Genomic DNA, 72,089 nt, shown 5'->3' on the forward strand with positions numbered 1-72,089 from the left:
TCCTCGCGCTGAGCTTTGCACATGAACTCAAAATGAGTCATGCGCACAAGTCCACAAGGATGGACTTGGGATATGTGAATCCCATGAAACTGAAGCAGCGCACCCATAAACCTTGTCATCGGGAGACGAAGGTTACAGTGAGTGAAAAAATGGCAGTATAAGGAGATATAGCCGGTGGGCGGATCTGCCGCCGTTTGCCCGGCCGCCGGGAGCATACAGCCGTACTCAGGGAGAAAACCCTGAGAGGCGATGAGACTGTCGAAATCAGACCGTTTCAGTTTGCAGGGAATCTCATCCCATCTTTTCACTGTTTTGCCCTTCCCCACCTCCTCCGGCGAGGCCTCGGCAGCCCGTTTTCCCTTGCCGGTCTTCTTCAAAGTGGACATGACTAATGATTTTACACGGCGTTTGCTGGGGGAGATTGTGGTGTCTGGGTTATCAGACATACAACTGTGAATCAAACAGCGGTTACTTCAAGAACGGAAGTCTGGAAGCAAAAGACAAGCTCTTAATCGGAATGAAAAGGGAAGGAAAGAAAAAGCTCTGAAATAACAATGAAGATGAAGAATAACAACTCAAAAGGCTTGCTTTTATAGGCCCAGGAGAGAGAAAGAAACAGGTACTGATTAGAGTTCACGCGCCCCCACTCGCAGGTGCAGGCCAACACGAGCGCGACACGTGTTCCTGACACTGTGTGAGGGGACATGAAAGGGAACGAAACAGGTACTGATCAGAGTTCACGCGCCCCCACTCGCAGGTGCAGGCCAACACGAGCGCGACACGTGTTCCTGACACTGTGTGAGGAGACATGAAAGGCAACTGTAGCACCTCGAGCACACGAAAAGTCTGACACATGTCTCCATCTCTGACGCATGTCAGCACCAACCAACCACGTACATGGACGATTCATTTCAACCAAAAGGATAGAATTTCGCGCAACGATGAGAAATAAAAAAGAAAAGACAAACCCTATTAAAAGAGCAAACTATTAAGTCTAATATCCATCTTACCTCGCTCGCGCGAGACAAGACACACATTAGACTGGGGGGGGCTTGAAGAGGTATGCACCCGCCTTAACATCGAGCGGGGCGGGTCAACCCACAAGATATAGACAAGAGGCTTGAAATCAAGACGTCATGAAGGCACAAAGCCAAAACCTATGCGCATGGCGCATATCACATATGCTCACGCATATCACATATGCTCACGCATCACATATGCTCACGCATCACATATGCTCACGCGTATCACATGCTCACGCACCATATATGCTCACGCATATCACATCTGCGCGTGGCGCATCTGCGCGTGGCGCATATCACATATGCTCACGCATCATATATGCTCACGCATATCACATCTGCGCGTGGCGCATCTGCGCGTGGCGCATATCACATATGCTCACGCATATTACATATGCTTGCGCATATCACATCTGCGCATGAAACATCTGCGCGTGAGAATAAAGAGAAGACCTCGCGCATCCTCAGGATAGGCGCATATTACACATGCACATAATCAACCTCGTCCTTATCCAAATCAGGATAAGGACAACCCTGATTGTGCTCATCAAACAACCTTCCAGAAGGTATCCTTTAAGGAATAAAGAATATGCTGATGTTGACAGCTGCCAATGAAAGGTGGACAACTCAGCAAAACCCATGTGCTACCACGTGATTGCACATGGGTCAGGTGAAATACCTTGGTCAGAGAATAATCAATGAAAAAGCACCAGGTGTCCTAAGGAAACGTGGCGCGAAGCAATAGGAGGAGACCAAAAAGGCCCTAATGGGATCTGAGCCCAATCATTGGAAACCCTAGCACTATAAATACCACACCACCTCCACAAGGGGAGGTAAGCAAGAAAATACACTCTAAATCCTTACTCTCAGATTATTATTATCTTCTCCTACAATCTCTTATTCTCACACCGGAGGGTTACCCCAAAGAGGACCCCTCTGTCCCTTTCTGAGGGGTAAGTTCACGGTGCTGCTTGTTTTATAGGTGGAAGAATTCATACTCCGGAGAACCATCGGTGATATAGCATACTCATACACGAGGAAAATTGATCGTCTACCAGTGAGCCGATCCACGTTTCTTCATAAAGTTTGTATACCCTTGTTTTCATGATTAATACTAATACATTGGATCACCTTAACCTCTTCCAACTTCTTTATGGAAAACGAAAGAACTCCTTTTGGTTGTGTTCGTTGTATTCACTTGATCTTGGATCGTGCCAAAGATCAAGATGTCATTAACATACAAGCAAATATTTACTTTTTTACTGGAATTATCAAATTTGCTATAAACACATTTGCCAACTTGTTTAATAAAAACACTTGCAAAACTGCATCACGAAACTTTTTGTAGAAAACTTCTTTTAAAATATTTTTCGAGATGCTAATCTTGTTTGTTAATTATTTTTACAACTCAATATTTAAGATATGCAATAAGTAAAGAGTTCAAGGGATACAAATAGCAAAACTGTTTTGTAGATGTTCAAGTGGATATTAACTAATTCATTGTGCTATTAATCAGGAGTTGCTATTAATCAACAAGAAGTTTGAAGCCCATGTCAACTGTTTAATTAGTAGATTATTTGTCTATTGCCTACTGCCTTCTAAATGACAGTGATGATATGATGTCATGAAGTTTTAATTGCTCCAACTGATTAACAAGACCATACATAGAAGTTTGGTACTTTGGTGAATATATTAAAGCACAAGTTACAGTTGTTATACGCCGTTTGGTTATCAAGGTTAAACATGGTGCCAAGAGGATAAAAGAGGATTTCCTTGTGGCAAAAGAGTTAAAAAAAAAAAAAAAAGAACAGAACAGAAAGAAAAGAAAAACACCATGAAGACTCAATGTTCTATGCTCATACTCTTAATTTCCATTGACATGTATTATTTTTATTGTTGATTTAAACATTTACAAGAGGTTCCATCGGATAAAAAGAATCCAGAAGAGGGAGAGATATTGTCAGTTGGTTTTGGGTGGATTCTTTACTTTTTTACTCTTCTTTTTTCTTTCTTTAATATTTTTTAATAATAAAATACAGAACACATAGCATTCCATTATCAGTCACGGTTGGGTTGCACCACCCTTATCTTATCAACTTCTCTCCCCCACATCCCATTCACTTGCACATTTAGATATATAAAGCATATGATCTCATTTATTTGTGTCTCTGTTTTGATAAAAACAAATATTAAGAAAAATTCTTAAAATGACATTTTTTTAGAGAGAAACACATAATAGGTCTTAAGCATTAAAAATTTCATAAATATCTTAGAAATTTGGACTGGTGAGTTACTTTGGAAAGCATTCAGATGCGTGAGCTCCATCCAAATTTTAAGTGAATTCCGTTTTTTCAGTCCAAATTTTGAAAAAAAAATTGTTATCTTCTCTAAGAGCATTCTCATTCCTTATATTATGTGAGGGGTGTTTTTATAATTTAGAGAGTGATTCAGAGTGTTGTAAGTGAAGAATTTTTATATTTTAGAAAAAAGTAGTGATTTTTCTGTATATTTGAAAAGTTACTGTTCATCTCCTATAATTTTTTTAATATATTTTGAAAGTGATTGTGAGTGAAGGAAAGAGAAAAAATAATGATAAAAGGTATAAAAAGTATTATTTAATTAAAATGAAGAGAGAAAATAAAATGAGTTTTAGTGTAATTTTTTATTTGAAGATAGGGGTGAGATGAGAATGCTCTAACACTCTTTCTCTCTCTTTCAACCTCTCTCTTCTTCTTCTTCTTTATACCTCCGGCCAAGAGTTGGCACATTAGGAGCATTAGCCACCTCCATTGGTTTACCGGCTGTAACCGATGGCTCAACCATATTTTGCAACAAAACATCCAATGGTAACTCACTATGTTTTCACCCAAAATTTGCTCCGGTTCGAAGGAAATGATGATGATGAGGAGGAGGTGGAAGAAAAAAAGAAGAGGGGTTGAATGAGAGAGAAAGAGTGTTAAAGAAGACGACAAAAAACATTTATCAAAATTTAGATGAGAAAGACGGGATTCACTTAAAATTTGGACGGAAAAGACAGGATTCACTTAAAATTTGGACGGAGCCGATGAGATTTAAATCATTTTGAATCCTGTCGGAACGCTTCCTAAAGTGACGCCTTAGTCCAAATTTCCTAAGACATTATTGGAATTTTAAGAATTTAAGAACTATTTTCTATTTCTCTCTCCAAAAAATGGTCAATTTGAGAATTTTCCGCAAATATTATCATTTCTCTATTTACCCGGTGTACGTTATATTAAATAATTGTATAAACCAGTATTTTTACCTCGCGCCATGCCGGGAGGCAACATTCAGTCAAGTAATTAGCCTACTTACGTGTATGTTATGGTGTTACTCGAACCTGATATTCTTTCATCATGTTTTTATTATCCTCGTGTTGCGAGTTAAACAGGTTACATGTTTGAATGCACAGAAATTCCTACATGGGCAATAACCTGCAAGTAAGCCACCACTTTCTGAATGGCTAAATGTAAAAAACAAACATTAGCAGCTCATAAACATACCTATCACAACAGTTACCAAAAGCAAATACAATAAAAAATAACCGACTCTGGATATTTCTTCATCATACTTGTTGGCAACATCAAAATAAGCATGGAAATACATCAGCAAAATGGTAAAGTGATACATTACATTGAGAAAAAGAAAGACAAAAAAAAAAGATATATCAAGCATGATTATACAGGGACTTTGCTTTAAAAAGCTTGCCTCCAAGTCATCATAATCCTTGTAATACTCGTATTTACCAGGATTTTGTGTGAACGGTTCAAGAAGGGATAATGTTAATACTTGAATCAAACTATTAGTTTGCACTATTAAAAAATGTCTTAAACAGCAGAAAGTTGTTTTTACCTTTGGCATGCGAATATCAAAATGTCTTTTAGTTACCTTGTGTGAATATGTTAAGCATGTGAATACTTAGTTAGCAGTTTTGGTGGCTGATACGCCGTCTTGTGTTTCTGAGAAATTAGTATTTTACCTCTAGAATTGCTGTATATGCAACTTGTAGATTAGACAAACATTGACTGGTAACTTATTGTGAAAAAGCTCCCATAATACAATGACAAAAGGCATTATGATGTGTAACCCCTTTCAAATTAAAGTGCTCTACTACTGATCCAAATCAATTTCAACTGATCTAGTATTACTCAACTTTCAAAATTACCAGCCATCTTGGTTTTAAAAAGCGCGCCCGAGGTGACCTAAGGCGAGGGCCTTTTCGCTTTAGGTTAGTCAAGGCAAGCAATGTTCAAAAGGCGAGCCTGAGGCGAGCTTTTTAGGCAAAAAGCGACCTAAAGCGACGGTGAGGCGCTCGCCTTTCGTACGCAAGTGGTTTTTAGGCATCTAAATGTTGTACAATATGCTTTTTAGGTTGTATGTGTAAGGTAGTTTATATATTAAATCATATATAATGCTTAAATATAGCTACATCATGAGTCAAGATGCTAATTAAAAACCCATGACATATACATATATAAAAATTATATAAATATGTTCGCCTCAAGTACGAAAAGCTCTCGCTTTTACGCCTGGTGCTTCACGCTTCTGTTTTAAACCCTGTCGCTTTTCTTCGCCTCTCGCTTTTTAAAACCAAGTCAGCCATATGATAGAGTAGCTAGAGTATTTTCAAATCAATTTGACATTCAAATTGTCAACCCGCAGTCGACCCGTATTGATTGTAATATTCGCTATAATAACCTTTGTTCCAATACTGTGTGTATATATTTATTTACCCATAAAATCGCTGATGATGTCATGGTAATCTGGTATATCATGAACAATTGAACATCAACAATCTTTGAAAGGTCATTTCTTACTTACATGAAAATTCTCTTCATCAAATTAAAAGAAATTATGGGTTAAATTGTATAATGAATAATATTTAATTATATCACCAAATTGCCTTTGAAATGAAAGCATGTACGTGGTCAACTTTTGAGTCAAGGTGCGGTGCCATGACCATCTGGAGAAGCATTGAAATGTTTAAAGTTGGATTGTCCCCATTGATATGGACTTTATCCCGTGCAAAGCCGCAGCTGTTAATCTCACAAAACTAAATGTACTGAAAATAATGTCTGTAACGTTGTGAAGTCCAAAATGCATTTGATATCAACATTCACAAAGATTAGTCTAAAACTTGATGACACATATATACAAAATTTTAAATTCTAGAGATCAAACAATTTTGGTCTCAAATCCAAAATGCAAGGCGTCTTTTGTGGCTATGCCTAATCTAAACACTGATCAGGTTTTACTCTACTTACAGACATCGTGTTTAATACACAAATCAAACAGCTCGATTTACTATAGGAATATATTGAGAAACGAATTCATTCGCATGAATAGGGAGCAAGAATATAGAAGGTGATTGAACTTGGCATCTGTTCCAGTGCTCTTCTATTTATTGAGGCCAAATTGAAAATTACTAAAAATTACCCCTTTCATAAGCACGGGCCTGCAATTGGGGCCATAAAAGCAAAAGTGAGTCAAATCCGAATTAGACACAGTTAAGTCGATGGAAAATCAGTAACAAAAGCACTAACCCTATGGAATTAGAGATATGGCTGTAAACGAATCGAACGAACACGAAAAAGGCCTTGTTCATGTTCGTTAGTTAAGAAAATAATGTGTTCACGAACGGTTCACGAACACTTATCGAACGAGATTTTATGTTTGTGTTCGTTCATTAAGGAAATGAATGTGTTTATGAACGGTTCACGAACACAATTGAACACAAATAAAAATCAATAGAGTCTAGAAATTGAGACCAGCGTATTCATCAATGTGAATAATAAAAGTCAATAAACAAATCAAACAAACACAAACAAGGGTATGTTCTTGTTCGCTCATTTGACTTTAAACGAATACGAACACTTAATCGAACAAATATTTATATTCGTTTTCGTTTATTTAAGAAAATGAACATTTGTGTTCATTTATTTATAATCTAAACGAACATAACTGAACAAGGATAAACGAATATAAATGAACATAGATGACAAATGTAAATGAACACAAACAAGCATAAACGAACATAAATTAAAACACTTAAATGAACTCAAATTAAAAAAATGTAAAAACCTTTAATTAGATTACTCATCCAGATAATAAGTAATTATTTTCTATTAATACATAAACGAACATAAATAAACAGAAACAAACGAACATATATAAACGAACATAAACGAACGTTCGTGAACATAAATGAACGAACGGAACATGTGTTCATGTTCGTTCATTTAATTAAACGAACACAAATATTTTGTTCGTGTTTGTTTGTTTATTAAATAAACGAGCATAAACGAACTTCCCGCCAAATGGTTCACGAATAATTCACGAACGTTCGATTCGTTTACAGGCCTAATTAGAGAAAATTAACCTCAAGGGAAAGAAGAAAGAGACGGAGTAGGAGGTAATTGACTTCGTTTGAAAGTCCGTCATGTGTAATAGACATGGCGGCTAGTGATGCTACCCTGTCTGTGACAATGAAGAAGAAGGATGCCTAGCAACGTGGTACCGGCGGTGGAGATCTTGTAATGGAATGATGGTGACAGCGACGTAATAACCAGCATCTTATTAAAATAATATTAAACTTACAAACATGGACACGAATGCCAAAATAAGGATGCAAAAGCAACATATACCATAAGCAAAAAGGAATGTACATTTGATGAAAGTTATGTTACGTGAGATAACTACCGTAAGATGCCTTTCAATATATATATATATATATATAATAATTTGACAGAAGTAATATTACTTTGTGTTTATGTTTTCTATTAAAATGTATATAAACATAATAAAACATGTCTATATTTTTAAAGCATGTTTGAGATTGAGATTGAAAAATGCTTATTGGTTTATTGGTGTTTTTAAAAATGTCAATAAATTAAAATGTGTTTGACAATCACAAAAAACTTTCTTATTTTATATTTTTGAAATGGTTGAAAAGCAGTTTTACAAAAGTCTCAAATCCTGGCTTTTTAAAAAAGCCCATAAGCATTTTTCAAACTCAACCCCAAACATGCTCTAAGTCATTTAGAATGTTGGAAAATATTAGATCTAACACATTATTAGCCGGCTCCGGTTACAAGCCGGGTTCGGTTCCGATTTTCCTTTTACACCTTTATTAATTAATACCATCTCCGTTTTTCAAAATTTGAACACTAAATTAAGTTTTGTGATCGATCAGTTTCCTCAAAGAATGGACCGACTAAATCCTTGAGCTGTCAACAGGGAAGGCCCAAACAACTGGCTCGCAGGAATTTTACAAGCTTCTCAACAATTCCTTAAGGCCATAAGCTAATCGATGAGCCCACTAGCCCCGCTACAATTGCTCTTTCACTTTACTTAACGACGATAAACTTATATCAACATGTTATAAGACTAACCTATGTATTACACGGGATTTGTTAAATAATAAAATAAATAAGATATATTTTTTTTAAAGAAATGAACAAAATTAAAGGTAAAAAGAAAATAAAATATATAATACAAATAATAAGAAGTCTATAATCTCAAATTTAGAAATTAGAATGAGATGAATCACAACAAGTTTACAACACAACATTTGTTAAAATTGTTTTGACTCATTACCCATGGATAACTATAATGAATGAGACGAGAGATTAGAAAATTAGAAGAAAAATTATAACCCATATGTCAAAATTGTTCTGACTCATGACCCATGGATATATAGAATAAATAAGATAAGGAATTAAAAAATTGTAAAGGAACTTATAACCTTTTTGCCAAAATTATTTTGGCCCATGACCCACGAATAGATAAAATGAATGAGATGAAAGATTAGAAAAGAATTTATAACCTATTTAACAAAATGGTTTTGTCCATAACCCATGGATATGTAGAATGAATAAGAGAAGAGATTAAACCAAGAATGAATGTGAGATTGACACATCATCCTTATTATTTTCTTTTATTAATAAAGTTAGATTGGATTAGATTATACCGTTATTCTACCAACTAAAGCACAAAAATAAAATGAACGAAAACACAAATATTAAAGATTTATATCAAAACATTCAAAAATGAAAATGTGACAATGAATGAAAGATTGATGATTTGTGAATTGTAGAATATTTATTAAACAAACAAGATTTTCAAAAAAAAGTAAATAGAAGATGTTATAAAAGATTAAATAGGTAACCATATAAAAACACTTATTTATATTTCATTTAATTTAACAAGGTTATTCAGGAAACTCCATATAGAATATAATTTGAATTCATTTTTTTTCTTGATGGATGAAAATTACTTTACATTATTCATCAAATCAAACACCCTAATTACATGTTAGAGTTCAAATTACACTCTCTCTAACTTTACTCCTATATTACATTCTTTTCGACAATTATACAAGGTGAGGGTATTTAAAGAAACAAAGTCTTATCCAAAATTTTGGTGCCGCACGCTATACCTCTTTGATTGTCACTATTCAAGTTATTCATTGAACCATCTTGATATGTCGAAAAAATATAAATATAGCATGCAACTTATTATCAATCTATGATCTATAAAATGGTCGAATTTTACAACCAAATAAAATGCTAAATCATGCAATATACATGTACAACAAAATAATTGCCAGACTATAGTTCTTGTTTCTGTCCCTATTTTTACGAAGAAATTTGTATTTTTTGCGTTGTGCAATGAATGTAATTACTTTTGTAAAGTTTCCATTAAATTATGATTCTTGTTTTCTTGTTACAAAATTAATAATATCATTTGTGACTTGCAATACTTTTTTTATTACGCGTGTCCTTCGGTCCTTCCTAGGGGAGAAGTTCGATTACTGCTCAGGCAAGCTTGACGGATGTTTGGGTGAACTGACGAATCAGGACTTAATTTAATCCCTAGTTTGAACCCAACAAAGAGGGTTTATGGATTCAATCCGGTTCCCGTGTATCAGGGTATACGGTCTCACAACGATCAAAAAGTCGATCTTGAACATAGCCCCAAACATGATGGTTATGCGTAATCCTCTTCCGTTAAAAAAAGTATTAACCAAATTAATTGTCTGCATGGTACTTGAACAATCATCTTCTAATAACATTACTTGGTAAAATATAATCCTCGTGTCCTACAATCATTTTCAGGTTAAAAACAAGTGTTTAAAGCTACTTGAGTCTACTAATTATTAGCTTCTCGTGGTTCACGGGTGTAAGTCCCGAATCTGGATCACTATAATTATGATATCAACAATCTAGGTGTTGACACGGAATTCCAACACTAGATAATTCAAGAACCAAACAAAGCACAAACACGTAAAACACAAGAGTGGCTTCAAAACACACATTAATATTAACGTCGGGTGCTTATGCCCTAGCAATACAATACTCGTCTAAGAAAACCTTTAGACGGCTAAAGACCACATGAACGAACAACTTACTGATGACCCACTCACGAACCAACTGGCAACCCTACAAATGTAAACATACATCCTATATATAGACTACCAACCTAGGGCCAAAACAAAGTAAAGCTCACCAAAATCAATAGATTTCGGTTTACACATAAATGCCCAACTAAGCCCAATCTAAGTTTAAAAATACCAAGCATAAATCACAAAATATAGCCCAACAATCTCCCCCTTAGTTTATTGCTTGATTTTAGTCGTGCTCGAAGATATCTTCAAAACTCTGTTCTTGAGTTTGTTTAGCAGCATGAGATGGGCCTTGAGCTGTCTGAGCTTCAATAGTGACGGGCTTAGCAACAGTTGGTTGAGTAGTTGGTATCACATCACTAGCCAACACGCCCGGTCTCGGATCTTTCTTTCGTCGTTTGCGTAGAATAAGATCGGTGGCTGGCTCTTCGTCAATATCATCTTCAACATGTGTCGCAGTGACTGATTGAGGAGGTTTCAATGCAGTCAACTGGAGCTTTTTCTTTAACGCTTCGAACTCTTTAACTTGTTCAGTAGTAGGTACTGACTGTTGTACCTTTGAGCAGGAATCACATGTTCCTCAGCTACAGCTGCACCAATAGCATCAACATCTGCCTTGATCTCAGCAAATCTTCATAACATGACCAACGGATGAAGGATCTTAATAAACCACTGACTCCCTTCCAAACTTAATCAAATCTGCAAACAAAACCTTTTGAACTTCTGAGATACCCATCTAGGCCGATGTCACACCCCGACCAATGAAGGCGGAAACGTCGAGACGCGACATGATTGCTCATTGCACAATGACACTATAAAGTTAGAATATTTAAACAACTCATTTAGATCCATATCATCATAAATAACACAACAATTGTTCATACAAAATGCCAAATAGATAGATAAACAAATAACTTGTTCTTTTATTTTCCAATATCCTAAAGCCAAGATAATAAGTTTCTTCAAGTAATCCAATCAAGCTAACATCAAACCTGTAACATTGCATAAAATAGAGTTTGTCAACACGAAGGTTGGTGAGCAATTTTCATAGTTTTGGACAATAAGTATATAGTATGAAATCCACAACTAGTATATGAAAACAATAAATAATAGCAACAATTTAGAAAATAAAACCGTCAATAAGAATACATTGACGGACCGTCAATAAGAATACATTTACGACAATAATGAAATCGTCAATAAGAATACATTGACGACACCTTTCTATATGGGGATACCATATATACTCGGAATTAACGTATGATCATACTTTGATGAGGCTACCTGCCTTAGCATTCAAGAATTTGCACATAATCATGTAAAGCATATAACACCAAATCGAGCATTTATTTAAGTAAACATATACAATACGTGTTGTGGTTTAAGACTCAAGTATAAATCATTTGAATTTGAATAAGTATGCAATGCCACCCCCAAAACGAAAGATGGAAAACGGGGGATGAAAAAGTACTCACATTAACAAGTAACTTGAAAGATAGTGTCGTGAATAATCGGAGAGATCGGTTTAACGAGCAAGACCTATATTAAATGGGTCTTGTGTTAGTAGGTAGTCTTGGAAAGGTTTAAAATAAAATACATGACAAATAAAGTAAATAAATAAAGTTTAGGATTTAAAATGTAAATATTTGAGAAATTAAAGAAACGAGTTTTGTAAAATAAGTTTACTCGAAACCGGGTCTCGGTATTCTATTCATTAGTTTTTTCTTTTTTTACTCAACCTATGTTAAGTAATCATCATCATCATCATCATCATCATCATCATCATCATCATCATCATCGTACTCAGTATATCCCACCAATAGCAATGCTATGGTAGGGTCTGAGGAGGGTAAGATGTAGACAGCCATACCTCTATCCCATAGGGATAGAGAGGCTGCTTCCGGTGAGACCCCCGGCTCTATAGTAGTTTTGCATCAAGCCTTGGACATAAGGCACATAGCACTCAATCATCGGGACACCGGCTGATCGGTGCATGTGCCCTTGTCTTTCGGCTATCAACGCCACCACATGATGCCTGATTAACCTTCCGCCACTTTTAACGTTATTTTCACGAGATTAGTAAAATAACGTCAAAATTAGTGCAATTTTACTTTTGCCCACCCGAGGGTTCACACATATATATATTATATGCGCGCACCGCAAGCAGGGCGTTATGTTAAGTAATAATGTGGGTTAAAATGCGATATTGCAAAACCTTTGGTTATAAGAATACCAAAACGAGGTTTAAATGAGTGTTCGGGTTTGTCGGTTCGAGACTTGATAATTGACCAAGCTCACAGTTAACTTCCCAAAATAATAAATGTTATGAGATAACTCAATAAAATCAAAATAGACTTAATCAAGTATGTTGTTCTATTGTGAAGAACCTTAACGTTCGTTAAGCGAGTATACGACCTTATCGGTTCGAACTTGTTATAAGATCAAGTTGGTTACCGACATGCCAAGTATGTTTAGAAATTAACTAAAATTGATTTAAAATATAATCTTGAAGAAAAATATGAGTTTTGGTGGCTAAAAACACACTTGTGTGTCTTAAGCAAGTGAACTCGGTTTAGTTCGGTTTTTGGTTCGGTCCTTGACTCGGAATAAGACCGAGGATGGTTACCACATACCCAATTACCATGGAACTTGTAAAATAACTTATAAATAATAATACTCAAGTTTTACATTCAAAAAGTTAACAATAAAGCTTTTAAACAAAAGTTCGGTTTTTGGTTCGGTCCTTGACTCGGATTAAGACCGAGGATGGTTACCACATACCCAATTACCATGGAAATTGTAAAATAACTTATAAATAATAATACTCAAGTTTTACATTCAAAAAGTTAACAATAATGCTTTTAAACAAAAGTTCGGTTTTTGGTTCGGTTCTCAACTCGGGATGAAACCGAGGCTAGTCACCACATACCCAATACCATGGAACTTGACAAATATGAAAAATAAACTAAAATATGTAGAATTTAAGCAAGTATAACAAGTTATATGGTTAGATTTGTTAAATATATAAACAAGGACTACAAAGTCCTCCATGTAACCTTGCCTTACTAGTCCGACATTTCAACCGGCCGAGACTGGAGAAATGAAAGACCGAAGGTAAACAAGGAGTGTATATTATATATATGTTGTAACATCAAGCTTTAAGTATTGAGAAGTTAGTTAAAATGAAAGATTAGCTTATGAAGAACAACCTTAGAATTCAAGAATTTGAGAGAGAAATGAAGAAATGAGCAAGCACAAATGAAGAAGATGTGTGTGTATATATATAATAAGTTGAATGGGTCTTTCATAAAGGGTGTTTCATGAAAATGGGTTGGTTATAGACCCAAGAAAGCACAAACTACAAATGGGTCCTTCAAAGTCTCCATTTTGGTAGTTTTAGTCCCTGGAGTTCGTTTTGGGCGTTTTCGGGGAATTTTAAGAACCGAAAAGAGTGTTTTTTTTATCCAACAACTATAAAACAAATATTTAACATACAATTCATCATTTTGATAATATCGAAAGGTTCGGGATACAAAACGGGTCGGGTTAACATTAAGAATACAAGTATAAAATAACCCGAAATTGACAAATGTCACAGCCGAGAACCAAGATGGGCCGAGAACACCATTAACACAAACAACTTGGACCAAAGATGACTCGAACAATAACAAAAATATTATGGACACATTCGGCCCAACTGAATGGCCCACGACATTGTTTGCAACCGTCAAATTTCATGATCTAAAAAACAATACCGATTCATTTGAAAACGATTTCTTAAGACATTTGTTTCGACACGAATAAACATGAGGTAAAAACTAAAAATTAAAGATAAAATAAAATTAGAATAAAAACTAAACTAAAACAAAATTTACCTATCCAGTCTTTAGAAAATCAACGTATATTGGGATCAAATTTCAGCTATTTAAAAACGAACTACCTTTTGATAAAAAGATCCGAACATGAAATCATATTGATTAAGGCACTTTCACAATGATTCATTTTCAGCATTATTGTGACATAGTGAAAAGGTTGATAGCGGGTAATTTTCATGATTTTCATTGCGATAGTGATATGATTAGATTCGATTAGGCATAAGACTTACATGGACATCACTTATGGACCTCTGATGCCCCTTATCTATTCTCAAGACGTATTTGGCTTTCCCCAGATCACCTCAATTTGATTCCAACCCCTTAGTACTTGATGAAAGAATTTTTCTCTATACAAAATGATTTTAAGCTTTAAGGTTGAACGTTGGACTTACATGCCATCCGGACTTACAAGCCTTACATTCAGCGTGTTTAGGACTTATTTGAGTGCCCCACCCCTGTAGTTCCCTGAGACCCCTTTAAGCTTGTAGAAAACAATTTAATGATAAATTAAATAATAATTTTTTTTAAATATGAAATATAACCTTTTTGGCGATCAAGATACTAACAGGCTCGTGTATGACTGGATAATTGATTTTCTGCCTATCATTCGGAGAGATGTGTCTGGGGCCATGCAAAAATTTTCAAAATGACTCTCCACAATAAGTTTAGCAGATTTAGTTTGTATCACTTCAACCTTTAATTATCATGAAAAGCTTCCACACACATCAATAACTGATCAAAAGCCTTTTTAGCCTAATAACTTAACACGTTAGGCACTCAAAATCAATTTATCTATCATTTCTCAAAGGTTGGATCAATTTTCATTTGAAAAACTTTAAGCTATCTGAAAAGCTTTCAGCTGAATAATAATATCATTTCCCAGATGATATTCCAAAGACGATTTAAATCCAATCACCCCAGCTGCCTTCAGTTTTCAGGTGAATGGCTATCCTATGTGTCTACATGTAGACAATAGGACCAAACACATAATAAAATGTGTCCATCAAACTTTAAGTGGCCGACATAATTTTCAGTGAGGAAACTTAAACCGATAGTTAAACCAAAAATTAATTTTTATGTATGTTCAGTTGCCCTGGTCACTTTCAGATCTAAGGTTAATGGCTATCCCGTGAGTCAAGAATTGATGACAGGACCAAACATATGAAATATGTCCGTTGAACTTGAGTAACCGGCATGATTTTAAGCAAAGATTTTTTTTTATAAGTAAACGCACACACACATACACTCTTTTTGTATTTTTCTTTTCGTTGTGATCGAAGAAGAATCCAGTCTTCTGGGATAATGATACCCGGTTTCAGAATCAAACGCTCCTTTTTAGTAAAATGAGTTGAAAACCCATTTGTCACAGATTTGTGACACACTTAGCAAACTGTGCTTCAATTCAGGAACGAAATTTACGTTTTCAAATTTTAAGACATCGTTACTTACAGTACCCTTCTGTGTGATCTTTCCCTTTTCTCCACCCGCAAAAGACACATACCCACCATTAAAAGTTTGAATGTCGTGTAGCTGGGAAATGTCTCCTGTCATGTGCCTGGAACAGCCACTATCAACATACCACGGTCTGATGATATTCCTCCATAGTTGCTCCTGCACAAAGTGCGGGATTAGTTAGAATTTGGCACCCAGTCCATAGTGACACTAGGTACACCTGACTCATCTACACTAGTTACGGCCTGCCATGACATATCTTCTCGATTATCTAACATGGAAGAAGAAACCTTCTTAACCGGAGACTTAGGCATCCATTTATATTTACCATTGAACGATTTACTGTTGTTTGTACGAATGGATGGTTTAGTCTCTGGCTTGCGTGTAGAGGGAACAAACGAATTTGTTCTCCCGACAGGCCGAAGTTTAGAAATCGAGTGAACTTTTGAAGTAGAAACATTGTTTCCACCCAGGGGCGGATCCACATAGGTCCGATCGGGGTCCCGGGACACCGATGTTTTTTAAAAATTACTTAGAGACGGTATATTAAATTTTGTAAGGACCCCATAAAAATTAATACTTGGAACGCATACTATTAAGATTGAACTGGTACAGTGGAAAGTCCCTTGTTTTACTTGTGAGAGGTTGTAGGTTCAAGCCCCATCATACTCTTTTTTTGTTGTTTTTTTAATATCCTAGTCTTAGTTATTCAGTTAGGGTATTTGTGCTTTTTGTTAGTTTCTCTCATATAGTCATTATCACCATGCAACATATATAATGTTAACATGGATTTTGTATATTCTTTTATTATTTACCTTGTGTATGTATATTATAATTAATCATTTATTTGTGTTAGAGTTCTTTTTTCATGTTTTGGTCAATTATGTAAGACCATATATATAGATTACGTTCATGTTTTTCGGGTATGAATTAAAAGTGTATGTTTCATCTAGTTTATAATTTAGATTCTTTCTACTTACTCGTTTCCAATGACACCATAGTTCCGTGTTTTATTATGTTCCTCGCCTCGACCCGACCCGAATAACGACCGACCCGAAAAATTTTGTAAACCGAAAAAATTGGGACCCCATTAACAAAAAATCTTGGGTCCGCCACTGTTTCCACCCTTTTTCCGAGACATGTTAGGCTTGGTCTGATGAGAACATGACCTATCAGCCTTGTTTCTCCTTCAATCACCGTTAGAGGGTCTTGCTTTATAATACCTCGTTTTATTTGAGTTAAAGTTCTTGTAGGTATTTTGAGGCATGGTCCTCTGATGGTGTCTGTAATATGGAACATAAGGGAGACGAGAACAATTTCTAGTAATGTGACCGGGAATGCCACAGTTGAAACAGGTTTGTCTTTTAACGAAAAAATCGTTGTGGCCGATTCCCGATCTTGCTATGTTGTGTGAGCTTGTTTGTCTTCCTTTGGATTCACAGTGGTTAGTACATGAACATCTTTCTTTAACAAACTTAGGTGAAAAAAGTTTATTTGGATTTTTAATTTCATCAAGTTTATTGCTCTTTGTAACGGAGCCCACACAGACATCTGCAGTAATAGAATTCAAAATCGGAAAATTTAAAGAAACATGAGAGTCAATGTCTTTGTTATTCAAAACACATGGATCATCATCCTCATCAGTCCATTCCTCAATATTACTTCATCTGCACATGAAGTAAACACGTTAGAATCGTTCACCCCAATTGTTGATTCAGTTGCCGTGACTGAACCAACCTTACCCTTGTCGTTTGCAGTTGACTTACCCTACTGCATGCACTTTTTTTTTCTTCTTGTTCTTTGGTGACAGGAAGTTGAACATAGTTATCATTGTAAGGTGGGGGCACCTGATTATAACCTATACCCCGACCTTCATTTTCCTTCCACCATAGCTGATTATTAATCATTGAACTAACTATTTTACTGGAACCCTCGAATTTTTTGAAATCAAGTTCAGCTCTTTCAAATTTAGCATTTAAATTCAAAATTTCTATTTTGGAGGCTTCCAGTTTAGCGGTTAATTCAGCAATTTCCTGCTTGGCATCTAGGTGGTAACAACATTTTATGCTGAATTCAGACTTAAGCTTAGAAAAATCCTTTTTATTTGCTTCTATTTTATCTAAAAAGGCTTTTTCATTTTTCTTAAGGTTAAAATTTTCGGATTTCACTCTTTCCATATCTCTAAGCAAGTTATCATTGTGGAGTTTGTATAGATTAATTTTATCCACACAATCTTGAGAACATGATTGAAAATTTACCTAAGAGGATTTGGTGGTGGTGAAGGCCATGAACTTACCTCAAATGACTGGCCCAACGAATTAGAAGCTCACTTGAACAAAATCCAAAGCCCAACTAGGTGAGCCCAATGCTTTCAAAAGGCCGAGAACCTTGAAAAGTAACCGAAAACACTGGAAACTTGACCGAGAACTAATGGCAGCCGAGAAAAGATGCCGATAACTACAAAAATTGACCGAAAACCCAAAGTCAACCGAGAACTGCCTTAGCCGAAAACTGGTAATAGCCGAGAACAAATTTTTTGGCCAAGAACTGAGTGTAACCGAGAACTGATTGTGGCCGAGAACAAGTTTTTGGCCGAGAACTGAGTGTAACCGAGAACTGATTGTGGCCGAGAACAAGTTTTTGGCCGAGAACTGAGTGTAACCGAAAACTGATTGTGGTCGAACACTGGATGTAGCCGAGAACACAGATTCTCACCAAAAGTCAATCTGTAACGTAACAAACTTCCGAGAAATTTGGGATTTTGATTTGTTTCCAAACCAAAACCAATCTTTTCCCAAAATTGACTCTCCTTCTTCTTCGATCACCTGTTTCACCAGAAATACAAGCAGACCACCAATAAATCAAGATCTTGAATCCTTGATATCACAATAACGAGCCTGAATGGGTCTAAGGCTCTGATACCAATTGTAAGTCCCGAATCTGGATCACTACAATTATGATATCAACAATCTAGGTGTTGGCGCGGAATTCCAACACTAGATGATTCAAGAACACAAACAAAGCTCAAACACGTAAAACACAAGAGTGGCTTCAAAACACACGTTAATATTAACGTCGGGTGCTTAAGCCCTAGCAATACAATACTCGTCTAAGAAAACCTTTAGACGGCTAAAGACCACGTGAATGAACAACTTACTGATGACCCACTCACGAACCAACTGGCAACCCTACAAATGTAAACATACATCCTATATATAGACTATCAACCTATACCCAAAACAAAGTTAAGCCCACCAAAATCAATAGATTTTGGTTTACACATAAATGCCTAACTAAGCCTAATCTAAGTTTAACAATACCAAGAATAAACCACGAAATATAGCCTAACAACGGGCAAAGTGTTTATGGTCTATTGGAAATGCAAAACCTTTAAACACTTTATGATAGAAGGATTTGAGAGGTCTAGGGTTTAAATCCTAGACAACAAAAGTTAAAAGAAATTCACCGTTAAAAAAACAAAATCTTTAATGTGAAATTTTGACTATCTATTTGTTATCAGTTTAGAAAACTTAATGTTGTAGTAAATAAATTTAAATTTTAAAAGATACATAGCTGATTTAAAATAGAACATCAAATTATTTTAGTTTTTTATGTGTATTAATAACTAAATTTAGAACTCTGTGTATTACACGAGATTTGTCAATGTATAAATTAATATAATGAATTATTTGAAATAAATAAATAAATAAAAACTAAATGTTAAACATAAGAACATAATTATGTAAAAAATGTATTACAATTTTATTTGAATCTATGTACTACAAGAATTAAGAAGTTAAGAATTTACAAATTTGAGAAAAGTAAAAGGATTACTTGGCAATTTCTTGAAAGAAATTGTCATAAGCATGAAAGTAGAGTGGATTTTTGTGTAGATATAATTAGTCTCTCAAAAGTAAACATTCCGTTAAATAAAATAAGCCACCAAAAGTACTAATGATACCAATCACACAATGCATTTTCTCTTGCATTAGGCTTATTGTTAAACATACATTTTTTTATTGTGTATTGTAAGTAAATAAGGTGTAAGATGACATAAACATAAAGTTCAATATCGGGCTTATTGTCAAGCACACATTTTTTTTATCTATTGTTAATAAAATAAGATATAAGATGACACAAACATAAAGTCAATATTAAAACAATATGTGAATGCAAGAAGTTGACTTACAAAATATGGCAAGTTTATATGTTCAAATTTGTAAATACTTACACTTCAGTCTCATCAATTGTAGTACCCCAGTTGTCACGCTCAGAACCTTCATGTTTGTTTACCCTTTATTGCAAACCATAAGGCATAATTAAAAGAATATGACCATTTATTAATTTTTTTTTATCAATTTAGTAAAAAATTACAAATAAAAGAGTTCACCCTCGACCAATGCTACTGTGGCGCTAAAGTTTTAAAAGTTTGAAAACAAAAGAAGTTGATTATGAGTCCATTGAAATATTGATTTTCATTGGAATGTTTGATATGTGATAGCATAATAAACCAAAAGAAAAGACTTGCATAGGAAAACATATAATAATGAAGTTGTGATACTTGATACAATTCATAACACATTGATCAATTGCAATAACATTATTCTCAATTGAAAGTGTGTGTGTATTTATATAATGCATATTAGAGAAAAGTTTGTAAAAACAATTCAGATCTTATTATATTAAATAAATATCCGGTGGATCAGCTATTAATGTTAAAAATCCATTAAATTCTTTTTTTTTTTGTGATTTAAATATGCTTTTTACATATGAAAAGATTTTTTAAATTAGATAATTTATATTATCTTATATATTTACACACACACATATTTTCGTTGTTATGTTACAAAATATAGATATTTTAAAAAGTTTAGATATTAAGAAAAGTGTTTTAATTTTTAAATGAAAATGTAATATAAAAAGTCGTATATTGTTGTTGTTGTTAGCACATTCTTTTTTATATTATTATGCATGGCACTATTATCTATAATATATATAAACGAAACCCCTAAAATCCTATGTGTCTTGATGTGGTTGCTCCCCCCTTTTATGGAAGCCACAAGATTGCTTGATTTTTAAATAGAGGTCTCTCATTGATTTAACCCAAATTCGTGGGTATGGGTCTTACAAAAACCAGATAGCTCATAAACGGGTTATAACATCTCATTAAATTAAAAAATATATCTTACTAGTTATTTGATATGAAAATCCTATAAAATAGAGATATACAAAAAATTAATATCTAATTTAAAAAGAAAAAGATATTATTTATAATTAATAAACAATTTTATAGCAAATAAACATAAACGGGCCATAGGTCACCAAATCCAGATATCTTTTAAACAGGTTATAACATATCATTTATTTATGAAACCCTTTTATTATCAAACCCTACGTATATTATTAACTTTCTTACAATAAAAAAAATTAAAATCCAAAAAATAAATATTAAAAAGCGAAAAATGTAAATAACCATTCTCTCAAGCCATCAAATTGCTTTATTTGTAAATGAAGGTTCCTCGCTTATTTAACCCGAATTCACGGGTAAAGGTCTCACCAAACCCAGATGACTCTTAAACGGGTTAAACATCTCATTATATTAAAAATTAATTTCATAAATATTTGATATGAAAATCCTATAAAATAGGGATATGCTAAAAATTAATATCCTATTTATTTAAAAAAAGATATTATTTATAATTAAGAAACAATTTTATAATAAAGAAAATAAACGGGTATGGGTATCACCAAACCTAGATAGCTTTTAAACCGGATTATAACATATCATTTATTTGTGAAACCATTTTATCATCAAACTCAAGTATATTAATTATTAACTTTCTTACTATAAATAAAATTAAAATCCAAATATACATATATAAATATTAAAAACGAATAATGTAAAACAATCCCTGTAATACGGAGGATAAAATCTAGTATATAATAAATTAAAATTGGTTAAATATTTCAATTCTATTTTTTAGTTTTATACTTTCTCATCTAAATTTCAATAAATATTATTTGTTTTATTAGGAATTGTCCCATTTTGAATATATAATCTTTATTTTTAATATGAAAAGTTCCTAGAATGCCTAAAAAAAGATTAGGAACTTGAGCGGAAAAAAATAACCAAGAAGGAATATGAGACTACATCATCATACTCATTATTTTATTTTATTAGTATAGGTAGATGCTATAAAATATGACATCTTAAACAAATAAAATACAAAGTTTGAAGTAGACCAAATCAACGATAAGGCTAGATGGTTTAATCGGATAGTGACAAAATCAGTTGACCAAAACAATGGTTCGTGAATGTCTGTTTATGTTTGTTTATTATGTTCGTCTATGCTTGTTTGGATGAATTTGTTCGTTCATGTTCATGTAAGTGTGTTTGTTTATGTTAACTTATTGATGTTCGTTTATGTATATTCATATATGTTAATTTATGTTCGTTTAGATTTTAAATGAACGAACACAGACATGCTCCTTTTGTTAACGAATGAACATGAATACAAGTATTTGTCCGATTAAATGTTTGTATTTGTTTAGTTCGTTTACAAACTTAAATATATTATACAATTTTATAATTCTTAACATATTATATTATTATATTAAGAGGTAACTTACGAAGTTTAGTTCTCTGTAATTTGGTCACCAAAAGTTTGTTTTTATACTTTGTTAAAGTTTAGTTCTTTGCCTTTTGTCACCAAAGTGTTCGTTGTACCTTAGTCAAAGTTTGATTCTTTATACTTTGACCATCACAAGTTTAGTTTTTGTATCTTGGCCACCACAAGTTTATTCTTCAATTTTTTTGCTATCAAAGTTTTAAACATTTATACGTTTAGGCACAAAACTTTTAGGCTTTCAACTTTGGCCATAAAATTTGTACACTTTTATTTATTGCATAAAACTTTTAGCCTTTTAACTCTGTCACAAAACTTTTGGACGTTTTACAACTGATAAAAAAAACATTTTCACTTAGATACCCAACACTTTTCCACTTTCAACATTGTTCACAAAAAACTATATTGTTTTTTGAATGATATCATAACAAACTGATACCGGCCAAGCTACCGTCGCGCCCCTGCTGCAATAGGCTAGTTTAAACCAGTTACAAAGAGAGCGTTTGGATGCTTTCATGTACAGATGTTCAAAATAACCGAAAACCAAAGAAAACCGTAGACCGAACTGGAGCCGTAACAAAAAAAAAACGACCCGAATTCTCAATTCGGTTTTTCGATCTCAAAATTTGGAATTCGGGTTGTTCAGATAATCCAAATAAACTGATATAGGTAATATGTTTAAGACTATTGTTGTATTTTAAGACTTACGCATATTGCATTGTGCTTGATTTTTTGTTTTTGGTAATTAGCCGTTGCACATGATATAATATACAGATTCAGGTTTTTCGGTTGAATTTGGATTTTTAGGATTTTAACCGAAACCGATCCGAATTGAATTCAGATGAATTCGGTTTGGTTAAGAAATTTTGAATTTGGATCGGTTCGGTTGTCAGATCTAGGGAATAAAAATTCAAATCCAAACAAAACGATCTAAACAAATCGAATAATCGATATCCGATCCGATAAACACCACTACTTTTATGTTTTAGGCGAGGTAGCCGATGGAAACGTTACACGTTAGAGTTTCTTAATGAATCAAGTTCAAACCGCCGAATACACGTGTTTGTCATTCGCCAACTTGTTATTAGTTATTAAATAAATATCCTATATAGAAAATATAGATTAGGTGTGAACGAGATGAAGAATAAAAAAAAAAAGAAGTGGTTGTCGCATCGGTAGACCCAATTTAATTTTCAACACACCACCCATTTCACTCGTACTTTTCCATCTCTCTCTTGGAAACTACTTCGAGCCACGCGACTTTGTGTCTATCTTGGCTACTTGATAACTTATTATTACTATTATTAAATAATAAATGTTATTAATATTGACATTAATCCAACCTCCTCCCACCTTCAAATTCAATTTCATTTCATTTCCAAACAAACCACACAACACAATTTCGTCTTCCAAAACCCCTCTTCTTCGCTCTCAAACAAACACTCTTTCTTATTTCTCGTCATTTCATTCATTCATTCATTCTTTCTTTCTCTTTATGTTTAGACACCAATCAATCAACACAGAATAATACTTTGTTAAAGATGAAGTCTTGCTGATCAACATCCGTTTCAAGATCTTCTTTCCCTCAGATCTGTCTTCGATTCTCTTCAGGTATCTTGTTTTACACACACACCTTTAATCGATCATTCTTTACAATACCCATGTTTCAATTTCACATTTTTTTATTGTTTAGATGATGGGTTTTACGATTTTACCTCAAAGATTTTGTTTTTTTCGATTTTGAATTTGTCTTTTTGTGTATACCCTTATCTGTTTGAATCCTGTATCTTTGACTGTTTCAATTGTTTACTTTTTACCTGATTTATATGAATCAATGAATGAATGAATGTGACCACTTTAATGTTTGATGTTTATGGGTTTTGGTAATTAGATCCATTGCTTTTGATGCATGTTTGAATTTGATAATTTTATAGATTTTATTCATTGTTTTCTTGAATCACAGGTTAAGTTTTGATCTAATTTAGGGGTTTAAACCATTGTTAAATCTGATGCAAGGACACAAGGGTGAGTCAAGCTCAAACCCGGTCCCAAACCAGGTGACTCAGGACCGAGTTGACCCGAAAATGAACCCGACCCATACTCATCATCATCATGGTCATAACATTACTGTAAATCCATCAACTGTTATTGGCATGATGCCTTCAAATTATGCTAGTAGTTCTTCCGGCCCGGTTGAAACCGAGGACCGACATTTGACCCGCAAAAGAAAAGCAGCAGAATTGGATATCGGCTCGTCATCCTCTCGGGTCGAAAGTTCGAACATTTTTGGTATGCCCGAGGGTAGTAATCACATGTGGCAGTCGGGTTCAGAAACCCCTACACCAACTAATGAGACTTCTTTTGACCCGATCATCCCGAGACTCGGATCACGGGTAAGGATTAATAACTCCCACCAACAAGAGCCGTTACCGACTAACGATAATAGTAATAATAATGATGACAACAATAACGGGTTATTTAACTTTTCATCTCGGTATCCTTCTTTGGGGCTTAACCCTGTAACGACAACAGGTGAAAGCTCATCGAGTCGTGCGGGTCATCCTATGTTGCGAGCGCTGCCATCGACCAGAAATTTGCTTGCATCTTCTAGAATTAGGAGTTATAGCTCACGGGCTAATCGGCCCGTCTCATCAAATAGTATTACTGGTCCTGGAGATAACCCAATAACTACACCAACAAATATTTCAGAGCATAGTTTATTTGTCCCGCCGAATGATGACATAATCAACCCGGTGGCTAGTGTGGGCCCACATCGCAGTTCGTCACTTTATTCTTCTAGAAGACGCAGTGAGCTTCTTCGGCGACACTTGTTGTCTATGAATTCTGGCGCTGCTGGTGGCGGTGAAGGGCAAAACAGCAATCTTTTCTCTAGAATCCCTCCACCTCTACGCGCCTCACCTTCCTCTTTACAAGAAACTGGAATCCCGTCTGTAACGGGTCTTCCTCATCCACATCGTCACCTATCACGGGTCTGTTTTATTATTTACATCTTTAAATTCATCATCAAAGTTATGTAAACTAATCATTTGGTGTTTTATTAACGCAGATTCGTGATGTTTTGGATACCATACGGAGGGGTGAGGGCCTGCGGTTTGAGGATTTTATGATGCTAGATCAATCGGTATTTTTTGGCATGGCGGATATTCATGATCGGCATAGGGATATGCGGCTCGATATTGATAACATGTCTTATGAGGTAATAATAATGATTACATTTTTTCTCTGTTTTATGTTAAATGATGAAATTATAAGTTTTAATATTTGTTTAGGAGTTGTTGGCGTTAGAGGAGCGGATTGGGAATGTGAACACTGGATTGACCGAAGAAAACGTTGATAAACATTTGAAACTGACAACTTACGCTGGTGTGGCGGACGCTGAACCTTGCTGCATATGTCAGGTATTGAAATAACCGAACCCTAACAAAAACCGATGGCTTGGTTTTATTTTATCAAAAAACAAATTTTTGGTTCGGTTTCGGTTTTTCATGTAATTGAAACTGAAAAACCAAAATGAATGCATTAATAACTGGTTAATGCATTAACAACCTAAATATTTTAGTCCAAATGTATAATGAATAGTTAATCACTAATTAGCAAATGGATTTGGCCCAGACATTATTTGAGCCAGTTTTTTTAGCACAAAAGCTTAAAGCTCAATTGTAAACCGAAAGCTGAAAACCCGCTTTTTTGGATTTTGAGCCTGAAATTGATGTGTAACTCAAATAATACTGTCAAATGTATAATAATCAATTAATAATTAATTAGCAAAAGGATTTAGGCCCAAATTTGTTATTTTGGACAAATTTCAAACCAAATCAAGAAAACTGAATCCAAGAGCAAGAACCCGAACGGTTTAAAAAAACTCAAAAACTGAATTTTTGGTTTGAGTCAAAACCGGCCCAAACGATTCATGCACACTCGTATTGTTCTTAGTTTATATTTTGGTGAAAGTGTAAAGTGTAAACATTTGACGTGTCAACAGGAAGAATATAAGGATGGGGATGATTTGGGAGGACTGGAGTGCGGGCACGAGTTCCACAGGGGTTGCATTAAACAATGGCTGCTTCAGAAGAACTTGTGTCCAGTTTGCAAGTGTGAGGCTTCTAAATGAGGGACAAAATTAAAAGGGGTTTCTTGTTGAAGATAATGACTTCACTAAATTGGATTGGATCAAGAATTATGAAGGTGGATTTGGGTATGTTTTTCAGGCAAATATCAAGTGTTTTCTCATTTTTATTTATGACTAAATTGTTATGAAGATTTTGTTTGCATATCTATATAATTAAATTACATAAGTTTATCTTCATTGGGATATAGAAGCAGCTTTTCATATATTATGGCACAGCCTAAGATAACCATTATTTATGCTGATGAGTTTTTCTTTTCAACAAGAGAAGTGTGGAATGAAGTTTGACTAATTCTTTCTTAAAACTTTCTTGTCAAATGCTGGTGTGTTTTGGCAACGAAGATATGATTGTTTTTAATTAATTTTTTAACTAAAGTTTATGGCATGTAAACACGAGACATGTCTAACATGAAATTTGCGGTTTGAGCTTAAACTGATAGTAAGTTTGTAAACGGCCGTTTAAGCCGTTTTGATTTGTGCTTAAGGGTTTAAAACTATATTTTTGTGTCATGACTTAAATTAGTTGGTATTTTAACTTTGCAAATTCTAGAATAGCAATTAGAAAATAAAAAATATTAAGTTAAACTGGCTGTGTTTGCTAGGATGAGCATTTGTTACTTGGTACCGGTATCGTACCGGTACTGAAATCGGTACCGATTTGGTACCGTCGGTACCAAAGTTTTGAGTTTTGGGATCGGTACGGTACCGGTACGGTATGGTACCGGTATTTCCCGAACTTTTGCCTTTAATACCGGTACCGTCCCGGTACCGAACCGAATATTTCGGTACCGGTACCAAGATTTGACGAATTTCGGGATCGGTATTTTCGCTACCGGTACCGGTACGGTACCGAGCTCATCCTTGGTGTTTGCGTCAATTCTTGAAGTGATTATTTGGAATGATTTTCAAATTTGTGTCAAATTAACATCAACTCTTTTTCATAAAAAAAAATAATAAAAAAATAAACGTACACAGTATACTTCTATTTATAAAAAGCTATTGATTGGGTTTGAAGATGGTGTAATGCGGAAAACCTATCTTTGTCCAGAGTATAATATTGCTCCTAAGACTTCTGATGCTAAGAACATTTTTTTACGGTATGATAATCTAGACAAGGGAAGAAGGGACAACATTCGAGTACTCTAAACTTTATTCACTAATGAGATGAGCACCCTCACATGGGGTATCTAATCGGGTAGTACAAGAGGGTACGATACCACCGATTAGTGAAGAGGAGAGAGTGTGTGCATAGGAGATTAGTATCGTACCGGTATCGCTGGTATCGAAAATCACAATGTTTTGGTATTGGTACCGATATTTTCAGTTCGGCACGATATTTCATGCAAAATTCTGGAAATACCGGTACCGATACCAATCAATACCAGTATCGAATATGCTCATCCCTATGTATGCAACAATCACCTTTCTTTATAATTATTTTAAAAAAATATGGTTTTAGCCTTTTTAGGGTAGTTGAGAGGGGCATTTCCTGTGATTAAAGTGTTTTAGAGTAGTTAAGAGTATAAATGACATGACAATGCATGATTGATAGAGCTTGGGTACTAAGATGAGCACGCCTTCCCCTAACATGAAACTAATCTAAGGGAATCAAAACAAATAAGTGAATAACAAGTACTAATAATAAGGTAATGGTAACGTGTCACTACCATATAGTAGTGTAAGCTGTACTAGCTACAAATAAAAGAATAAACACACGATAAACGAAAAATTAACCTCTATGAAAGTACCTCTATCTAATAACACTAATACGACATATCTCAAATAAGACATCTATCTCCAATCTTGTTTTCAAGGAGATGTGCAAGTATAACAAAAACATGTATGATCAACTAAATCTCGTTGCAAATTTTCATATATACAAATGAATAATTAAAAAGTAGTATGCTTTTTCCAAAGTTTTCCCTATTAAAAAACATGACAAATGTTAAATATATGTCATTTTCTTTTAAACTTGTTGTGATGGCTCACGTATGATATAAGTAGTTAAGCATTAAACTTTGTATACTCATACTTTTGGTTGAGACCACTACCTCATGACGAAACCAATCGTTTTCTGTATCATCACAAGTGCATATTTTATACTACCATTTGGCACCATTTGTAGGACTGAATACCTAAACATGGAAACCCAGTTTAACCATGTCGAAAGATAACATTTAACTACAATTCATTCTCTTATTATTTGCGGTGCCAGTTTAATTTTCTAATGTGTTGTTTTTGTTTATTTTTTCATGTTTAATAATAGGGAAAACTCCATAGAATAGTAACCAAGTTTGAACATTGTTCCAATTAAGTCACTCATTTTTCTTTTTGTCTGAATTACATAACTAAGTTTCAATAAAGGAAAAATTCTCAAAATAACCCTTTTTAGAGAGAGAAGTCCCAAAATAGTCATTTTTTCCTTAAAATCTTTTATAATTTGGACTTTCAAGACGCATTGGGAAAAGATAAAAATAAAGACGAGATTTCGAAAGAAAGTCAGGTAACAGACGAGATTTGGGGAAATAATGTCAGTAAAGTCCAAATTATTTGTAATCTTGGAGCAAAAGTTCAAATTTTTCAAAAACTTTTTTACTCAAAAAACCCATCTTGAGAGACTTTTTTTATGTTTCCTACCTTTTCCGTCCAAATTTTCAAATTCTTGGAAAATTATATTTTTTACAATTATACCCCTGAACCACCATCACCACCTTGAACCACCACCCCATCACCACCACCGACGCCGTCGGCCCCACCCCATCACCACCACCGTCACTACCACCATAGCCGCCTCCACCACCACCACCACCACCACCACCACCACCGCTGGAATCTCACCACCACCGTACATTTGATACAAATATTTTTTGAAGCAGACAAAATGAACCAGTAATTGACCTTTTAAAAAATGAAAAATAAAAAAATGAACATTTTGTAATATTATGACACAAAATATACATGGGTGACTCTATAAGGGAACAACGGTAGCAGATTCACCATTAAATAGCAATTCCCAAAATACCCCTTTCAGTTTGTTGAACTCTGATGGGATTCTGCAACTACTGCTGTTATTCTTGCAAGAATCTTTATCAACTCTTGTTTTAAGGATTAAATTTTCTTCTTCTTGCTAGTGACGTTGGTGGTGATGGGGTGGGGCCGACGGCGTCGGTGATGGTGGTGGTGGTGGTTCAAGGTGGTGATGGTGGTTCAGAGGTATAATTGTAAAAAGTATAATTTTCCAAGAATTTGAAAATTTTGACGGGAAAGGTAGGAAACATAAAAAAAACAGTCTCTCAAGACGGTTTTTTGAGTAAAAAGTTTTTAAAAAAATTTGAACTTTGCTTCAAGATTACAAATAATTTGGACTTTATCGACATTATTTCCCCAAATCTCGTCTTTTACCCGACTTTCTTTCAAAATCTCGTCTTTATTTTTATCTTTTCCAATGCGTCTTGACAGTCCAAATTATAAAAAATTTTGAGGAAAAAAAGGTTATTTTGAAACTTCTCTCTCTAAAAGAGGCTATTTTGAGAATTTTCCCATCAATAAATGTTTTAATAGGTTTTTAACCTATATAGCAAGTTACTATGTCTGCATGGCATTTTTTTTAACATGTAGACATGGAATTTATCAATAGTTAATTATATCTTTTATACTCAACAGTGGATGAAAAATAAAGAATTTTTAACTGTATATTTATTTAATTATATATTTTTTCAAAACTCCCTTGTCTACCGATATCTCGATATCATATCCGGCGTGGACTTGACGCCGCCACCAAATCCATCATCTTTCCTCTTTCACAACCAACACCATATCATCATCAGATACTTGTTCTTCTTCAGTGGATTAAAAGATTGTCGCTGTCAATTGGGTCAAGTCTACTTGCTACACCTCTCCCGGAGACATTATTCGGTCGCCGAAAACCGTTGTCGCTGGCCCAAACTTTAATTCGAGATGTTTCGTGAAACAGATGGAGCCACCGTAACCAGTTGCCTGTGGATCCAACTATACGACACCATCCTCCACTCATAACCACCGTCTCCGATTGCTTGGATCTTAGCCAAACTTTTTACGGTTGAAGGTGACGACCGGTGTTTGATAGTGGTTGGTTGGTCACCGCGGTGGCGACTGGTGTTTGGTAGTGGCGGGGTAATGGGAGTCGGTGTGCCTTTAGTTGGATCTGATCTGAGGCTGGTGGTGGTGACGGACGTCAATCACCGGATTTATGGTGATTTTGTGATTCTGTGAAATAGAAAGGTCACTAGTCACAAATGTTACAATTGTTATGGCTTTTATGTGGATTAAGGAAATAAAAAATCTGCATTTTTATGACCTGAAATTAATGTATATAAAAATAAATTCCAAGTCAGCACATTGAAAAGAAAAAGAAAAAGAAAAAGAAATGACATCTAGGCATGGTAACTTGCTAAATAAGTTAAAAATCTAGGATTAAAACATTTATTGAAAGTTAAATGACATAATTAGAACAACAAAAAGAATGAGTGACTTAATTGGAACAATATTGAAACTTGGTTACTATTTTGTAGAGTTATCCCTTAATAATATGAGCTTTTTGGGCTATTTAGGCTTCTCCATTAAGATGATATGGGCTGGAGCAGTGGACTGTTGCTGGTTGATGAAGCCTGCCCAAGTGTGGCCCGTTAGTGAGTTTTATGTGAATATTATCAAGATCTTCTAGTTCCTTTAAAAGTAAATACGTTTATTTTTTTTCAATACTGGTTACTTTCTCTTTGAACCTGAAGATACAAATCAGGTATTCTTTGTATTTTCGAAGATTATCATTCAATAAAGTAGTTGGGGCTGTTCTTGTAACATGGCATCAGAGCCAATACATATCTGACTCATCATTCTTCCGCGATTCGTTACTCTCTGTTTTTGGAGTTAGGGTTTTCAGATTTGAAACCCTAATTTCTCTTGATTTTACGGCTGATTGGATCAAAAGGGCTTGATTGCTGGGATTGGTTTTGTGTTGAAGAGTGGCTTCGTAACCCTAAGTGAAGGTTACGACTTATCTGTGGAGATTATCGCTGTGAGATTGTTTCTTTCTATTTTACATACTATTATTGCTTATTTGTATTGCATTAGGCATGAATTGGCTGGGTTAGGGGGACCAGTATTGCTAAATTTGTTATAGGTGTTTATTGCACTAGGCATCCTAGGGTTACATGTGCATCATCTGTGTGCTTAGTTTAATTAGTGTGTGATTGCATCAGTTTTCTAACTGATCTGTGTGTGTGCACTTGTGTGCTTCATGTAACATCACGAAAATTTTGGTCCAAATTTGACAAACTAATAAAACTTAAGGACTAAAAATATTCATGGCAAAAGTAAAAAGAAAAATAAGATAAAGAATAAAGACGAGCTTATGTTAAGGAATGGAGTAAGGAGACTTCATCCCACATCGGGGAAAGAAAGAAAAATTAAGCACTTTTTAAGGAGAGAACATTCCATGGAAATGTTCTCATGTGGTCAACCACTCTCCCTAGTCCTAGCGGAGGGTGCGAAGCACCCGACGCGCACGGGCTCGGGTGAAGGGCGATGGGCGCAATGTGGCGCTTTGATGGCGCACTTTGCACTTCGCACGCTCGAATCGCCGTGAGCCGCTTTGTATTTTTGGATGATGATGAGACGAAATCAAGATATGACAAGTTACCAAAAGATCAAGGACTAAAAATGAACAGATTCAAAGTTTTGCATCTTCGCGATACACGAAGAATCCACGGTATCGCGAAGATGCAGGACACGTGGCGACACGTGGCAAGCCTACGCGGCGACTCAGCGAAGCTAGTGCATCTTCGCGATATGCGAAGAAGCTTCGCGATACGCGAAGATGCAGGAAAATTTCTATAAATAGGCCGGCCATGGGGGTGGTCCTCACTCATCCAACACACTCCAAAAACACGTACATTACCTCGATAAGCGTGCCACGACCCCGATATGGCGATATCCTGACAAGTCTTACCTCGAAATGCCTGCCACAACTCTACCTAGTTACTCTCTCTCGACCTCTCTCCATGTAGAAGTGCGGTCCAAGTAGAGCATAGTTGTTTCGAGTAATAAGCCATTCAAGGTAGGGGTTCTGCCCGATTATTATATTATAAATGGCTTAGACCCTAGTCAGGAATATAGCCTGTACCTTGATTTTATAAAGTGGAAATGAGATTCCATAAAGTCGAGATTATAGATAAAATAATACTTCTTTATTATATATAAAGATTTTATTAAGTATTTCTTATAATAAAAGAAAGTTGAAATATATGTTTCTTCACGAAGAAGAAACAAAGGTTTATAAATGATTAACAAAAGAAAGGACTAGAGGTCCTTATATTTATAAAGAGATAAAATGTCAAGGTAAATGTTATGCAATCGGACTAAAGGTCTGAAGCTAGATAACGAGACAAATTGGTGAGAAACACCAACCAAGAAGAAAGGTGAATACGTTCAACTTTTTATAAAACAGAGTCTTGAATGTTTGCGTGGGATTATATCCCTAAAACTTTATAAACAAAAGTAATGCTGGCCCTCAGGCTATTGTATACGTTAATCTGGATCCTTACATATGTGGGTAGACGGTGGGCACACCGCACCACACTTGCTAATGCCTCCGCCACGTTGGGCCGGACCTAAGTAATGTCCGAGAGGGGATTATCTCGTGTATATTGAATAGTTGCTAAGACCTCGATGCTGCGGTATCGCTGAGAGGTTTCAAGTATAACTGGAGGTTTATAATAGTATATTTAACTTGGTTGTTTCCTAAGCCACGAAGGGCCGGGTCATAAGATACCCGAGGAAATAACTAAGTAACTTAAATATTTTGTGTCAGCGTGTTCACCAGCATGTGTTGCTGACGTATTTTTATATCTGTTTTACAGGTAATGGAGAATAGGTGTTTGGAGAAGAAGGGTAGCCGTTAGACGATCTGATGGCTCAATGGATGTTTTATAAATAAAACAATCTGAAACATGGTTTTGTAATCCAAACACTTATGTACAAACAAACGGGTGTTTTAAAATCCCGTCTTTTAAATATAATAATATTTTATTAAAGTCTTCCGCTTTATAACTCTAAACTCTGATATATTTACAAAACAGGTACCAACGTTGGGTGTCACGCCCAGGCCCTGAGCCGGGGTGTGACAAGTGTTGGTATCAGAGCCATCGATCTTAGCGAATTAGGTATATAAGTATACTTAAGCTTTGATCAGAGATAAGTTTCAATATTATTATATAAGGATAAGATAGGTTGATATTCTTTCCTATCCCTTATCATTCTAATCTTTTCTATCCCTTATCATTCTTATCCTCATAGATGTCGATATTCAAGAAGATGATAGAATCCTTTTACGAAGAAATGAGACATGCAGGCCATCCAGAACCCATCGTTCCTCCTGATGGTCAAAGTGATGAATACTATGCTAACTTCTTCGACTAGGACAAACCCCTCACACCAGTGGTCCCATATGGGAATCAACCCATTTACTTCCCAGGCACAGAGCAAATGCCAATCAACATTCCAAGTGAACCGCCATCCCCGAAGAATCATCCTTCCAATGATATAGAGATTGATGAGCAAGCTAAAACCAATCCTACGGATGATACCCCAAGTTGGATGCAAATTTACTCTGATCCAAGAACCCCAGTTTACAATCCCACCGATTCTCCTCATTCTATTTCGGGTCCATCAAGGAGACCTAAGATGAGAGTAATGCAACCGGAGACCATTCGGATTGAGGTGAATCAAAGCAATGTGGAAGTTGAACCAAAAGAAGAACCCGAGGAAGAAGTTGAAGAGGAGTCGGAAGAAGAATCGGAAGAAGACCCGGAAGAAGAACCAGAGGAAGAGGTTTCAAGGGAGATGAGCATTGATGAGAGGAACCCTGAGGTGCAAAACCACCCAGGATGTGACTGTCACCGAGTTTGGGCTGCCAGCAACCACTGTTTCACCTGACCCCTCATTATGATCGACAAGACCCGTATGTCCAAGCACTCACAGGTAGTTTCCCACCCTTTACAGGTTTCGTTCCAACCATCTCGGAACAAGAAGAAGAAATCAGGCAGCAAGAAGAGGCTGCAGAAGTTTTTCAAAACATGCCAGTTGAATCCAGTCCACCACCGCAGTATCCAAGGAACCATTATGACACAGTCATGATGGGGTATCGTGATCTACCGCCCCAGTATGGATATCCAAGTCTCATTCCTCAGTCCCAGGAAGAGCATTTGGATCGAGCACTGCATGAGACGGATGAATTGCGCAAAAAGTTGGCTACGGAAAGTAGCAAGAGGAAGAAAGTGGAGAAGAAATTACTACACAAGTGTAGTAAGTTGAAGAAGATAATCAAGAAATACGTGAAGGATTGAAGATTCCGTTATGTTGTGACCGTATCGTTGTTCCTTGTTCTGTTGTGGTTCTATCGTTTGTTCCTTGTTCCGTTGTTGTAGTATCGGTGGTTTTTAGAATAAGTCTGTAGTAATTGTAATGGTATCGTTGTTCCTAGAGTTCATGGAATAGGAGTTGTCAAAATGTACTCTTGTTTGTGAGATAAATAAAAACTTTTAAGTAATGAGTCAATTTCCTTATAATTTCAGAATGTCGAAACAAAGTAATCCCTCCCAAAATAAGGAAGCTTCGAATGCTAAAAGCAACCAATCGAAAACTGAGCCTGCTCAAGGAAACCATGAGCAGTTGATAACTAAAATGCAAGAAATGATCGATTCCATGAATACCTTATTACCCGCTATGAAAGAAAAATCTGTCCATCAAAGTGAAAACCGACAACCCAGTAAGTCAGTCAAATCCAAATCCCGTCCTAATCCTACCCCTCAAGATGAAGGAAGTGATCAAGGATCAACTAATGGTGAAAAGATCCATCAAACCTTTAAGAAGAAGTTACGAATCGAAGGTTGTTTGTTCAAAGATTTCAAAAATTGTGGACCAAAAGAATTTTATGGCGACAAGGGTGCCATAGCCGCCCTAAGATGGCTCGAAGAGATGGAATCGATTGTTATTATAAGCAAATGTACCATGGAGGAAAAGATTCAGTACACGGCACAGATGTTCAAAGGGGAAGCCTTAGACTGGTGGAACACTCTATTGATGGCAAGAGGAAGGAGGACCATGTATCAGTTAACATGGGAAGAGTTTAAAGATCTGGTTATGCAAAAGTATTGTCCAATGCATGAAACTGATTTAGTTCAAACTAAGTTTTTGAATCGCAAGGTATTGGGACCAATATGAGAGAATACAATACCAAGTTCCAAGAATATTGTAGGCTTGTGCCACAGTTGGTAACACCTGAATCAAACAAGGTAACCCACTACATATGGAGTTTACCAAGAGAGATAAGAGACATGGTGAGGTCTCATTTCCCACAGACAGCCGAATCCGCTATGGAGCTTGCTGGTTATTTGATGAACGGTTTGATTCGCAACAAAGAGGAAGACAATAAGAAATATTCAACAAATGACAAGAAGGGAAAAGGAAATAATCGTTTCAAAGGAAAAGATGTGGATAGGAGGAGAGGTGGTTTCAATTCCAACTACCCGTTGTGTAAAATTTGTAAGAGGCATCATTTGGGTCGATGCCGGTTCGCAGTATCTACATCTGTCATCTGTGACACATGAAAGAAACCAGGACATACCACTACTGATTGTTGGAAGAACAAGATGACTTGCTTCAACTGCAAGGAAACGGGGCATCTTAGCTTTGAATGTCCTAAGAAGAATGTTGCTGGGAGTGGAGGTGTTGGAGGAAGCGGCACCAAGAATGAAGGAAAGAAAGGGAATGCAAGAGTCTTCATACTTGACACTCAGAAGGCCGCCAACATATCGGAAACCATCACCGGTACGTTCCTAGTCAATAACGTTTACGGAAGAGTTTTATTTGATTTTGGTGCAGATCAAAGTTTTATAGATTATAAATTTTGTATTCTATTAAACGAACCTTTAAAGAAGTTAAATAAAACCATAAACGTTGAGACGGCCAGTGATGAGATAGTTAAAATTTCCGAGACCTTAGAAAATGGAAAGATCTTATTAGGAGGCTACGTCATACCTGTATAATTACTGCCTGTGACATTAGCAGGCTTTGACATAGTTCTAGGTATGGATTGGTTATCCGAAAACCATGCTCAAATTATCTGGAATAAGAAAACCATAGAACTTCAAGCCCCAGATAAGCGAACAATTCAAATCGCGGGCGACAAAGATGCTGGTCATGTTAGCATAATCTTCATGATGAAAGCTAACAAATGCTTAAATCAAGGATGTTTAGAATTTATGGCTTATGTGACGGAAGAATCAAAACCGAAGGAAATCAAAGATGTGCTCATAGTATCCGAATTTTCTAATGTCTTTCCAGATGAACTTCCAGGAATCCCACCCAATCGAGAAGTCGAATTCTGAATAGACTTAATGCCGGGAACAGCTCCAATAGCCAAATCCCCCTATTGTTTGGCTCCAATGGAAATGAAGGAATTAAAGAAACAACTGGATGAGTTACTAGAGAAAGGGTTTATTCGTCCAAGTTCATCACCTTGGGGAGCTCTGATTTTATTCGTCAAGAAGAAATATGGTTCCATGAGAATGTGTATCGATTACAGAGCTTTGAACAAAGTAACTATTAAGAATCGATATCCGCTACATAGAATTGACGACCTATTCGATCAATTGCAAGGAGCGAGTTTCTTTTCGAAAATAGATTTACGTTATGGGTATCATCAGTTGAAAGTTCAAGAAGAAGATATTCCGAAGACAGCTTTTCTAACAAGGTACAGACATTATGAGTTCACTGTAATGCCATTTGGACTCACTAATGCCCCGGCTGCTTTTATGGACTTTATGAACAGAGTTTGCAAGCCTTATTTAGATAAATTTGTAATCGTGTTCATTGACGATATACTTATTTATTCTAAATTGGAAGAAGATCACAAAGTTCATCTTAGGATCTTCCTTGAGATACTCCGAAACGAGAAGTTGTATGCAAATTTCTCCAAGTGCGAATTCTGGTTGGATGAAGTACAATTTCTTGGCCATATTATCAACGCAAATGGAATTCAAGTGGACCCCGCAAAGATTGAAGCAATAGCTAAGTGGGAGATTCCTAGATCGCCAACCGAGGTCCGAAGCTTCCTGGGTTTGACTGGATATTATAGAAGATTCATCGAGAATTTCTCCCGTATAGCAGTTCCCTTAACTTCATTAACCCGAAAGAATGTTAAGTACGAATGGGGAATCAAACAGCAAGAAGCATTTGAATTACTTAACCAAAAGCTTACAAATGCACCTATACTGGCTTTGCCATAAGGTACAGAAGATTTCATTATATTCAGTGACGCATCTCATTCAGGTTTGGGTTGCGTACTAATGCAAAGAAAGAAAGTAATAGCTTATGCTTCTCGTCAATTGAAAGTGCACGAAAAGAATTGTACGACTCTCGATCTAGAGTTGGGTGCCATAATCTTTGCCTTAAAGTTATGGATACACTATCTCTATGGAGTCAAGTTTATCGTGTACACTGATCATAAGAGCTTAAAGCATATATTTGATCAGAAGGAACTTAACATGCGTCAAAGAAGATGGATGGAAACTTTAAACTAAGGAAAAGCAAATGTCATAGCTGACGCATTGAGCCGAAAAGAACATGAGAAACCCAAAAGGGTTCGACCTTTGAGATTAGAACTACAAATAGATCTAATCGAACAAATCAAGTAAGCTCAGAAACAAGCAATTGAAGAAAACCAAATCTTCGAAGAAATGCGTAACGGCACCATTGATTCTTTGGTAAAAGGAGATGACGACATACTCAGACTTGGGAACCGAATTTGGGTACTGATTATTTGTGATTTACGTGAAAAGATCATGAGTGAAGCTCATAAATCAAAATACATGATGCATCCCGGTAGTGATAAAATGTATCAAAATCTTAGGCCGAATTACTGGTGGAATGGGATGAAGAGAGATATTGCTTTATATGTTGCTAAGTGCTTAACATGTTTACAAGTCAAGGCAGAACATCAAAAGCCTTCAGGTTTACTCCAAAAATCTGAACTTCCTGTATGGAAATGGGAGATGATAACAATGGATTTCATTACGAAACTCCCTAAGACTACCCGACAGCACAATGCTATTTGGGTATTCATTGATAGGTTAACTAAATCCGCTCATTTCTTACCTATTAATGAATCTTACTCTATGGATAGATTGGCACGAATTTACGTGAACAACGTCGTAGCATTACATGGTGTGCCATTATCTATCATATCTGACCGAGACAGTAGATTTATGTCTCATTTCTGGAATAGTTTCCAACAAGCGTTAGGAACTCGGTTGAATCTTAGCACTGCTTATCATCCTCAAACTGATGGGCAGAGCGAAAGAATAATTCAAACGCTTGAGGACATGCTTCGAGCTTGTGTGATCGATTTAGGTGGATGTTGGGATGATCATCTACCTCTAATGGAATTCTCGTATAATAATAGTTATCATACAAGTATTCAGGCTGCACCATTTGAAGCTTTGTATGGTGTAACATCCTAAAATTTTAATGATGAATAAAGGAAGTTATGTTTAGTGATTTCGCGTAATTAATTAATATCGGGTAAGGAGCGGGTCTTGGACTTGGATTAATTGAGAAGGGTTAAATGAGAATGGGATTTCAGGGATATAAATACCCCCAAAATCCCAAAATATCTTCATTTTTCACCAAACTCCCTAACACTCCAAAAACACACACATACCACACTAACTTCGCCGCCGGACCGAAGGCAGATCCGGGCAGATCCGGCAGACCCGAGTGAGAGAGAGAGCGATTAGTGGTGATAAGCAAGTAAACGAGATCCAAACAAGCCCAAAAAGGTATGATTCTTGATCTATGAAGTTTAAAGATCCAATCTTTTTAGTGTATAAACGACCAAAAATGGTCTGGTAGCGTAGTGGGTGATATTGAACCATAGCAAGGGTGTTAAAATCGCTCGAAATGCCGATCAGAAACTAAAACAGCGGCTGTCTGGGCAACTTCGCCTTCATCTGGGCAACTTCGCCTTCAAAGCGATGAACTTCGCCTGCAAGCTAAGTTCGCCTGATGAACTTCGCCTGCAAGCTAAGTTCGCCTGATGGCAACTTCGCCTTCATCTGGGCAACTTCGCCTTCAATGCGACGAACTTCGCCTGCAAGCTAAGTTCGCCTGATGAACTTCGCCTGCAAGCTAAGTTCGCCTGATGGCAACTTCGCTGTAAAGTTAAGTTCGCCTAACTGGTAACTTCGCCTGAGGCCAAGTTCGCCTGATGACAACTTCGCCTGAAGCCAAGTTCGCCTGATGGCAACTTCGCTGTAAAGCTAAGTTCGCCTAGCCGGTAACTTCGCCTAAAGCTAAGTTCGCCTAAGGTTAACTTCGCCTAAAGTCAAGTTCGATTAGAAAATAAATTAAAAACCTAATGAAAAATGTGTTAAGACAGTTAATGGAAATAAAATTTTTCCAAGCTGACCTGGCAGCTCGACCCCAGCCAGGGGCTCTGCCCCTTGGACCCTGCTAGGGGCTGCCGCCCCTAGACCCCGCTGCCAGGGGCGCTGCCCCCGGACCCCCGTTCGTTGTGGGTAGTAATTAAGACTAGAAAGATGTTATAAGTAGTGATAGCTAAATTGATATGTATACTTGTTATACAGTCAGCCGTGCACAACTGAAGAAAGGGATTACGATCAACGGAGAACGTAACCGTGTTCAGGTGAGTTTCTAGCCCCATTTATGTGTTACGTTTTCGGGGCTGTGTGCATACTCAATATGTTTGTTAATACACTTATCCTAAGAGATAAGTGTATGCCTTATGTGGATAATGTGAAATGTATGAATGATTGCTTGATAGTACGTGAACGATCTTCGGATATTGCACGTACTGTCAGGTTGTAACGCTATGTATAAGGTAAGTATGTTATGTATGTTTATGTGTATGAACATGATAGAGATAATAGAAGAAAGAAATGATAATGTATGGTTACGAAAAGGGTACCGAGCCCTAATAATACTCGAGGTATGATGTATGGTTGTATGGTTACGAAAAGGGTACCGAGCCCTACTAATACTCGAGGTACGATGTATGGTTGTATGGTAACGAAGAGGGAATCGAACCCTTCTAATATTCGAAAACTAGGGACCAGACCCTTATAATATCTGTGATGATAGGGACCAGACCCTTATAATATCTGTGATGTTAGGGAATCGAACCCTTCTAATATTCGAAAACTAGGGACCAGACCCTTATAATATCTGTGATGATAGGGACCAGACCCTTATAATATCTGTGATGTTAGGGAATCGAACCCTTCTTATATTCGAAAACTAGGGACCAGACCCTTATAATATCTGTGATGATAGGGACCAGACCCTTATAATATCTGTGATGTTAGGGAATCGAACCCTTCTAATATTCGAAAACTAGGGACCAGACCCTTATAATATCTGTGATGATAGGGACCAGACCCTTATAATATCTGTGATGTTAGGGAATCGAACCCTTCTAATATTCAAAAACTAGGGACCAGACCCTTATAATATCTGTGATGATAGGGACCAGACCCTTATAATATCTGTGATGTTAGGGAATCGAACCCTTCTAATATTCGAAAAATAGGGACCAGACCCTTATAATATCTGTGATGATAGGGACCAGACCCTTATAATATCTGTGATGTTAAAGAATCGAACCCTTCTAATATTCGAAAACTAGGGACCAGACCCTTATAATATCTGTGATGATAGGGACCAGACCCTTATAATATCTGTGATGTTAGGGAATCGAACCCTTCTAATATTCGAAAACTAGGGACCAGACCCTTATAATATCTGTGAGGTTATAGAGCGAAAGGCTCTATAACCCTTCTAGGGAATCGAACCCTTCTAATATTCGAAAAATAGGGACCAGACCCTTATAATATCTGTGATGATAGGGACCAGACCCTTATAATATCTGTGATGTTAAAGAATCGAACCCTTCTAATATTCGAAAACTAGGGACCAGACCCTTATAATATCTGTGATGATAGGGACCAGACCCTTATAATATCTGTGATGTTAGGGAATCGAACCCTTCTAATATTCGAAAACTAGGGACCAGACCCTTATAATATCTGTGAGGTTATAGAGCGAAAGGCTCTTTAAAAAGTATGATTATGTATGTAAGGAAAGCATGAAGGTAAAAATGAACGTATGATTATGAATGTAAAGAAAGTATGAAAGTAAAAATGAAAGTAAAAGCACTTAGGTGTATATGAAAGAAAGTTAAGAGATTAAGTATGAAGCGTAAGAATGTATTGTATGATTATGTGATTAACTAGAACTCACTCAGCGTAGCTGACTTTTAGTATGCACGCAGGTGAGTAGGATGTGGCAGCTCGCTTGAGGAGACACATGGCACTGAACAAGAATCTGGCATCTGAAGACTTATGATGTTTTAATTTTAATGCTTTAATGTTGAAAGACAAAGGATGTTTTGAGACAAGTTATGAATTATGTAAAGTTTTATGAAAGTTTTATATTCCGCGTAAATGTTTTAATTAACTCTGATATTTAGAACTGTGTTTATGCGTAAATCCAACACGAAAGTAGGGCTACCGGTAACGGGGCCTTACATATGGACGGAAATGTAGAACACCTATATGTTGGTCCGAAACAGGAGATAATCAAATATCTGGACCCGAAGTAGTCCAAGAAACCGCGGATAAAGTATTACAAATCCATGAACAACTTAAGACGGCAAGAGATCGACAACAGAGCTATGCAGATGTTCACCGTAAGCCGTTGGAATTCCAGGTAGGCGATAAGGTTTTACTAAAAGTATCACCATGGAAAGGAGTTGTATGATTCGGCAAGAAAGGAAAGTTAAGTTCGCGTTTCGTAGGACCATTTGAAGTACTAGAACGAATCGGTACTGTTGCTTATTGTAACACCCCGTAACCGCAGCGGAAACGTAAACGGGATGCAACAGACACGTCTGATATCAACAGCATTGCTTATAAAGAAAACACCACTACATTAATTTACACCATATTACATTGTTCCGAGTTTAGTTACCGTCTAGGCGTTAGCACATAAGTTTTACCAACATTACATTAACATATTTAATACAAAAAGATCATTAAGCTTCCACAAAAAAACACGCATCGTCAGGCATGTAGCAATTAATCCAGTTTGGGGGTACCTAGAAAGCATGTAAAGAAAACGGGTCAACTACGAATAGTTGGTGAGTTTCACTAATTTAAATAAACAGTGACAAATCATTATAAATATCATATATTAGCGATGTAATTATGCTGAGCCCACAAGTGAAACCTCTGACTATCCACATACAACCTCGTGGCATACTCCGCCCACGAACCTGCCCCAAACCGCTATGCCTAACATTACATAGCAAAAATAAATAACAACAAAATAGACATGTGCAACTGGCTGGGAAACATCAGCAAATCCATGCCGGACCAGTTGGGTTTGTCAGACCAATAGTACTATTCACAATCTACTGGCTTTTAGCTAATCACTCGTGTTACGGGGCCTTACAATGTTAGCAACTCAGACAATTACCATCTTAGTACATTTCCGTACGATTCCCGTACAATAAGATATATATATACACACACAAATCCATGCGTTCAGTATGTACTTAAACATTTTAATAGTAACATGCTTCCCGCCCCGAGAAAATATTTAAAAACAATTCATAAAAGGGGCTCGTGAAACTCACCTTTCGCAAGCAAGTAGGTAACACAGTACGCAGCTACTAATCCGGATCTGTAATACGATCCATAAGTTCGTTACTATACAATCACTATTAATATAACTTTAACCGTGTTAACCGGTACATCTGGGGACACTGTTAACCCAGTACTGTACACGTTCCGGGGGCAATGTTAACCCAGAAACACTTCTCCGGACTCAGATTGTGATATCATTTAGAGTTCAATAGTTAAAATTACTATTAGTTCGTTTTCCCCGTTTTGCGTGCCTAGCACGGTTATCCGTTTTTACGTTCCAAAAATGAGTTTGGTCACACACGACCCGAAGATAGTTGTTGACTGATAATTTAATTAAAGTTGTGAAATTAGAGCTCGGCTTAGACGCCCCGATTGGCCGCGGGACCCGTTTCCGTCTTTAGTGTACCGGAAACTGTTAAATCGGATAAAATTACTAAAATCATCGAAATAATTTCGGATGATTTATTTTTACCTGTTTAACTCAGTTATATGAAAACAGTTCATTTTTAGGGTTTTTATACACCAGTCAGCTCGTTTAGGCGAACTTTACCGGTTTACGCTTTTTAAACTTTAAAAGTTTGTTTTTATTTTCTTTTTAGCACAAATAATTATCCGTTTAATCTCGGATCTTGAAATTTTGCACAAACCACTTTTTGACAGTGGGGAATTTTATAAAAATATTTCCAGAATTAATTTTTATATTTAAAATTTATTTATCTATTTTTAAACACCATTTAAACACTAAATATGTCGTAAATACCAAACGACCTTAGAAAAATCCCAAATTTTTCCTGGATGACCCCTGCCATCCACATGGTCCCCTGTAATATTTCCAGAACCAAAATCTCTTTTTACATGCCATTTTCACTAAAACCGAGCCAGAAAACCCTAGAACTCGTTTAACCGAAAAGCCTACTTAGACTTCTCCAACTGACCTAAAATTTTGTGTGTGACTTTTACATGTTATAAAAAGCTTATCTGGAATTTTCCAGAATTTATCATGATATTATAATATTTTTCACTATTTTTAGCCAAAACCGAGCATTAAATTCACCAAATATTCATCATTTGTCCAAAAATTACCAAATTTTCACAGATCTCCTATTTTCATGTGTAGATCATCTCTGTGAAATTTCGTAGCCTAACTCTAAATGTACCACAATCTGAACCAAAACACATACACCATATAAAAACCGAACTACCTTGTGTTCTTAGCTTCAAATCGCAAGGATCTTGCTTTTTAGCCTTTGTTAACAACTAGATACAACACCTACAAGCACAATAACACCACACCAAGTAAGTTACACCCACAATCAAGCCATTTTTTTCATGGGTTCGGTTATGACTTAAAAACAAAGATTTAAACCGTAAAAATTCGTTTTTGGTTCGTTTAACTCCTTTCTTGGACCAAGATCCCTTGTATAACCCGTATACATTACTTGATCATGCAAGAATCGGTTTCCATCTCGGGTTTTCACCCTTTTTTAGTTGGAACCTCATTTTCTTGCAAATAAACTCAAGAAAAGAAGATGAAAACATAAATGACTCGATTTTTACCTTGCTTTTCTTGCTACAAATCCTGGTTTTTAGTTCATAATGTGGAGAGAATTGATGAATGTTGAAATGTTGTTTACAAAAAAAAAATAACAAAGGCTAGGTGTTATACCCCCAAGCCGATCGGAACAAAGAGGGGAGGTGGGGTGGGACCCACCTTTCCATTTCTAGCCACTCATTTAGATTTTGGAAATCCGGATAATGTTTTGGATAATCTGGTTCAGTTCGTTTTTCGGTTAAATGTTTAATTTAACTTAAAACGAGGCTAAAACGGTCGTTTTCGGCTTAAAAATGAAATTTATATAAATCCGATTTAAAAACTTTAAAATATTAAACCATGACTTTTATTAACTTAAAACATCATATTATTAATAATTGCGCATCTTTTTCGGCTTGATCGATCGTTTCTTGCTCGGTTTGGTATTAAAGGTTTCGTTTAACGTACCGAAGTACCATTAAATCGAAAATTCTTTTTCTGTGCTTTAATTCACTTATCCCGAAGCTTTAATACTTCGTAAACATCACTAAATATGATATATCTCGTCTATAATGTAATCCTTGATTCGTTCGGGTTTCAATAACCGTTAATCAGTTAGTCGTATTTCCAATACGATTAACTGTATAATCGAGTATAATCCGTACTGTGAATCATACATACTCGTATAAACGCATTATAATTCATATATTCATTATTAAATAACACATAAATAGTATATACCGGTTAGGGTATACTTGATTTTGCCGGAATCGTTACATTCTCCCCCCGTAAAAAAAATTTCGTCCTTGAACTTTTACGCGTCGACTACTTCCTTTTGAGGAAATAGGTAGGGGTATTTCTTCCGAAAGTCGTCCTTTCGTTCCCATGTATATTCTGGGCCTCGTTGCGAATTCCATCTAACTTTGACCAACGAAATCTTATTGTGTCTAAGTTGCCTGATTTTCCCGTCTACTATTTCTATGGGTTCCTCTACGAAATTGAGCTTATCACTTATTTGGACACCCTCTAAAGGTAACACCGATGTCTCATCCGCCAGACATCTTTTCAAGTTCGATACGTGAAACACGCTGTGAACTGCACTCAGTTCATAGGGTAGTTCTAATCGGTATGCTACGGGACCGATTTTTGCAGTAATATTGAATGGTCCAATATATCTCGGGGCTAACTTCCCCGCCTTTCCAAATCTGACTACACCCTTCCAAGGTGATACCTTCAAATACACTTTATCACCTTTCTCAAACGACAACGGTTTTCTACGGGTATCGGCATAACTCTTCTGCCGATCCCGCGCGGCCTTCAGATTGTTCTTAATTTCAAGGATTTTGCTGGTCGTTTCCTGGACCAGGTCTGATCTAATAACCTGAGCGTCGCCCACTTCAGTCCAGCAGAGTGGTGATCGGCACTTCCGACCATACAATGCTTCGTAAGGCGCTGCCTTTATACTGCTATGGTAGCTGTTATTATAGGAAAATTCAACGAGTGGGAGATGTTGATCCCAATTTCCCTTAAAATCCAGTACGCATGCACGAAGCAAATCCTCCAGGGTTTGGATGGTCCTCTCAGACTGACCATCGGTCTGAGGGTGGTAAGCTGTGCTTAGATCAATACGCGTTCCCAGCGCTTCTTGCACAGCTTGCCAAAGATTGGAGGTAAAATGGCTATCCCGATCGGAGATGATTGAGGTGGGTATCCCATGACGAGACACAATTTCATTTATATAAATCTGCGCAAGTCTCCTAGTGTTATAATTATTCCTAATCGGGATAAAATGTGCCGATTTGGTTAATCGATCCACGATTACCCAAATTGCATCATGTCCTCGGGACGTCTTAGGGAGATGTGTCACAAAATCCATCGTGATTTGCTCCCACTTCCACTCGGGAATTTCCGGTTGTTGTAACATCCCCGAGGGTTTCTGGTGCTCCGCCTTAACTCTCGCACAAGTCGCACACTTACCGACATACGTTGCTATATCCTTTTTCATACCCGGCCACCAGTAGAACTCCTTCACATCCTTGTACATCTTATCCGATCCCGGATGTATGGAATATTTCGATCTATGCGCTTCGTCCATGATTAATTCACGAAGGTCATGGAGGGTCGAGATTCAAACCCGATTTTTGAAATAGAGAATTTCGTCCACGCGCTGTTCGAAATTCTTCTCATCGCCGTAAAGTCCCTCCTTTTCCAATTGTTCCTCTTTCAACGCCTCACGTTGAGCGACTCGAATCAGGTCCGAAAGATTCGACTGGACTATCATCCCCAGTGCTCGCACTCGCAATGGCTTAACCCGATCTTTCCTACTCAAGGCATCGGCTACGACGTTAGCCTTGCCGGGGTGATAACGGATGCCACAGTCATAATCGCTTAACAACTCGACCCATCTTCGTTGCCTCATATTCAGTTCTTTCTGATCGAATATGTGCTGCAAACTTTTATGATCGGTGAAGATGGTGCACTTCGTACCGTAGAGATAATGTCTCCAGATTTTAAGTGCGAAGATAACCGCTCCCAGTTCTAAGTCGTGAGTAGTGTAATTTTTCTCATGTACTTTTAACTGTCGGGAAGCATAGGCTATAACCTTATTATTTTGCATCAACACGCATCCTAACCCTCTACGCGATGCGTCACAATACGCGACAAAACCGTCGTCTCCATCGGGGAGACTTAAAACCGGCGCTTGGCACAATTTTTGCTTTAACGTTTGAAACGCCGTCTCCTGCTCTTCTCCCCATTCATACTTTCGATCCTTTTGAGTCAGGAGAGTTAAAGGTTGGGTGATGCTGGAAAAGTTCTCTATAAATCGACGATAATATCCAGCTAAGCCTAAGAATTGGCGGATTTCCTTTGGCGATTTAGGCGCTTGCCAATTCTTAATTGCTTCAACCTTACTCGGATCAACGTGTATCCCTTGATGGTTTACAACGTGACCGAGGAATTGTACTTCTTGCAACCAGAAGTTACACTTGGAGAATTTTGCATACAACTTTTCCTGATTCAGAAGCTCTAAAATTATTCTTAGGTGTTGCTAGTGCTCTTCTTTACTTTTCAAGTAGATCAAAATATCGTCAATAAACACGTTGACGAATTTGTCGAGGTAGGTTTACAGACTCGATTCATGAGGTCCATGAACACTGCCGGCGCATTTGTTAGTCCGAAAGGCATAACTAAGAACTCGTAATGGCCGTAGCGAGTCCGGAATGCGGTTTTTGGGATATCTTCTTCCTGAATTCTAACCTGATGGTATCCCGATCTAAGATCGATTTTTGAGAAATAGCTCGCACCTTGCAGCTGGTCAAACAGATCATCAATTCGGGGAAGAGGGTACCTATTTTTAATTGTTAACTTGTTCAACTCCCTGTAATCAATGCACATTCTAAGGCTCCCGTCCTTCTTTTTCACGAATAATACAGGTGCACCCCACGGGGAATGACTAGGACGTATAAATTCTTTATCCAACAATTCTTGCAACTGATTGGATAATTCTTGCATCTCGGACGGTGCAAGTCGGTAGGGTGCTTTAGCAACAGGGCCAGCTTGAGGTATTAAATCGATTCTGAATTCGACCTGTCGGGTTGGCGGTAATCCAGGAAGTTCTTCTGGGAAAACTTGTGGAAATTCGCGTACCACCGGGATATCATCCACCCGTTTCTCCTCAGAATCTGTGGCCATCAAGCTCGCTAGATACGCCACGCATCCCTGGCGTATATATTTTAACACCCTGAGGTGGGATATAAATGGTATCATTGTGCCCGACTTCTCTCCTTGCACTAACACCTCTTCGTCATCCGACACCCGGATCTTGACGATTTTCTTTTCACAGTTTATTTCCATTTTGTTACGTGCTAACCAATCCATTCCAACTATTACGTCAAAACTACCTAATTCTACCGGTAATAAGTCAATCAGGAATGATTGATCGTTCAGAATAAAAGGGCAATTCCGAACTATCTGATTAACTATCATGATTTTACCGTTAGCGACTTCTACGGTATAAGTTTCTATGGTTTCACTAATCGGAAGGTTTGCTATCGATAGGAACTTAACGGAGACAAAACTTCTATCGGCGCCCGTATCAAATAATACAGAAGCGTAATGATCAGAGACGAGGAATGTACCTGTCACTACGCTGGGGTCCTGGCGTGCTTCGTTCGCCCCCATCACAAACGCTCGGCCTCTCGCCGGATTGGACGACGATGCCTGACCCACGGTTTGCCTCCCATTTCCTCCCTGGTTCAGTTTCGGACAGTATCTCTTGAAGTGATCTGTGCTGCCGCATTCAAAGCAAGCACGGCTGGTGGTCATCATTTGGTTTCCTTGTGGGTTTTGCTGTCGGACTGGTTGGGTCCTAGGTGGCTGCGCACGGATAGGTTGCGGTTGTCGGTTCAGATTGTTTAGGTTTGTCCTACAACTCGGTGCGTAGTGCCCATTCCTGCCACACCGGTGGCACACCACCCCCTTGCACTCGCCACCATGCTGGTAACCGCATTTCCCACACTTAGGGAACGTCCCTTTCTGCGATTCCTGCCTACCGCCTGAACTAGTCATGGCGTAGTTCTTGGCAGCGGGCCGAGCACGTTTATTTTGCTGCTTCTCCTGGATCCTATTGTCATACGTACCCCGATTTCCCCTAGCAGACTCTCCTGCCACCTTCAGTGACCCACTCCTCACGAAATCGTATGTGATGATACCAGCTTGCGTCACCGCACCCTCAAACGTCTTGTGTCCCCCAGAGTTGACTATACTCCTTACTACTGGAGTTAGTCCCCATATATAACGCTCAACCCTCTTTGACTCTGGGGTGACCGACCATGGCACCAATCGCGACAATTCATTAAATCGGTTCGTATAACCCAAGTGGTCTGCCCCCTGCATCTCCAGGTTCCACAATTCGTTTTCTAACTTCTGCAGTTCGTTTTTCGGGCAGAAATGTTCCAGTACAAGGGCCTTGAGCTCTGCCTAGGTCATGCAGTTTGTCGCTGCCTGACCGCGAGTTTGCACTACTGTGTTCCACAATGTCAAGGCATGGTCCGTGAACGTGCAGGTAGCATACTTAACAACGTAATACTCAGGGCAGTTGCTGATGTTCACAACAGACTCTATTTTCTCAATCCACTTAACCAACCCATTTGGTCCCTCAGACCCGCTAAATTCTAGGGGCTTGCACAACATAAAATCTTTGATTGAACATCCCTTTGTTGCAGGAGTCGGTTCAGTGCGGTTCGTTTCTACACTAGGTATAGGGCCATTACTGTCTGTAACGACCACCCTAGGCGGTGCGTCATTACTCGGAATCGGGTTACCGTTCGGTGGAGGGTTAACATTTTGTTCCCCATCATTATTGGTGGTCGTTTGATTGCTCGCAGGGTCTGGATTGGTCGTATTGTTAATACTGGCGGCGATGTTCGATACTATATCCGGTATCGCCGCCTCTAACTGTCGAGCAATCAGACGATCCACATCCACTTCTGACATTCGAGCTGACCGTTTTGGTGCCATTCTACACAACATTAAGAAAAATACATATAATTAATACAAATTTCAATCTCGATACACAACACACATTCCATTCATTAATAAACATCAGTACATATTACATAAACATCATCACATAGATTGAGTTTTCATACATCAGTCCTACATCGGCATCATTTCGACATAACCCGCTATGGGTCAGTGCTTGAATGATACACCAAAAGTATCTACAATGATATCCCCAAAAGAGACCCCCTATGGGCTAGTGGCTGTACTATAACTACCCAAGATTCACTCTATGTTAGCATTGCCACTAACTGCTTACACAGAGTATCAAAAAGCGGACCCTGACTACTACCACCCTAACATAACTAAGCATGGTGGTATACCAACCACACCAACACTGCCACCATCACCACCAACACCGCCAGCAAACCCCGGATCCGTGTCTCCATCCGGTCAATCATCCACTGGGAGTATGCGCCCTCCCTCCTCAGCTGGCCAATCGCGTACTGGCTGTCCAGTACGCAGTCCGCCAAGTGTCTCCTCCTCTGGATCCCCACCGTCAAGGCGATGGTGTGCTCAACCACCTGCTCGGTGAGCACTCGGAGCCATGCAGCCTCGGAGGAGGGACGCTCATCCCTCTCCAGCCTAAGGGTACCCCACACGGGTGGAGGCACAGGCTCGGGCTGGGGGCGGGAGGACTCGCCCCTGTGGAAAGTAGGTCTGGGTGGGGTAGAGGTAGGTGGGACATATGGGACACTGATCCGCGCCGTGAGGCGGGATCCGGGTCTGGGAGGGGTAGGGGTGGCCTTTGGTGCGGGTGGGGTGGGGGATCTGGCAACCCTAATAGGGGAGGACAGGCTAGCACTCATACGGCTAGTCTCACTAGGCTCAGTGCTGGATACTAGGCGTAAGCTCCTAGAGTTCCCGGAACTGATCTCCTCCGGGTCCTCCTCCACTGACAGACTCCGTGATCTCGACATCCTTACCTGTACACAAGTTAGCAGACATATAGTTCCTTCCATAATGTAAATCATAATTAAATTAATATACACATACTTATACAACTTTGCCACATAAAAATATTATCATATACTTACACATATGTTGCCGATTTTACCTATTAATGTTCCCCGTGACTTCCCCTGAATTCCCTCGTGCGGACAAGTCTGTTATTATGTTCCGGACCATAATAACTCACTTGCCCATCCAAGTTCATCCAGATCTCGTCACTATAAATTATTAGTTGATATTCAGATCCTATAATACTTAAGCTACTGGTTATATTTTAGGTATCTTTAAAGACATCCTAATTCTTTATAACCAATGGCTCTGATACCAGGTTCTGTAACACCCCGTAACCGCAGCGGAAACGTAAACGGGATGCAACAGACACGTCTGATATCAACAGCATTGCTTATAAAGAAAACACCACTACATTAATTTACACCATATTACATTGTTCCGAGTTTAGTTACCGTCTAGGCGTTAGCACATAAGTTTTACCAACATTACATTAACATATTTAATACAAAAAGATCATTAAGCTTCCACAAAAAAACACGCATCGTCAGGCATGTAGCAATTAATCCAGTTTGGGGGTACCTAGAAAGCATGTAAAGAAAACGGGTCAACTACGAATAGTTGGTGAGTTTCACTAATTTAAATAAACAGTGACAAATCATTATAAATATCATATATTAGCGATGTAATTATGCTGAGCCCACAAGTGAAACCTCTGACTATCCACATACAACCTCGTGGCATACTCCGCCCACGAACCTGCCCCAAACCGCTATGCCTAACATTACATAGCAAAAATAAATAACAACAAAATAGACATGTGCAACTGGCTGGGAAACATCAGCAAATCCATGCCGGACCAGTTGGGTTTGTCAGACCAATAGTACTATTCACACTCTACCGGCTTTTAGCTAATCACTCGTGTTACGGGGCCTTACAATGTTAGCAACTTAGACAATTACCATCTTAGTACATTTCCGTACGATTCCCGTACAATAAGATATATATAAATACACGCAAATCCATGCGTTCAGTATGTACTTAAACATTTTAATAGTAACATGCTTCCCGCCCCGAGAAAATATTTATAAACAATTCAGAAAAAGGGGCTCGTGAAACTCACCTTTCGCAAGCAAGTAGGTAACACAGTACGCAACTACTAATCCGGATCTGTACTACGATCCCTAAGTTCGTTACTATACAATCACTATTAATATAACTTTAACCGTGTTAACCGGTACATCTGGGGACACTGTTAACCCAGTACTGTACCCGTTCCGGGGGCAATGTTAACCCAGAAACACTTCTCCGGACTCAGATTGTGATATCATTTAGAGTTCAATAGTTAAAATTACTATTAGTTCGTTTTCCCCGTTTTGCGTACCTAGCACGGTTATCCGTTTTTACGTTCCAAAAATGAGTTTGGTCACACACGACCCGAAGATAGTTGTTGACTGATAATTTAATTAAAGTTGTGAAATTAGAGCTCGGCTTAGACGCCCCGATTGGCCGCGGGACCCGTTTCCGTCTTTAGTGTACCGGAAACTGTTAAATCGGATAAAATTACTCAAATCATCCGAATTATTTTCGGATGATTTATTTTTACCTGTTTAACTCAGTTATATGAAAACAGTTCATTTTTAGGGTTTTTATACACCAGTCAGCTCGTTTAGGCGAACTTTACCGGTTTACGTGTTTTAAACTTTAAAAGTTTGTTTTTATTTTCTTTTTAGCACAAATAATTATCCGTTTAATCTCGGATCTTGAAATTGTGCACAAACCACTTTTTGACAGTGGGGAATTTTATAAAAATATTTCCAGAATTAATTTTTATATTTTAAATTTATTTATCTATTTTTAAACACCATTTAAACACTAAATATGTCGTAAATACCAAACGACCTTAGAAAAATCCCAAATTTTTCCTGGATGACCCCTGCCATCCACATGGTCCCCTGTAATATTTCCAGAACCAAAATCTCTTTTTACATGCCATTTTCACTAAAACCGAGCCAGAAAACCCTAGAACTCGTTTAACCGAAAAGCCAACTTAGACTTCTCCAACTGACCTAAAATTTTGTGTGTGACTTTTACATGTTATAAAAAGCTTATCTGAAATTTTCCAGAATTTATCATGATATTTAAATATTTTTCACCATTTTTAGCCAAAACCGAGCATTAAATTCACCAAATATTCATACTTTGTCCAAAAATTACCAAATTTTCACAGATCTCCTATTTTCATGTGTAGATTATCTCTGTGAAATTTCGTAGCCTAACTCTAAATGTACCACAATCTGTCCCAAAACACATACACCATATAAAAACCGAACTACCTTGTGTTCTTAGCTTCAAATCGCAAGGATCTTGCTTTTTAGCCTTTGTTAACAACTAGATACAACACCTACAAGCACAATAACACCACACCAAGCAAGTTAGACCCACAATCAAGCCATTTCTTTCATGGGTTCGGTTATGACTTAAAAACAAAGATTTAAACCGTAAAAATTCGTTTTTGGTTCGTTTAACTCCTTTCTTGGACCAAGATCCCTTGTATAACCCGTATACATCACTTGATCATGCAAGAATCGGTTTCCATCTCGGGTTTTCACCCTTTTTTACTTGGAACCTCATTTTCTTGCAAATAAACTCAAGAAAAGAAGATGAAAACATAAATGACTCGATTTTTACCTTGCTTTTCTTGCTACAAATCCGGGTTTTTAGTTCATAATGTGGAGAGAATTGATGAATGTTGAAATGTTGTTTACAAAAAAAAAAATAACAAAGGCTAGGGGTTATACCCCCAAGCCGATCGGACCAAAGAGGGGAGGTGGGGTGGGACCCACCTTTCCATTTCTAGCCACTCATTTAGATTTTGGAAATCCGGATAATGTTTTGGATAATCTGGTTCAGTTCGTTTTTCGGTTAAATGTTTAATTTAACTTAAAACGAGGCTAAAACGGTCGTTTTCGGCTTAAAAATGAAATTTATATAAAACCGATTTAAAAACTTTAAAAACTTAAACCATGACTTTTATTAACTTAAAACATCATATTATTAATAATTGCGCATCTTTTTCGGCTTGATCGATCGTCTCTTGCTCGGTTTGGTATTAAAGGTTTCGTTTAACGTACCGACGTACCATTAAATCGAAAATTCTTTTTCTGTGCTTTAATTCACTTATCCCGAAGCTTTAATACTTCGTAAACATCACTAAATATCATATATCTCGTCTATAATGTAATCCTTGATTCGTTCGGGTTTCAATAACCGTTAATCAGTTAGTCGTATTTCCAATACGATTAACTGTATAATCGAGTATAATCCGTACTGTGAATCATACATACTCGTATAAACGCATTATAATTCATATATTCATTATTAAATAACACATAAATAGTATATACCGGTTAGGGTATACCTGATTTTGCCGGAATCGTTACACTTATCGCTTATGATTGCCAGAAGAGATGAAAGGAATACACGATGTATTTCACGTCTCTAACTTACGTAAATGTCTTGCTGACGAAACTTTAGCCATGCCCTTAAAAACCCCTACAAGTTGAAGATTTTCAAGTCAAGCAACTTAAATGTCGAAGGCTAAAATTAGTCAAGATACGATGGAATTTTCGAAGAGGACCCGAGTTTACTTGGGAGTTAGAGTCAGAGATGAGAAGAAAATACCCGCATCTGTTCTAAGTGAATCTTGAGGACGAGATTCATTCTAAGGTGGGGAGGATGTAACATCACGAAAATTTTGATCCAAATTTGACAAACTAATAAAACTTAAGGACTAAAAATATTCATGGCAAAAGTAAAGAGAAAAATAAGATAAAGAATAAAGATGAGCTTATGTTAAGGAATTGAGTAAGGAGACTTCATCCCACATCAGAGAAAGAAAGAAAAATTAAGCACTTTTTAAGGAGAGAACATTCCATGGAAATGTTCTTATGTGGTCAACCACTCTCCCTAGTCCTAGCGTAGGGTGCGAAGCACCCGACGCGCACGCACACGGGCACGGGTGAAGGGCGATGGGCGCAATGTGGCGCTTTGATGACGCACTTTGCATTAAGAGCCGCCTTTGTATTTTTGGATGATGATGAGACGAAATCAAGATATGGAAAGTTACCAAAAGATCAGGGACTAAAAATGAATAGATTCAAAGTTTTGCATCTTCACGATACGCGAAAAATCCACGTTTTGCATCTTCGGGATACGTGAAGATGCAGGACACGTGGCGACTTAGCGAAACTAGTGCATCTTCGCAATACCCGAAGAAGCTTCGCAATACGCGAAGATGCAGGAAAATTTCTATAAATAGGCAGGCCATGGGGGTGGTCCTCACTCATCCAACACAGTCCAAAAACACGTACATTACCTCGATAAGCGTGCCACGACCCCGATATGGTGATATCCCGACAAGTCTTACCTCGAAATGCGTGCCATAACTCTACCTAGTTACTCTCTCTCGACCTCTCTCTGAGTAGAAGTGCGGTCCAGGTAGAAGTGCGGTCCAAGTAGAGCATAGGCGTTTCAAGTAATAAGCCATTCAAGGTAGGGGTTCTGCCTGATTATTATATTATAAATGGCTTAGACCTAGTCAGGGATATAGCATGTACCTTGATTTTATAAAGTGGAAATGAGATTCCATAAAGTCGAGATTATAGATAAAATAATACTTCTTTATTATATATAAAGATTTTATTAAGTATTTCTTATAATAAAAGAAAGTTGAAATATATGTTTCTTCACGAAGAAGAAACAAAGGTTTATAAATGATTAACAAAAGAAAGGACTAGAGGTCCTTATATTTATAAAGAGATAAAATGTCAAGGTAAAGGTTATGCAATCGGACTAAAGGTCTGAAGCTAGATCGTTGATCTAGTACTTATAAAATTTTATTCTCATACTATAGGTTCGAGGTAACGAGACAAATTGGTGAGAAACACCAACCAAGAAGAAAGGTGAATACGTTCAACTTTTTATAAAATAGAGTCTTGAATGTTTTCGTGGGATTATATCCCTAAAACTTTATAAACAAAAGTAATGCTGGCCCTCAGGCTATTGTATACGTTTTTCTGGATCCTTACATATGTGGGTAGACGGTGGGCACACCGCACCACACTTGCTAATGCCTCCGTCACGTTGGGCCGGACCTAAGTAATGTCCGAGAGGGGATTATCTCGTGTATATTGAATAGTTGCTAAGACCTCGATGCTGCGGTATCGTTGAGAGGTTTCAAGTATAACTGGAGGTTTATAATAGTATATTTAACTTGGTTGTTTCCTAAGCCACGATGGGCCGGGTCATAAGATACCCGAGGGAATAACTAAGTAACTTAAATATTTTGTGTTAGCGTGTTCACCAGCATGTGTTGCTGACGTATTTTTATATCTGTTTTACAGGTAATGGAGAATAGGTGTTTGGAGAAGAAGGGTAGCCGTTAGACGATCTGATGGCTCAATGGATGTTTTATAAATAAAAGAATGTGAAACATGGTTTTGTAATCCAAACACTTATGTACAAACAAACGGGTGTTTTAAAATCCCGTCTTTTAAATATAATAATATTTTATTAAAGTCTTCCGCTTTATAACTCTAAACTCTGATATATTTACAAAACAGGTACCAACGTTGGGTGTCACGCCCAGGCCCTGAGCCGGGGTGTGACACTTCATTAGGTTTGAGTTAATATACTAGTTGATAAAATGAGTGATTCTGATGCTTTTAGTAGTGAAAGTTTAATTAGTAAGATAGAAGCTAGTAATCCTCTATACCTTCATCCCAGCGACTCATGCACCTTATCTATTATTAATGTGAAACTTAAAGGAACTGAGAACTATCGTGTTTGGGCTAATGCTATGAAACTTGCTTTACAAGTGAAAAACAAAGGTGGGTTTATTAATGGTAAGTATTTAAAACCTGTTGATGATGAGGTGCTTGTGGGCCAGTGGGATAGGTGTAATTATGTTGTGCTTACATGGATTTTAAATTCTGTTATTGATGAACTTTACGTAGGTCAAGTTTATTCTGAACTTGCCTTTGATGTATGGGAAGAACTAAGAGACACTTATGATAAAGTAGATGGATCTGTTGTATTTGGTCTTTATCAAAACATAAATTTACTAAGTCAAATGGTGCAACAGTTTCTGAATACTATCATAAGTTGTCTTCCATGTGGAAGCAATTTGATGCTGTGGTTCAATTGCCTTCTTGTTCTTGTCAAGCCTCAAAGGGTTTTAATGATTTTAGTCACTTGATTAAACTAATGCAATTTTTAATGGGACTGGATGATGTTTATCAACCTGTTAGGACTAATTTGTTGACTAGGGATCCATTGCTATCTGTGAAAGCTGCCTTTGCTATTATTTCAAGGGAAGAATCTCACAGAAGCGTCAATGGTTCCAAAAGTTAATCTCAAAATCTTGGATTTGTTGCTAAAGCTAATCAATCTTTTGATAATAAAAAATTTGTTTATAAGGGACCTAATCCGAATTTTAAATGCACTCATTGTGGTAAAATTAGTCATACTGTTGAGAGGTGCTTTGAAATTGTCGGTTACCCGCAAGGGTCAAAACCCAAAACCAATAAGTTTTCAAATCATAGATCAAAAATTTTTTCTGATAGTTCTAATAATGGAAAATCTGGTACATCATCCAACTCTAATATGACTACTCTTACTCCTGATCAAATTTCAAGATTGTTAGGTTTGCTGGATAAAAATGATCAGGGTCCTTCTGCCTCTAATGTTGGAGGTAATTATGTGTGTAATTTTTCTAAAGGTGTCTTTTGTTTTACGAGTGGTTTGCCCGCTTCTTCCGAGTCTACCTGGGTTGTTGATTTTGGAGCTGTAAGAGCTTGGGGTTAGGATCTAGAACTTATGATTACGACGATACATGATGTTTAGGTATACGATTAAGGACGATATACGTTATGATTGATACAAATAATGTGAGAGAATGAATTGGCAGAGTAACGAGAGAGAGAGATTGATAAACTAACTTCAAAACTTACATTAATGAATAATTTACAGCATATATATAGGGGATGACCGCATTCGTTAACATAACTGTTTAACGAATGTGTCATTCGTTACATTAAACCATACGAATGAACTCTTCATTCGTTAATACATTTAACATATAACGAATAGCCCTCATTCGTTATCTCATTCGTTAATCTGGGTTAACGAATGAGCTTACAGATTAGACGAATGTGTTACATTCGTTTCGTTAAGGGGTAACTAATGTAACATTACATTAGAGCGAATGGCCCATTTAGCCATATTTACATTAAGACCCCTAAACTTTAGATTAATTACATTAATGCCCTGATAAAGACTGAGACGTACAAAACGTGTATCAACAAACTCCCCCTCGTCTCGAGCTCTTTATCATACTTTAGCGTTGAAATATCTTTGTCTTCCAATCAACGCAGCTATGAATCTTGTATGCATAGCAGACACGAACAACCCTCTGAAACTGCATTGCAAGATCATAATCCTTTACATTAGCGAATCTGATCTGATTTGTGAACAACGCGTCCTTGTCAGACTCAGATAAATTGACCAGCCATATCGTATCAAATACACGTAACGTCTTCGTGCGTGAACCCTGGCTATAAACAATAACCGCTTCACCTGTACGATTATCATAATACCAATAATTAAATAAAGTGAAAAGACTCTGAGGGAATATCTTCATCGGAACCCTCTTCATCGTCTTCGGCGGCTTCACTATTAAAATTAACTTCCTCTATCCTGTGCGTGCATCTATCTCGTCAATATATTTGTGTTTCGGCACCTGAGGCTGGAAGAATTTGAAACAAAAGCAGGTTTCATGCAATAACTGCCTATAGAACCAGCTAGCCCATTTATCGTCTCCACGGTTAACAAACGGACGATTAGCTAAGGTTCGTACATCCCATCGAGGCATAGATAAAATATCGTGTGGGCGTCTGAAATAATAAATACCGTGTTCCCACTTCACGATATATACCTTAAGATCTGAATCGTACTGCCAGGCCACCATATCACCTTTAACGTCTTTAGCAGGCTTGTACTTCTTCATCTGGTATGCAGATTCCCGAGCTTTCTCAACTTTCACATCTTCTCGGTCATGATATCTGAAAGTCTCGATCATCTTATTCATCTTCTCAACGTTATGCTCAAACATACCATCAGAAGCCCGTTTCCTCTTCTTCTCTGTAGTGGACACATGGCTCGATTCTGTAGCTTTTAACTTATCTTTTTCTTCCTATAATCGATGCTCTGCTGCATTGAAATGCTCAGTTGTAAAGAACGGAATACCCGAGTCATTATTATTATCTGTGTAAAACTCTGGATATTCTTTAGCAGTAACATCTTCCACTTCCACTTCTTCAAAATCAGGTACATTCCCGTGAGGAATACCTGTATCAGTACTATGTTCCATCTCCACATCCACATTCTTACCCAATTCCTCAATCTCATCATCATTTAGATCCAGAAGCAAGGCAATTTGTTCTTTTGTTAAAGAATGATCAACAAATTCACCTTCTTCGATCTCATCAGCATTCACCATACTGTAAACAATTCCATCCATTCCTACAAACAGAAGCATGTTAGCCGGAATAAAGTCTATTGGCTTGGCTCTCGTGTAATCTTTATATGGAACAATCTGTAGATTACTAGCTTCTGACCCACCACCAACACTCGCATCAGTCTATTACCCGCCGACGATGTGGAACTTCCGCCCGGTTGCTGATCTACCCCACCCCCTGCACCATCCTGATCGTCTTCATTATTCTTCAACTTCTTTAATTCATCTTCTTTGCATGTTAGTTGAAGAATAATCTCCTCCTGTTTGTCTAACCTCTCCCCCTGAGCAGCAACTAGGGCTCAAAGTTCCTTATTATCACGCTGAGCCGATAGAAGATGCCTCAGCAAATTTCGTTGTGCCAGCTCATTTACAGCTCGATCTGCTTGCATTTGAGTGTGTTGTAAATGCAACAGATTCATCATGTGAAACCATTGATAGTGAGGAGCCATGTGATAGAAATTAGGATGTACTAGTTGCATAGGACCTTGAGGACGACTGAATGTCATAAAAGAATGCTTAGGCCTCGGCAACGGTGTAGGAGTAACAGATGTCGTTGGCTGTGGTGTAGGCATCTGAGCCAATACAGTATGTAATATGTCTCCAAAATGAGGATCAGGCCTTACAGTAGTAGACAAAGTCAAAGTTGGAGGCATTGGAGACGTAGGCATCTGCACAGGAGTTGGAGAACGAGGAAAATCTGCCATTGTAATAGGAGTAGGAGATCGTGAAATCTGTGGAACTTGAACTGGAGAAGCGATAGAAGAAATAATAGGGGTAGAAGCAGCAGTAGAAGACACAAACGGCTAACTCGGTATCTCAATACCCGAACCCCTTCTAACTCGTTGTTTCTTGATTTTCTCTTCTTTGTCCGTCATCGGTTCTTTACCTTTACGCTTACGCTTATGTTCATAAGTTAACTCGGCTTGTGGTCCTGGACCACTATCACCACCATCATCTCCACCATCATCACCATCACCACCTTCACGTTCTGAATCTGAATCGTCATGTGCCCAACGATCATTAAGTGGCGCGACATAATCAATATTCGCTAGATGACCAATCAATCGTTTAAATGTTGGTCGATCTGCCAAACTCTGACCTCTATAAGATCTCAACCGTCTCATAGTTTCATCGTTCATGTGTTCAAGCTTCATAACATCAGCTTGATCTTTCTCCAAGTCCGGCACCAATCATTGATCATCATTTGCAAAAATCGAGGATACATTAAAAATTTAAGTCTGCTGGTGATGTTTTCTTTCAAATGATAAAACATCAATTCGGAGATATTGAATGGTTTATTAAGAACAAGAGCAACAAACGCAGATTGAAGCATCACCCGACACTCGTCAAATCCACCCTTACGTCCACCGAGACAATGAATCAATACGTGAAGCAAATACTTGTATTGTTCACACAAGTTTGCTTTGTTGTACATAGATCTGCCCAAATCACCATTATACTTTACACGACCAAATAGTCCTCTGATCAACGCTCGATTGAACTCACACCTATCATCAATAGTATCATGAAAACCCAGTGAGTCTCTGATCACACCAATATCAATCACTACCCGTTTGTCTTGAATAACCGCTTCAATCTGATTTTCCGCTTCAATAAATTTGCAGTATTCCAAAATTCTTGTATTATCTTCTGATAAACAACTGTACGGGTAGAAATGGCCTTGTAAATTCTTGAACGGATGAAAAAACTAATCATACCCCCAAAGATAGGAGTATCTTCAAAGTTCGGCTCTAAAAACACACATATGTTGTGACTTTTATTCAAAGACAGTGCCATATCTATTTAGAACAAACATACATTAGTAAAATATTTCAAAATAAACAAACTGTTTAACAAATGACAATCACATTCGTTAAAAACTGTAAACGAATAGGACATTCGTTAAACATGAAAAGGTGTATTCGTTATCTTTAATGAATTATCCTTAATCGTTAACCTATACGTTACAAGTAACGAATCAAATATAACGAATCACTCTTAACAAATCCAATCTGATTCGTTATGACTTTAAACAATCCATTCGTTACTTTAACGAATCATACAGTCATTCGTTAACTGTCTTAACGAATCAAACTACATTCGTTATAAAGATAACGAATCATGCTTCATTCGTTATAAAACTAACGAATCAGTTTAGAGTGTCTGTTTGACTAATCTGAGAGTCAAAATACAAACAATTTTGACTATTTATAGTCAAAATCGTCATGTTCATATCAGAAACTGTTAAACTTCCAAACAATCTGTACGATTAACCATTGAGTTTGTGTTCGGAAACCAAATGCATGTAATCATCCATCAATTTATCAATACAAAAGTAATCTCATATATGAATATTATCGATTTTAAGAATTCAATTAAGTTTCACGTACTTAATGAATCAGGTTAACACTTAAACCACCGATGAATCTTCATGAAACACATATAGTTATGATCGCCATTACCTGCTGAATACAAATAGATCAATCAATGAGCCAAAAATGCAAGTAATGAATTCTGAAGGAATTTTGACAGCGTTTCGTTTAGAGAAGATGATGTAATAGGAATTAGGCGAATGAACCGTCATTTGTCTAACCTTGGGATTATATCCAATATTTTCACGCGAATCGAGGTCATTCGTTCAAAATTTGAACTAACGAATGGCCTCATTCGTTAACTCTTTATGTACAACAGAAGCGAATGTCTTTATAACGAATGAGAAACTCATTCGTTATGTTTAAATAACGAATGGCTTTTCATTCGTTAAACTTTTTAACGAATCACCATATTCCCTAGCGAATGAGACAAAATTCTCATTTTAAGGAATTAAATAATCAATTAAATCCAAGTTAGGTTTTAATTGTATACATTAAAAAACCTGATCACCATGGATTGGTAATACTTAACTTAAACGGATTTTTTACGTTAAAACATCAATTGTTACCAATTGAAAATAAGTTAAGCACGATTAACTTAAACTTTTTCCTGGGTTAAATCTTTTTCCTTTTCTCAATGATTTAATTTGCAAGCTTGGCAAATCGAAACTAAAGCAGAAAAAAATAAAAATACAAAATCTTTTTGTATATTTTGAAAATTTTCAAGTAGTAAAGAACTAAACACAATAAATGAAAAACAGTACATATTTTTGTGAGTTGAGTAGGGAATCATATTGATTAATAATGTCCTAGACTACACTTCAATTTTGACATTATTATGCACGTAACCCAAAGAAGATTGCAGATATAATTGTCCTCTTTAAACTTTAGACAGATCCGTCCGTAACTTTACGATACATTTTAAGGTTCAATTAAGCACAAATCTTATGTGGAACCCACCTGTCAGACACAGTTTCATATCTCTTATACATTGAATTTCACATGTATGTTTTTCTTCTTTGAATTGATTAGTTGTGACTCATACAAAAAATAACGAAAAGAAAATAAAGCAGAAAATTAAAATTTTCCCTTAAGATCGGTATTACTACACGCAGATAAGGTTCCATTTTAACAAAAATAAAAAGATAAAAAATAAGCAGAAGTTGCATAAAATCTTAACTCTCAATTTGGATAATCCCGTATTATCGCGCGGAGAAAGTCCAAGATTTTATACGAAACACCAAGAAAATAAAGCAGAATATCCAAATCTTAACCCTCAGGTCGGATAATCTTATCGTGTAGGAGAGGATCCAAGATTTGAATAAAAATAAAGAAAAAATGAAGTTGAATTTCTTTGCAAAATTACAGATAAAACAAAGCAGAAATTTTCTTCAAAAATGAATGTATGCACACACAACAATCTTTAAAGCTTTTTGATACTTAATACAGATATTAACTATGCATCAAGATGTAACACCACTAAATTTAGCAAGCATTTAGGTTTATATCTTTTCATCACTTATACGATCTATTAAGTTTATCATACACATCATACAATTGATCTTACGGCACTTTTTAGTCTACTTTATACATGTGTTAGGTCCGCTAAGTCAATGTGCTATCATTTTCCCTTTTTCATCAAACTCAATTTTGAGGAGCATTTTTCAATGTTTTTGTATTTTTCAATATTTGAATGTTTTTAGAGTTTATAGAATTTTTCTGTACAAACTAAAACACGATATTTTTGTATTTATCTATTTTCACCCCCTAAAAACAGTAAAAATTGAAATAAGAAAACAAAAAAAAATGATCTAACCAAGCTTTTGAATTTCTGTGAAAGATTTTAAACCATTTATACCAAGCAAATATTGAAAACGCGTCTTGTCAAAAGCTTTGGTATAAAGGTCAGCCTTTTGAAAATCCGTATGAATTTTATCAATTGATATTAATTTCTTTTCATAGCAATCACGTATGAAGTGATAACGGATTTCAATATGTTTTGTTTTTGAATGTTGAACCGGATTTTTGGTGAATGAGATTGCAGCAGAATTATCAATAAAAATAGGAGTAGTAAGAAACTTCAAACCATAATCCCGCAAATGTTGCTGGATCCAGAGAACCTGTGAACAGCAACTCTAGGCCGCCACATACTCCGCTTCGGCTTTTGAAGTTGAGACTGTTGTCTGCTTCTTACACTGCCAGGAAACAAGCCGGTTTCCTAAGAATTGACATCCCGCCGTTGTCGATTTGAAATTGATCTTGCAACCTCCATAGTCCGAGTCAGTAAATGCGGTGATATCAAACTTATCGTCTTTGGGGTACCATAACCCGATGTCTGGAGTTCCCCTCAGATAATGTAAGATACGCCTTACTGCCGTCAGGTGAGTCACTCGGGGACTCGATTGATACCTAGCGCACAAACAGACAGCAAACATAATGTCCGGTCGAGAGGTAGTCAAATACATGAGTGATCCAATCATGGCTCGATATAGGGTCGGATCTACGGTATCCTCCAATTCATCCGGTGATAAATTGTGACCCACGGGAAGAGGAGTAGAGGGAATTTTTCCATCGGATATCCTGAATCGGCTCAAGACATCGTTCACATATTTTGTCTGATGGATAAAGATCCCGGCGTCAGATCGGTGAACTTGCAAACCCAGAAAGAAACTCATTTCTCCCATCGAACTCATCTCGAATTTTGTCTGCATCGTTTTCTCGAAATATTTGCATAAACTATCGTTTGTCGAACCAAAAATAATATCATCCACGTAAATTTGGACGAGGAGCAGATCATCCATATTCTTGTAAAATAACGTACAATCCACAGTTCCCCTCGTGAATCCACTTTCAATCAGATGGTCAACCAACGTGCTGTACCAGGCTCTCGGGGCCTGATGTAAACCATACAGAGCTTTGTTTAAACGATAAACACGCTCAGGAAAGTCTGGATCCTCGAAGCCAGGAGGCTGTTTCACGTACACTTCTTCATGAATTGCTCCATTCAAGAATGCCGATTTCACATCCATTTGATAAATTTTGAAGTTTTTGTAGGCTGCATAGGCAAGAAAGATTCGTATAGCCTCCAGTCGTGCCACCGGAGCATACACTTCTGTATAATCTATGCCTTCCTGTTGATTGTAACCAAGAACGACCAATCGTGCCTTATTTCGCACGATAACCCCACGGTCGTCCTTCTTGCACTTAAAAACCCATTTTGTAGGAATAGCCTTTTAACGCGATCGGGTTTGTCAATTAAGTCCCATACACCCAGTCTTACAAACTGTTGCAGCTCCTCCTGCATAGCCTCAACCCATGATGGTTCTGTAAGTGCCATTGTGACACTTGTCGGTTCTATCTGTGATAGAAAGCAGGTGTATTGTGCGATACTAAGGATTCTCGAAGAGTGCAAATCCGCATAAGCACAAACAATCGAATCCTTAGTAGGAGATACATTATGATCAGATTGATCATCATATATGTTAGCCAATTGGTGCCTTGTGCGAACCCCGTCGTTCACATTACCAATTATCTGATCCTGTGGATGTTGCGAATGAATTCGTAAAGTAGAATTCGCAGGAACAGATACATTATCACCCAAATTGGTGATATTCTCCTCCGCAGTGTCTAAAGAGACAGATGATGAATCATCACTAATTAGGATAGGCTCGGTAGATTCTTGAGCTTCATCTATCGTTACAGATGATGAATCAACAAACTCAGTATCATCGGAGAATTCAGAAACATCAGATACATTAGGAGAGTCACTTGCATCAACTGAAGAAAACCTTGGACTTGGAAGACATTGGTCCTCCAAATACGATCTAACAAGATCTTCAGGTATGTCATTAAATGTTGATGTAAATGAGTTAAATAATCGATCATAGTCGAACATCCAATCTGGACCTGTACCAGTTGGTGGAGTCGTATAACTTTGACAATCAACGTGATACCATTCCTCCACGCAACCAGAAGAAAGATTGAAAATCCGCTTTTTCGGAGAGTTATAACCCAAGAAATAACCCTCAAAAGATTTCTCATCGAACTTTCCAACGGCTTTCTTCAACACAGTACATGGACACCCAAATGGTTCCAAATAATTTAAGTTCAGCTTACAATTATGTAGAAGCTCGCAACAAGTCTTCTTGAGCTTCTTTACCGTTAGTACGCGATTCAATGTGTAGCAAGCGGTATTCACAGCTTCGTTCCAGAATTGAACAGGTAGCTTTGAATCAGCCAGCATTGTACGTGTAGCTTCAATCAGCGTTCGGTTCTTTCGTTCAGACACCCCATTCTGTTGAGGAACATAAGGTGCACTGAATTCCCGATGAATTCCTTTCTGAATACAGAAGAAATCCAATACATTATTCCAGAACTCAGTTCCATTGTCACTACGAATTCGTCTCACTTTCAGTTTGTAAAGTGATTCGATCTTTGTAATAAGGTTCTGAATTAGCACAGGAGTTTGATCTTTCGATCCCATAAATAATACCTATGAGTAACGAGAGAAATCATCCGTCACAATTAAACAATAAAAATCTCCAGCAATGCTAGCACGGTTCACTGGACCAAAGAGATCTATATGAAGTCGTTCCAGAGGAGTAACAATATCGTTTAGTGATTTGGTCGAATGAGATTTCTTCTTTTGTTTCCCCTTCTTGCATGCGACACAATGATCATTAAATTTAAAGTTCTTGAGGGACACTCCATTCACTAAATCATTTGTCATCAAAAAGTTCATTTTTCTTAAGTGAATGTGTCCCATGCGTCTATGCCAAAGAATAGAGTCTTTCTCTGTTGCTTTAGACACGAAGCAAGTAGATGAGGGCGAAACTTTTACATCATAACTCATGTCAAGTACATAAATATCATTTGATCGAGGTGATCGCATGACAACCATGTCTTCTGGAATTGTGTATCCCGGTTGAAGAATAACACATTCCTTGTCGGTGAATATGGTGGTGAACTTCTTATCACAAATCTGTGAAACACTCAACAGATTGTGATCCACCTTTTCACAATAATTAACCTTTTCAAACGTTATTCTACCGTTTGAAACTTCCCCTTCTTTTATAATCATTCCTCCTTGATTACCATCAAACGCCACATAACCCCCTTGAATATCTTTAATGTTGTTCAGAAGGTCTAGGTTGCCAGTTATATGCCGAGAACATCCGCTATCCAATATCCATTTTTGACTTGATACGGACCTGGATGTACCCTACACAAACAAGTAAAATGATTAGTCCAAAAAGGCAGCCCAAGCCTCAATCTTGGGCTCTCCCTTTGAAACTTTTGGAGAACTTAGTACTTTAACACTCGTATTCGGTACTTGAGAATAAGTGGCAGTTTTCTTAGTTTTATTCTTAAGATAACCATCATGGATTCTTCCCGAATCTATGTTTGAACAGATGGGTTGAGCACGATCAACACATGTGTTCAATACATTAAGTGTATCAACCCAAATTACTTTCCTCGGATTGATGTTTGAATACATTATCATAGAATCATCAACTTGATTTTCCTTTGTGTTTGAAAAAGATTTAATCTTGCAAGTTGAATAATCTTTGATATTGTTGATCTTTGCTTTGCATCGTCTTGAAACATGACCCGGTTCACCACACTTGAAACACAGTCGAGAGTCATTTAAATTTTGTTGTGATGATGTACCGGTTGTTTGTGATATCAGAGTTTTAAGATCAACAGATTTAGGTATTCCACAAGTGGCCTTCTTTGATGACTCATGTTTTAAACCCTTCTTTGTTTTGTAAAATTCAAGATTTGTCAAATTCGATGATTTTTTCAAACCTGACGATTTTATGAATTTTATAGGTTTGAAAACATTTGTTTTTTGTTTTTGAACATTACTAGTTTTTTATTGAAAGAATTTTTTTCAAGTTCAGTCATTTCAGTAGTTTCATCTTGAAATACACTTTCAATCAATTCTGGTTTAAGAAGAATCAATGGAACTTCTTTGTCTGAAAACACTTTTGAGAAACCTTTTAATTTAAATACTTTTCCAGTTGAAGTTTTCAGTGGAGGATTAATGAATTGCATTAATTCCTCATCAGACACTGAAAGCTTGTCTGTGGAAGTTACATTAACATGTTCCTTTGGAATTACTTTAGGAATATCCTTAGGAACGCGTGAATTGTTTGAAGAAGCACTTGAGGATTTTGCACTATAAACAGCTTTTTCAAAATCTTCAGGTTCACACAGAATGTGATTGTCAATTGGAATGTCTTTATTTTTAACAATCACATATGTTTCAGTTAGCTCGTCGATTGAACCATCCATTTCATTTTTGGTAAACACCTTTTTGCTTTCAATATTAACTGGTTCACGAGTCGGTTCAAATGAATCAACATTTTCAGGTTTATCAGTAGACATATTTAAAGAATTTTTTGTCTTAGGAATGCTACTGTAATCCTGATTAAATGGAGGAGGAATTTCGACATATCCCAAACCTGCTTTTCCGTTCTTTTTATGTGAATGATTAACCTCGATTATTTCATTCAACAAGAAAGAAGAATCTCTGAATTTACTAAGTTTATGATTTAATTCCATTTTTTCTTGTTCGAGATTGGAAATGCAAGTTCGAAGACGAAGAATCTCCTTTAAATGTTGATCCACTTCAATAATTTTACAATGGACCTTAGCTTTAAGATCATGATTATTATCTGATAATTTCTGAATTTTCAGATTCGCTTGCTCAAGCAATTTTGTCTTTTGCTTATAGCATTCCTTGATAGTAAAGTAATCATTAGTAAATGTATTGTTTTGAGTTAATGCTGTTTCAAGTTTGGCTTATAACACAGCACACTCAGAACAATCCACCATTATTGATGCAGGATCATTTACATTAATTTGAGGTGTAGGACATACCTCATCAATCTTAGCCATGCAAGCATAAGATTCAGTTTTCTCAGGAGTTGATTCTGGTTGAGATAACAGAGATTGATCACTGTCAGTTTCCGAGTCAGATGAATCACTACTCTCCAACACATTTTCGCTACTGGCATCCTCAAAATTCTCCACAGGCTCAACGATAGCAACGTTTGCCTGGTTTCCCAATAAGTACTGAGACCAATCAACTCCATCATTTACCAATAAAGCTTGAGTAACAGGAGATTTGTCTTGATCACCAGAGGCAGTAGTGTTATTTTTATCTCCTCCAGATGAAGACTTTGTAGAAGCACGGTCAGAATTGCGTGAGCCAGAATAATCTTTCTTCGGCTTGTCACACTCTTTGGCAAAGTGGCCAAATTCACTGCAATTATAACACTTGACTTTTAACTTATCAAACCCAACCCTTTTGTTCAACGTAGGAAGATCTTTTCCAGATCGTTGCATGAATCTTTTAACCTTTCAAACAATCATGGCCATGTTCCACTTCAAATCCATAAGCTCAAGATCATCTGGGTCGATTTGATCGTAGTCCTCATCTGTGAGATCGCTCGTAGCAATCTTACTTCCCACCAGTTGTTCATATGAAGTCATGAACGCACATACAAAAGCGAACTGTTGTTCAGCTTCTTGTTAATTGACCCTGGGTAAGCTTGAAGTATGAGCATTTGAGTTGCCAGTTGTACCACTCGCCATGAAACATACATTGTGAGGACTGTTTACGTTAGGATCCTCTTGGGTTTGAGCAAAGAATGCATTAATAGGCACTGAGCTTGTCGCATTATTTGCTGGTAATGCAGCACCATAAAGTAACGGGTTTTGAGTTGACGACTGCTGATGTTGATTTTCTTTCAAAGTAGATTGACATTTAAGATCGAATTCCCTTTCTTCGATCTTATTAATGAATTGTACAGCAGTCAGTTCAGGTTTCTGAAAGAATCCGTTCTCTTTAAGCACAAATAGGAACGTCGAATAGTCTGTAGGTAAAGCATTCTTCAAAGTATCAATCTTGTCCTGTTCTGTTGGCTCAAGATCAACAGAAGACATTTCAACAATCAAGTGGCTGAAACGGTTGATCATTTCTTCTACAGTTTCATTTTTCATCAGAATAAAGTTTCTAAATTGGAATTTCACTAAAGTTTTCTTGCTTTTGAGAGTATTGCCCAAACTTCTGGTTTTCAAGGTAGTAAACAGTGAAGCACAGGCTTTGATCGTACTATATTGATGAAAAATATGTTCCGGTAAAGCCATAGTGAGAGTAGAATAAGCTTTCGTTTCACTTTCAAAGTCCTTCAACTCATGTGTCTCATACTCTTTAAACGGTTTCGGAGTCCAACTCGTGTTGTCATTACCGATCAGTGGTGTAGCATAAACATCATCAAGAAAATGAACACTGCTAGGATGCACAGATCCCAGATGTGCACGGAATCTTGGTTCCCAACGGGCAAAGTCCGATAGTTTCAACAGCTTGGGACATTTATTATGACTGCCTATCTCGTTATCCATCGTCAGCATTTGTTGCAATAAGACGTTTTGTGATGCTAACGCATAATAAGATGAATTTTGAGCAGCCATCATAAACCAGCTGATAAACTTCAGGGATTTAACAAAGTTTACTGTTCACACGAATGAGTCGGTAACGAATGAACCAGTAACGAATGGGTTCCTTATGAATGAAACTCTTGCTATTAACGAATGGGTTTTAATGAATCTCTTCACATTCGTTAACAGATTAACGAGTTAACGAATGAGCTTATAACGAATAGGTTTTAACGAATGGAATATTCGTTAAAACTGAGATACTTTAACGAATGGGATATTCGTTAAAAGTTGATTACTTTAGCGAATGTCTATGATATTCGTTAACGAATGAAAGTTAACGAATATGTTTTAACGAATCAGGCTTAACGAAGAAAGTTGAACGAATAAGGTTTGATCTTAGCGTGACGAATGATATTGAAATTGTAACGAATGAGCGGGTTAGGTCTTAGCGAATGAGTGTAACGAATCAGTCTTCATCCTAACGAATAAGACTTCATCTTAACGAATCAGTCTTCAACGATTCAAACTTCCAATTTCAACTTCAAACTCGTCCGAATCTTACTGAAACTACTTAAAACTTATACCAAAACAATCCAACACCAAATCCGAACCTATCTAGCCATGTCCGAAGTCACAGACATTCTTCAATCAGGTTCAATTTAACGAACAACCAGACTCTGTTTTTGAACATCAATTAAATCACAAAATCAATCAATTCATGTTCGAAATTGATCAATTGATTACGATTAAAACTTGATTATGTATCGTAGATCAGATCCAAGGCTCTGATACCACTTGTAAGAGCTTGGGGTTAGGATCTAGAACTTATGATTACGAAATACATGATGTTTAGGTATACGATTAAGGACGATATACGTTATGATTGATACGAATAATGTGAGAGAATGAATTGGCAGAGTAACGAGAGAGAAATTGATAAACTAACTTCAAAACTTACATTAATGAATAATTTACAGCATATATATAGGGGATGACCACATTCGTTAACATAACTGTTTAACGAATGTGTCATTCGTTACATTAAACCATACGAATGAACTCTTCATTCGTTAATACATTTAACATATAACGAATAGCCCTCATTCATTAACTCATTCGTTAATCTGGGTTAACGAATGAGCTTACAGATTAGACGAATGTGTTACATTCGTTACAGGGTAACGAATGTAACATTACATTAGAGCGAATGGCCCATTTAGCCATATTTACATTAAGACCCCTAAACTTTAGATTAATTACATTAATGCCCTGATAAAGACTGAGACGTACAAAGCGTGTATCAACGGGAGCTAACCAACATATGATTATGAATGA

General features: G+C 37.1%; 2 protein-coding genes across 2 annotated transcripts; both read left to right on the forward strand.

The window, feature by feature from the left end:
• The first annotated feature begins 24,339 nt into the window (after window positions 1–24,339).
• Window positions 24,340–26,690, forward strand: LOC143609000 (uncharacterized). Its single transcript, XM_077083881.1, has 4 exons — window positions 24,340–25,386; window positions 25,464–25,613; window positions 25,687–25,815; window positions 26,400–26,690. Exons 1-4 carry the CDS (start codon window positions 24,406–24,408, stop codon window positions 26,526–26,528), a joined length of 1,389 nt encoding a protein of 462 aa, XP_076939996.1. The 5' UTR covers window positions 24,340–24,405; the 3' UTR covers window positions 26,529–26,690.
• A 30,373-nt stretch (window positions 26,691–57,063) lies between these two features.
• LOC143609436 (uncharacterized) lies at window positions 57,064–57,770 on the forward strand. Its single transcript, XM_077084191.1, has 2 exons — window positions 57,064–57,457; window positions 57,502–57,770. Exons 1-2 carry the CDS (start codon window positions 57,064–57,066, stop codon window positions 57,768–57,770), a joined length of 663 nt encoding a protein of 220 aa, XP_076940306.1.
• The last annotated feature ends 14,319 nt before the right edge of the window (window positions 57,771–72,089 follow it).

This window comes from Bidens hawaiensis, unplaced genomic scaffold (assembly GCF_021521415.1).
Source record: "Bidens hawaiensis isolate Kalapana, Puna unplaced genomic scaffold, B.hawaiensis_p1.1 tig00002181_1, whole genome shotgun sequence".
NCBI classification, from domain to species: domain Eukaryota; kingdom Viridiplantae; phylum Streptophyta; class Magnoliopsida; order Asterales; family Asteraceae; genus Bidens; species Bidens hawaiensis.

Coding starts and splice junctions, on each gene's coding strand:
- LOC143609000 (XM_077083881.1), top strand. CDS start 24,406: ATGCAAGGACACAAGGGTGAGTCAAGCTCAAACCCGGTCCCAAACCAG. Junction 25,614..25,686: donor TTGATAACATGTCTTATGAG/GTAATAATAATG, acceptor ATATTTGTTTAG/GAGTTGTTGGCGTTAGAGGA. Junction 25,816..26,399: donor AACCTTGCTGCATATGTCAG/GTATTGAAATAA, acceptor ACGTGTCAACAG/GAAGAATATAAGGATGGGGA.
- LOC143609436 (XM_077084191.1), top strand. CDS start 57,064: ATGAGTGATTCTGATGCTTTTAGTAGTGAAAGTTTAATTAGTAAGATA. Junction 57,458..57,501: donor AGATGGATCTGTTGTATTTG/GTCTTTATCAAA, acceptor ATGGTGCAACAG/TTTCTGAATACTATCATAAG.